At 39.9% G+C, this 72,089-nt stretch overlaps 1 protein-coding gene across 2 annotated transcripts; it reads left to right on the plus strand.

The window, feature by feature from the left end:
• The first annotated feature begins 8,537 nt into the window (after positions 1–8,537).
• LOC128696796 (uncharacterized) lies at positions 8,538–48,980 on the plus strand. 2 transcript variants are annotated; one of them, XM_070096009.1, is made up of 3 exons: positions 8,538–8,650; positions 32,579–32,780; positions 45,621–48,980. In XM_070096009.1, coding segments are annotated over exons 1-3 (999 nt in total). In that variant the 5' UTR covers positions 8,538–8,648; the 3' UTR covers positions 46,416–48,980. The 2 variants fall into 2 exon arrangements, with proteins under 2 accessions (XP_069952110.1, XP_069952109.1); XM_070096008.1 differs by lacking the exon at positions 8,538–8,650 and adding an exon at positions 13,583–14,951.
• The last annotated feature ends 23,109 nt before the right edge of the window (positions 48,981–72,089 follow it).

The raw sequence follows: 72,089 nt of genomic DNA on the forward strand, positions 1-72,089 counted from the left end.
GATCACTACGACAAGGTCCTAGATGCACTAGAAGACAAAAAAGAGTGCAGATGTAGTATATGCAGACTTTGCAAAAAGCCTTCGACAAGTGTGACCATGGCGTAATAGCGCACAAAATGCGTGCTAAAGGAATAACAGGAAAAGTCGGTCGATGGATCTATAATTTCCTCACTAACAGAACACAGAGAGTAGTAGTCAACAGAGTAAAGTCCGAGGCAGCTACGGTGAAAAGCTCTGTTCCACAAGACACAGTACTCACTCCCATCTTGTTCCTAATCCTCATATCTGACATAGACAAGGATGTCAGCCAAGCACCGTGTCTTCCTTTGCAGATGACACCCGAATCTGCATGACAGTGTCTTCCATTGCAGACACTGCAAGGCTCCAGGCGGACATCAACCAAATCTTTCAGTGGGCTGCAGAAAACAATGTGAAGTTCAAAGATGAGAAATTTCAATTACTCAGATATGGTAAACACGAGGAAATTAAATCTTCATCAGAGTACAAAACAAATTCTGGCCACAAAATAGAGCGAAACACCAACGTCAAAGACCTGGGAGTGATCATGTCGGTGGATCTCACCTTCAAGGACCATAACATTGTATCAATCGCATCTGCTAGAAAAATGACAGGATGGATAAAGAGAACCTTCAAAACTAGGGATGCCAAGCCCATGATGACACTCTTCAGGTCACTTGTTCTATCTAGGCTGGAATATTGCTGCACACTAACAGCACCTTTCAAGGCAGGTGAAATTGCCGACCTAGAGAATGTACAGAGAACCTTCACGACGCGCATAACGGAGATAAAACACCTCAATTACTGGGAGCACTTGAGGTTCCTGAACCTGTATTCCCTGGAACGCAGGTGGGAGAGATACATGATTATATACACCTGGAAAATCCTAGAGGGACTAGTACCGAACTTGCACACGAAAATCACTCACTACGAAAGCAAAAGATTTGGCAGACGATGCAACATCCCCCCAATGAAAAGCAGGGGTGTCACTAGCACGTTAAGAGACCATACAATAAGTGTCAGGGGCCCGAGACTGTTCAACTGCCTACCAGCATACATAAGGGGGATTACCAACAGACCCCTGGCAGTCTTCAAGCTGGCACTGGACAAGCACCTAAAGTCAGTTCCTGACCAGCCGGGCTGTGGCTCGTACGTTGGTTTGCGTGCAGCCAGCAGTAACAGCCTGGTTGATCAGGCTCTGATCCACCAGGAGGCCTGGTCACAGACCGGGCCGCGGGGGCGTTGACCCCCGGAACTCTCTCCAGGTAAGCTCCAGGTAATACAGTTACATAGATTATCATACATAGCAACACATGTGTAGAGAACTTACATTATTCATGGTACATCTCCATTTATTGTTACTGATTGTCACGCAGTTGTGTTACTTAGTTGTTTTAACTTTTAATGTTTAAAAAATAAGATATTACCAAAACCCCAATAGAAAAAAATAAGTTTGACTTTTTTGAGATTTTTTATGTATGATAATTTGTGTTATTATATTTATGTGTACAAGTACCTAAATAAATTTACTTTCTTACAAATGAATAATGGGAAATAATGAGGCTTAATCGTGGTATAGGAGAGTAATTCCAATTTCTTTGATCAAGAGTTCATCACCAGTTTAAAGGCATGCAATGGAAAGGACCAAAATGGAAATAAGTCACTCTGACTTTTCTGGGTTATCCAAGATACTTTACACATATGCTGCTATCAAAATGAAATGGGATTCTGCTCTTGACTCTCGCCCAGGCAGGTCATAGCAGCTCTCCTTACTCTGTCTCCCTACGATCCCCGTTGGGGAGGAGAACCTTTACCAGCGTTGTCATCGCCTTGACTTACACGATGAGCTACGCAAATCGTGTAAAGATCAAACCAAGAAATGGTACCGTTGATGATTCAACGAAGATTGCTCTTGCAACTGTTGTTCAGGGAGCACTGGAAGTAAAATTCAACGCCATATTGTCACTGAAAGAAGCATTCATTGTTGTGTGTCACGATGATGGTGAAGCAGAGAAGCTACTCACTACAGAAGCCATCACTACTCTTACTACTCAAGGGTTTACTGTTACGTCGTCTCCTGCCCTCAGGGCAAGGAAATCAGTGTTCCTAAAAAAAACTGGACAAGATTCTGACGTCTCAAACACCTGCTGAACTCAAGTCATCCATCGAGACGCAAAATACTTGGGCTACTGTTGACAGCATTACAAAAATCCCAAATGCAACGTCCATGATCAAGGTCACCTTCACCGACGTGAACATGGCTGCCACTGCACTGAACGAAGGTCTTGCTGTCTACTACTACTACATCAGCCCTACCTACATTGAAGCAGAGAGATATCACTACATCCAACATTGCTGGAACTGTTATTCATACCATCACACCACCAAAGCATGTCCAGTAAAAGACAAGAAGTTCTGCACTACATGTGGTAGTGAGGGACACGCCTTCAGTTCCTGCACCGCTGCTACTCCAACACAACCAGCGTGCTTAAACTGCAAGAGTAATGATCACTATACACTGGCAGCAAAATGTCCTACAAGAAAGGATATTATGAAGAAAACACAAGATGCAGCAAAGAAAAAACCTACTAGCAACACTCCAACGTATGCAGCAATTGCAAAAATACAAGCAGACACTACAAAATTACTTCAAGCATCTACTCAGCCCGCCTCCACCACTACCACTACCATCAATCCTCCAACATGTGACGTAACGAAGATTCACTACTGTCTACTATACGCTCATATGCAAAACATGGCTGTACCTGGACCATTTAACTCTACCATCAACGAGTTATTTGCATTAAACAACATGCCTTCATTTACATTTCCAGCATCTCCACCTTCTGAAGAAATTCTCATATTCACCAAAAACTTAATCGCCAACTCTTCTGCAGAAGTTCCATCAACACCACCAACTACTGACGTCAATCCAACAACGACCAATGAGAAGCCTCCACCGCCACCACCTCTCACTGAATCCAACCAATCAGAAGTCTTACCACCAGAAACATCTTCTAATTCGTCTACTGAAGTTGAAAACGAAGCAACACCACCTTCCTCTACTCCACCACCTCCTTCTCTACTTAGCTCACGTCGATTACCTGGAACACCATGGGTTAAACACAAAGGACTCGAATTCTACACCACGAGGCTATACCCTGCAAGCATGACTAGCCTAGAACTCTTCCAACATCTCCAAGACAACACTGTATCTTACCAAAGCGAAGAAAGACCATTCCCTACCTACAACCAGATACTCCACCACCTCCAAACCAACGAATACTACTACAGCTCTCCCATAAGTGTGATACAACTCTCCCAAAAACAATTTACCGCACTGATAAACGGTTTAAGACTATAACCAATTCATCCTGCTTGCTGCCTTCTGACACTCCCAGCTCCTACCGCTGCCTTCGCCATCCTCACCTAGTGAGCCAAGCAATGACATCAGTCAAGCCTCTCTATCTACGTCTCCAGTACTTTTGTACCACATGTCCCAAAGTGGTTGGGCCACTTGCCTTGATTCCTCCTCTTCTCCTCCTCCCCATCCTTTTCCAGTTATTTCCATCCTTCCTTATCCTTCTTCCTTCCCATCTTACCACAGATCTCGTCGTCCTCGATCCGATCGATCCGATATGCTGCTATGTATGATAATCTATGTAACTGTATTTTTGTATACCTGAATAAACTTACTTACTAATAAGATTATGAAGTAAATGATGACAAGTGTCCCATAGCTCAGTTGGTAGAGCGCCGGTTTCTTTAGACTTGCCGGAGGTCAGAGGTTCGATCCCTCTTGGGGCTGCACTATTTTTATTAATTAGAATTTTGCAATATATTTCTGAGCCAAAAACAATATTTGTAATACATCACGTTAGTGATCTCTCACATTATCAAGTGATATGGATAAGTACATTTCCCTCTGGTTATAATGCATAAATATATATACATATATATATATATATATATATATATATATATATATATATATATATATATATATATATATGTATATATATATATATATATATGTATATATATATATATATATATATATATATATATATATATAAATATGTATATATATATATATGTATATATATATATATATATATATATATATATATATATATATATATATATATATATATATATATATATACATGCAAAACAACCACTGTGAAAGAATAGAGAACTTCCAAGTGCTTTCGTGACTACTCACATTATCAAGGAACAATAAAAGTAATGCATCAAAGGAAGGCATATAAAGGATCTAGACCACACCTCACTATCACATCCCACAACAAAGCAACACCTGATGCGCGACTCCTAAGAAGGGGAACACTGCAGCAGGTCCGCTGGCCAAACTAGACAGGTCCTTCATGCAACCCACAAACAAACTATTCTACCCAAGAATTAAAAATTTTAAAATTTATTATTTGTCTAATATATTATTAAATTCTTCCCAAATTCTATTAATAATAAATGGATCTAATTTGTATAAACCAAAGGAAATATTCATATTGTCAAAACTGCTTTTTATGAAACAAGATTCAATTATATTCCTGTCGACCGTGGCCTTGCTTGATAAAACTTTCTCAACCTTTTGAAAATCAATTGGATGGTTAAAATCTCTCACACGAATTAATAGAGCATTGGAATCTTGTCCAGTTCTAATGCTGTATTTATGTTGTTTTAATCTAAGTTCGATACTTTTACCAGTTTGACTGTAATGAACTTTATCTCAAATATTACAAGGAATCTTATAGACACATCCTTCAACATTTTGGGGGGAATTCTTTACCAAAAGTTTTTTTTACTGTATCAAGATTTTTAAATACAGTTTTGATATTAAAAGTCTTAAGAAGAGAAGGCATATCAGCCAAGTTTTCATGGTAAGGGAGAACCAACATATTTTTAGTTGAATAAGGGTGGTTGTCCATTTTTGGATTGTAAAAAGTATTTCTAGCAATTTTAAAAGATTTATCAATTACGTTTCTTGGGTATTTCAAATCATTAGTTATTTCATAAATTTTGTATATTTCTTCATCTATGAACTCTGGACTACAAATACGCAAAGTTCTCAAAAACATTGATGAGAAAACAGACAGTTTAACTCTATCTTGATGTTAAGAATAATATTGTACATAGGAAAAGTTATTTGAAGGTTTTCTGCAAATTTTAAATTTGAATTCATTATTACCCCTTAATAATTAAAACATCTAGAAAAGGCAATGAGTTGTTTTCCTCAAACTCAACAGTAAAGTTTATAGAATGGGCTAAGCTATTTAATTTACCAAGGAAATGGTGTATATTTACATTCTTGGGCAAAAGACACAAAATATCATCAACATATCTGAATCATTTAGCTCTATTAGGGAGGATTGTGTTAGGCAGCCTTGTTTAAAAAAATTCCATGTATAGGTTAGTAAGAACAGGTGAAAGAGCATTTCACATTGCCATACGAAACTTCTGAGTGTAAAACTTATCATTAAATACAAATTTTGCATCAACAATGCAAAGTTTAATAAGTTTAATGATAGTAAGAACTGGCAATGGTAAATCATAATTAACGAGTTCTTCAGATAAGAAACTTAATAAATCATCAACAGGAACTTTCGTAAACAAGGAAGTAACATCAAAACTAACCATGTTAAAATCATTTAAGTCATTCAAGGAGCTTAATTTATCAACTAAATCTATGTTGTTATTGACATTAAAGTAAGAAATTTTGCCAACAATAGGGCTTAAAATGTTAACAAGCCACTTGGATAATTTATATGAAACTGAGCCTATGGAGGTAATAATTGGTCTGACTGGATCCCCTGGTTTGTGTGTTTTTATTAGTCCATACATGTAAGATGGATTAGTGGAAGTAAATTGTTTGATTAATTCATCTTTGCCTTGCAGTAGAAGTTTTATTGTTTTATTGAAATTGCTGTTAGTAGTTTCTAAGGGATTTTTTTTAAGTTTAGAAAAGGTTTCAGTGTCATCCAGGAGATTATTCATTTTTTCTTGGTAATCATTTTCTTTTATAATTACAATTGCATTTATTTTATCTGCTTTAGACAGACTTAAAGAATATTTGAGGGCAATTGGGAATGTTTTGTTTTAATATAGAGCTATATACCATTCCCTTACTAATATTAATTTCATCAGTGGATAAATCAGAAGATTTTTCAAAGTTATAAAAGGCTTTTGCAGTTTCAACATCATTAACTTTATCGCAAATTTTACAAGGAATCTTATAGACACATCCATCAGCATTTTGGGGGGAATTCTTTATCAAAAGTTTTTTTACTGTATCAAGATTTTTGAATACAACTTTAATATTAAAAGTCTTAAGAAGAGAAAATTTAAAATACCCAAGAAATGTAATTGATAAATCTTTTAAAGTTACTAGAAATACTTTTTACAATCCAAAAATGGACAACCAGCCTTATTCAACTAAAAATATGTTGGTTCTCCCTTACCATGAAAACTTGGTTGATATGCCTTCTCTTCTTAAGACTTTTAATATCAAAGTTGTATTCAAAAAACTTTTGATAAAGAATTCCCCCCAAAATGCTGATGGATGTGTCTATAAGATTCCTTGTAAAATTTGCGATAAAGTTTATTACGGTCAAACTGGTAAAAATCTCGAACTAAGATTAAAACAACATAAATATAGCATTAGAACTGGACAAGATTCCAATGCTCTATTTATTCATGTAAGAGATTTTAACCATCTAATTGATTTTCAAAAAGTTGAGAAAGTAGTATCAAGCAAGTCCATGGTCGACAGGAATATAATTGAATTTTGTTTCATAAAAAGCAGTTTTGACAATAATATGAATATTTCCTTCGGTTTATATAAATTAGATCCATTTATAATTAATAGAATTTGGGAAGAATTTAATAATACACTGGACAAATAATAATTTTTAAATTTTCTTGGGTAGAATAGTTTGTGGGTGAGTTGTGCAAAGGACCTGTCAAAGTTGGGTCGGCGCGCGTCAGGTGTTTAACCGTTGTGGGATCTGATAGTGAGGTGCTGGCCAGACCCCTTATATAGCTTCCTTGGATGCTTTACTTTCATAGTTCCTTGATAATGTGAGTAGTCACGAAAGCGCTTGGAATTTCTCTATTCTTTCAGAGTGTTGTTTTGCATATTCTGAAATCACCTGTTTACTGTGATCTTATTGCATATATATATATATATATATATATATATATATATATATATATATATATATATATATATATATATATATATATATATATATATATATATATATATATATATATATTCGAATTGAACGATGTTCAATTCGAACCTAGTATTAAGTAGTTAAGCATAAGGTTTAGTCTGCCTGAAATGGCTTTCTTTGTACTTAGCAAATAAAAATTGTAATTACATATTGTAAAATATGCAAAGAAATAAAATCCTTATTCCTTACAGACGTTGTACCTCTCTCTCTCTCTCTCTCTCTCTCTCTCTCTCTCTCTCTCTCTCTATCTATCTATCTATCTCTTTCTCTATCTATCTGTATATCTATCTATCTATCTCTATATCTATCTATCTATCTATCTATATATATATATGTATATATATTTATATATATATATATATATATATATATATATATATATATATAAATATATATATATATATATAAATATATATATATATATATATATATATATATATATATATATATATATATATATATATATATATATATATATATATATATATATAGATAGATAGATATACAGATAGATAGAGAAAGAGTTAGATAGATAGAGAGAGAGAGAGAGAGAGAGAGAGAGAGAGATAATGATGTCAACGAGATAAAGTCAGTTGATCAAATGAAAATGCTGGCCCACAGATGGCTCCACCTTCATCCTGTTTCCTACTTGAATGTCTCATAACAATAAAAATGCTTTCAAATGAGCTGATGTAGGTAACAGCTCTTAGCTTGCCAATAAAGTTAGGAATCCTTAACTTGTAAATAGCTGTCAATAAAGCTAGGGATCCTTAACCTTGTCAAACCCTGTGTAAAAAAGAAAAGAGAGAGAGAGAGAGAGAGAGAGAGAGAGAGAGAGAGAGAGAGGTACAACGTGTGTAAGAAATAAGGATTTTATTTCTTTGCATATTTTACAATACGTAATTACAATTTTTATTTGCTAAGTACAAAGAAAGTCATTTCAGGCAGACTAAACCTTATGCTTAACTACTTAATACTAGGTTCGAATTGAACATCGTTTTTTATATTTCAACAAAGGCAGTTAGTGGTTTAGTAGTAATTGAATTAACAAGTAATTGAATTAACAATTGATTAACAAGTTTCAAAATTATATTTTGGCACTTTATACATAATGAGATTCAGACCATTTTAGTTTTGAAATAATCTTATATTTAGAAAGTTTTGAGTTGTTGGTGGCGATAATATATAGTGTTTGTGTTGGTAATTTTGGGAGATGAAGTGAGTTGTAATTAGAACCTTGAACTGGTGTGCAGGAAGGGTCCTTTTTGTTTGTTCAGGCAATAAATTCCAGATCTTAGGGATCTTCATGTGCATAGCATTTTTGTATAGGAGAAGATAGACACGAGGGATATCAAATAGTGTTTTGTGTATTGTGTTATGTAAGTGTGTTCTGTTGTAGTTCTCAAGAAGGAGCTTGAGAGGAGGGTTTATATTGGAGAATAATGTTCTGTGTATGTAGTATGCACAATAATATGAGTGAATATTTTGTATGTTAAGCAGGTTCAAGCTCTTAAATAGCTGTGGGATGTTTGTAATCAATCTCACAGCAGTTTTCTGCTGTATAAATAAAGGTTTAAGGTGATTTGCTGTTGTTGAACCCCATGTATAAATACCATAGGTGAGATAAGGGTAGATGAGAGAGTGGTAAAGAGCAAGTAGTGCCGTTTGGGGTACACGCGACGGGCTGGAGTTTTGAGACTCTATGACCGCGGGTTCAATCCCGGCCGGGGGTCTGGTTTATTTGCAATCGTGTCATTACGATTTCTTGAGTCATGTTGACGGCAGTGAAGGGACTTGAGCTAGAGTTCGTCACGGCCACGCTAGCTGGAGATTCGTCTGTAAAAACTTGCATTTGTGGTCACAGAGGTGCCTGTGCTAACTTTCCTATGGTGTAGAAATATACCTAGTTGGATGAATCTTATTGTGGCTAGCTGGTCTAGTGGCTAACGCGACGGGCTGGAGTTTTGAGACTCTATGACCGCGGGTTCAATCCCGGCCGGGGGTATGGTTTATTTGCAATCGTGTCATTACGATTTCTTGAGTCATTATAATTCCTACTCTAAGATTGTTTTCGTATCTTAGTGACTATATTGTGTGTGCAATTAGTGTATATTTCAATTATATTATTGTTCAAGGTCCTTAACTATCTTTTGCTAACTAGTACCAACTACCTGATATATCCTTTTTTTTTTTGTTTTTTTCTACTTTTTTTTATTCTTTTGCTACCTTAACTTGTATATTTTATCTTGTCAATTTAAAATCTAGTTATACTCTAATTCTTGTAAACAACTTATATAACACCTTAGTGCAATTACAATTGAGAGTCTTGTGCCTTTTTTATATTATTAGATTAAACTCAGTTGTACTATAGTCAATACCAAATTCATTATATTAGACCATATTGCAATTACAGTGGGCCCCCGGTTAACGATATTTTTTCACTCCAGAAGTATGTTCAGGCACCAGTACTGACCGAATTTTTTCCCATAAGAAATATTGTGAAGTAGATTAGTCCATTTCAGACCCCCAAACATACACGTACAAATGCACTTACATAATTGGTCGCATTCGGAGGTAATCGTTATGCGGGGGTCCACTGTACTAGTGAGAGACTGGTGCTATTTTTAATTTGTATTTTTATATTATTAGATTAAATCTAGTTGTACTATAGCTCATTCTAGCTCAAAACATACTCCACAAAAGTCATTATATTAGACCTTAGTGCAATTACAAGTGAGAGTCTTGTTCTATTTTAAATTTGTATTTTTATATTACTAGTTTATACCTAGTTGTACTTTAGTTCATTCCAGCACAACACATAGACAACATCAACTTCATTATGTGTAGTAGTGACTATACTCTCTATGACCAAAATACTCTAGCTATATACTTATCCAAGCTTCCCACCACTACAGATATCAGTACTAGAACTCAACACATAACTCAGGATATAAATAACCATAGTTTAAACCTAGAAGATGATTGATTACGTTGACCCTGATCTAAACCTCCATAATCTGACACCCAATCAAAACCTATTGGAAAGTAACTGCCTTTATTACACAGCATCACAAGCCAGCACTATCCTAAACAATGCTAAAAACCTATCAGTACTTAACTACAACATCAGGTCCTTAAGCAAACACTATGATGACCTCCTGGCACTCCTTGAATCACTAAAGACACCCTTCTCCTGCATTATTCTTACAGAGACCTGGCTTAAGCAGGACACAATAGATATCTACCCTCTACCAGGATACACAGCAATTCACAACTGCAGACCAAACCAAGTTGGGGGTGGTATTGCAATCTATTACTCTAACCAATTATCTTGTATTAGCACCACTTGCTTTAGTGATGAATATGGGGAATACATTTTTGCTAATTTTATGTAAAAAACCTTAAGACACCTATAACAATCGGTGCCATTTACAGGATACCTCACACAAACATCCCAAATTTCAGTGAGAAATTAAATTCACTAATAATAAACAGACAAATGAATAAGCACCACCTTCTCTTAGCTGGAGACTTCAACATCAACCTTGGCTTACTAGATGATCAGCCTGTAACTGATTTCATCAACAATATTTATTTATTTATTTATTTATTTATTTATTTAGAAATTTAACATACATACAGAGGTACAAAAAAGATACAGGTAAGAGCAGCATGCCAAAGCCACTTATATGCATAGCATTACAGGCTGGCTTAAAATTAACTTAAGATTAACTAAGCAATGATGAAATCAGTGATAAGACATTATTGTAAACAGATAACTATAAAGCACAAATGAGTATTACAAAGACAGGTCATATGGTTACATGCATTGCTGTTCATTCAGTAGAATGGAGTATTCTGTTAGGTAGTGTATTTAAAAAAATAACAAAGTTAGATTGGGTCCTAGGTTTAACATTTTTGTGATATAATTGTGAGTAACATTTTGGAAATACAATTTATAAGGTTCAGTTATTCAGTATTTATTTGGTTTTGAGTGAGTAAGTAAACTTTGAGAAGAGACTTGAATTTATAAACAGGTAGTGTTTCTTTTATATTTACAGGTAATGAATTCCAGATTTTAGGGCCTTTTATGTACATTGAGTTTTTGCATAGCTTGAGATGGACACGAGGAACATCAAAGAGTGATCTGTGCCTTGTGTTATGGTCATGTGTTCTGTTGAGGTTGGCAAGGAGATGTTTGAGGGGAGGGTTAATATCAGAGTTAAGTGTTCTATGTATGTAATAGGTGCAATAATAAGTATGGATGTTTTGTATGGTGAGTAGGTTGAGTGTTTTGAATATTGGTGGAGTGTGTTGCCTTTAGTGAGAATTTGTTATCATTCTAACTGCAGCCTTTTGTTGGGTAATTAGTGGTCTGAGATGGTTAATTGTTGTTTAGCCCCATGCACAAATTCCATAGGTGAGATAGGGGTAAATAAGAGAGTGATAAAGGGCCAGGAGGGCTGACTGTGGAACATAGTACCGTATCTTTGATAGTATGCCTACAGTCTTGGAAATTTTCTTAGAAATTTGTTGTATATGTGTATGAAATTTGAGTCTATTATCGAGGTGGATTCCTAAGAATTTTCCCTCTGTTAGCTTTGTGATAGGTGATCCGTTTATCGTTATGTTAAGAGGTACATCTGTAGCTCTGTTACCAAACTGAATGAAGTAGGTTTTGTCAATGTTTAGTGTAAGTTTGTAAGTCCTCATCCAGGTAGATATTTTCTGTAATTCGGTGTTTACAGTATTGGCTAGCGTGACTGGGCTCGGGTGAGAGAAGACGTATGTAGTGTCATCTGCAAAAAGTGTGGGTTTGAGTAATTGCGAAGCATTTGGTAGGTCATTTATGTATAGGAGAAAGAGAAGAGGGCCAAGGACACTTCCCTGTGGGACACCAACTGTAATTGGTTGTGCGGAAGAGCTTGCCCCATTTGCGTACACATGTTGGCTTCTGTTGCTGAGGTAAGACTTGAGGTAGTTGAGGGAGTGCCCTCTAATACCAAAGTGTGACAATTTTACGTGGAGCAAGTCATGGTCAACTGTATCAAAAGCTTTACGTAAGTCAATGAAGATCCCCAGTGGGACTTCTTTTTTCTCTATTGCAGTGTATATATGTTCTAGCATGTGTATAATAGCATCATTAGTATTTTTATTAGGCCTGAATCCAAATTGGCAGGGGTTGAGAATGTTTTGGGAGATGAGGTAGGAGTAGATTCGTTTATGAATTAATTTTTCGAAGATTTTTGAGAGAGGGTGTAAATTGGATATTGGCCTATAGTTATTCAACTCTGTTTGGTCTCCTCCTTTATGGATCGGGGTGACCCTTGCTATTTTGAGAACTGTAGGGAAGGTGGAGGATTCAATGGATTTGTTAAAGAGTGTTGCAATGATTGGTGATAGTACTTGTGATGCTTTTTTGTATATAAAGGGTGGTAAGGTATTTAAATCTCCTGCCTTGTTTTTCAGTGCGTTGATAATAAGGGAGACTTCGTATGGGTTAGTTGGAGCTAGGAACAGTGTGTTCGGGTAGTTGCCAGTGAGGTAGTCATTTGGTGGGGTATCTGAGCTTGGGATTTTATTGGCAAGGTTTTGACCTATAGTGGAGAAGAAATCATTGAGTCTGTTTGCTGTTTCTGTTGGTGGGAGTTGGGGTTCATCTGATTTTGCTAATTTCATTTCGCTATGTCGTGATATCTTTTTTGTTCCCAGAATTTCTGATAGGGTCTTCCATGTCTTTTTTATATCACCTCGTAAGTTGGATAATCTGTTCTCATAATACAATTTTTTTGCCCTTCTTATCAGGCTGGTTAGGACTGACGAGTAACGTTTTGTTTGGTCTTTGGTTATGTGACCCATTCTGTACTGTTTTTCATATCGGTGTTTTGTATTTATGGATTTGAGAATGCTGGGTGTTAGCCAGGGACTGTTCAGTCTCTTAGCTGTCATCTGTTTAGTTTTTTTAGGGCAGTGCTTGTTATAAAGGTATTGGGTCTTTTTTAGAAAATTATTAAAACATTCGTCAATATCTGTATAGATTTCTAGCTCAGTGTGCCAGTCAATGTTTGTTACTGCTGTTGTGAAGTTATTAATGGCTGCCTCATTGTGAAGTCTGAAGGTGACTTTAGTAGTGTCTTGGGGTATTTTACCAAGAGTTGTTATGATGAAAGTAGGGTAGTGGTCTGTGGTATTATCTGTAATTATGCCTGATTTTAAAGGGGATATGGTGTTGGTCCAGATGTGGTCAAGTAGGGAAACACTAGTCTCAGTAACTCTTGTAGGTTTTGTTACTGTTGGTAGCAACATGCAGTTACTCATTGTGTTTGTGAATTCAGTAACGTGTGGGTCCTGGTCTTGCAGGAGATTTATATTGAAGTCACCTGAGAGTAGTAAGTGATCTTTGTTCATGCGTGCATCAGTTATCATACTTCCTAGGTTTTGACTAAATTGGCTAATGTTTGATTGTGGAACTCTGTAGATGTTTATCACTGTGAGAGGTTTTTGTAGGTATTTGGATTTGAATTTAGCTATTATATACTCCCCATGTTATCCCTTGTGCAAGTATTAGTGATACATTCTAGTTGGTCTGAGTAGTATATAGCAGTGCCACCCCCTTGTTGGTCTGGCCTACAGTTGTGTATGCCTGTGTAACCAGGAATGGCATAGACATCTGTAATATCAGGCTTTAGCCAGGTTTCAGTTAGTGTAATGATGGACATATTGGCATGCAAGGAATTTAGTAATGCTAGGAGGTCATCATAATGCTTGCTTAAAGATCTGATATTGTAGTTAAAGATAGTTATGTTGTTGTTGGCTCTGAGAAGTGCCTTTGATTGTTCTGCTGTGTAGTAATTACAGTAACTGTTTGAATCATTTAAGTCATTAAATGAGAGGTTGGTATCAGGATCAATGCTTGTAATCATAAGATTTGTAGTGAATCTATAGTTAGAATTAAGTAAAAAATAAAGTAAATATTCTAAAGCAAAAAAAAAAAAAAAAAGCACCTGAATTATTTAACAAATGTAAAAATAATGAGCTAAGGTAGTTTTTTAAAGCTAAAATAAAGGAGACAATATAAAAGGGACTAAAATAATTTGTGGTGAACAAATAAAGTGATGATCAAATAATGGAGCTTGGGAATATGATAGTAGGTAGTACTTTAAAGGTAATTCTTTAAAGTTAGAATTATAATATAAAATTATAATATAAAAGGGACTAATATAAGTTGCGGTGAACAATAAAGTGGTAATCAAATAAATGAGCTTTGGAGTATAATGGCAAAGTAGTGAACTTATTAAGTTTAGCACCTGAGAATAGCACCTTGATTATTTTAACAATTGTGAATATATGAGCTAAGGTAGTTATATAAAGCTAAAATAAAGGAAAAAAAATATATATATATAAGGGACTACAATTAAGTAATGGTAAACAAGTTAAATGGACAGATAGTCACTATGAAATAATATTGGTTTAGGAGTAAGATCTGATTTGTAATGTTAAATAAGTTGAGCAGTTTATTGCACAATAAAAAGTAAAAAAAAAAAAAATGAGGTAGTTGGTACTAGCTAGCAAAAGATAGTTTTGGTACTTGCAAAAAAGTAATTGGAATATACACTAATTGCACACACAATAAAAGGTGACTAAAAAAACAAGTACTGGTAAACAAAATTAAATGGACAGGTAAGAACAATGAATAATATTAATTTGGAGTAAGATTTGACTTGTAACATAAAATTATTTATTTATTTATTTCCAATTTGAGCACACATACAGAGGTACAAAAAAATACAGATAAGAGCAGCATGCCAAAGCCACTTATACTATGCATAGCATTACGGGCTGGCTTAAAATTAACTTAAGATTAACTAAGCAATGATGAAATCAGTGATAAAACATTAATGTAAACAGATTACTATAAAGCACAAGTGAGTATTACAAAGACAGGTCATATGGTTGCATTCAGTCATATGAAGGATTCTGTTAGGTAGTGTATTTAAAAAATAATAAAGTTAGATTGGGTTTTAGGTTTAACATTTATGTGATATAATTGTGAGAAACATTTAAGATATACAATTTATAAGGTTGAGTTATTCAGTATTTATTTGGTTTTGGGTGAGTAAGTGATCCTTGAGAAGAGACTTGAATTTATAAACAGGTAGTGTTTCTTTTATATTTACAGGTAATGAATTCCAGATTTTAGGGCCTTTTATGTGCATTGAGTTTTTGCATAGTGTGAGATGGACACGAGGAACATCAAAGAGTGATCTGTGCCTTGTGTTATGGTCATGTGTTCTGTTGAGGTTGGCAAGGAGATGTTTGAGGGGAGGGTTAATATCAGAGTTAAGTGTTCTATGTATGTAATAGGTGCAGTAATAAGTATGGATGTTTTGTATGGTGAGTAGGTTTAGTGTATTGAATATTGGTGGAGTGTGCTGCCTGTAGTGAGAATTTGTTATCATTCTAACTGCAGCCTTTTGTTGGGTAATTAGTGGTCTGAGATGGTTAATTGTTGTTGAGCCCCATGCACAAATTCCATAGGTGAGATAGGGGTAAATAAGAGAGTGATATAGGGCCAGGAGGGCTGACTGTGGAACATAGTACCGTATCTTCGATAGTATGCCTACAGTCTTGGAAATTTTCTTAGAAATTTGTTGTATATGTGTATGAAATTTGAGTCTATTATCAAGGTGGATTCCTAAGAATTTTCCCTCTGTTAGTTTTGTGATAGGTGATCCGTTTATCATTATGTTAAGAGGGACATCTGTAGCTCTGTTACCAAACTGAATGAAGTAGGTTTTGTCAATGTTTAGTGTAAGTTTGTTAGTCCTCATCCAGGTAGATATTTTCTGTAATTCGGTATTTACAGTATTGGCTAGCGTGACTGGGCTCGGGTGAGAGAAGACGTATGTAGTGTCATCTGCAAATAGTGTGGGTTTGAGTAATTGCGAAGCATTTGGAAGGTCATTTATGTATAGGAGAAAGAGAAGAGGGCCAAGGACACTTCCCTGTGGGACACCAACTGTAATTGGTTGCGCAGAAGAGTTTGCCCCATTTGTGTACACATATTGGCTTCTGTTGCTGAGGTATGACTTGAGGTAGTTGACAGAGTGCCCTCTTATACCATAGTGTGACAATTTTACGTGGAGCAAGTCATGGTCAACTGTATCAAAAGCTTTACGTAAGTCAATGAAGATCCCCAGTGGGACTTCTTTTTTCTCTATTGCAGTGTATATATGTTCTAGCATGTGTATAATAGCATCATTAGTATTTTTATTAGGCCTGAATCCAAATTGGCAGGGGTTGAGTATGTTTTGGGAGATAAGGTAGGAGTAGATTCGTTTATGAATTAATTTTTCGAAGATTTTTGAGAGAGGGTGTAAGTTGGATATTGGCCTATAGTTATTCAACTCTGTTTGGTCTCCTCCTTTGTGGATCGGGGTGACCCTTGCTATTTTGAGTACTGTAGGGAAGGTGGAGGATTCAATGGATTTGTTAAAGAGTGTTGCAATGATTGGTGATAGCACTTGTGACAGTTTTTTGTATATAAAGGGTGGTAAGGTATTTAAATCTCCTGCCTTGTTTTTTAGTGCGTTGATAATAAGGAAGACTTCGTATGGGTTAGTCGGAGCTAGGAACAGTGTGTTCGGGTAGTTGCCGGTGAGGTAGTCATTTGGTGGGGTATCTGAGCTTGGGATTTTATTGGCAAGGTTTTGTCCTATAGTGGAGAAGAAATCATTGAGTCTGTTTGCTGTTTCTGTTGGTGGGAGTTGGGGTTCATCTGATTTTGCTAATTTTATTTCGCTATTTTGTGATATCTTTTTTGTTCCCAGAATTTCTGATAGGGTTTTCCAGGTCTTTTTTATATCACCTCGTAAGTTGGATAATCTGTTGTCATAATACAATTTTTTTGCCGTTCTTATCAGGCTGGTTAGGATTGACGAGTAACGTTTTGTTTGGTCTCTGGTTATGTGACCCATTCTGTACTGTTTTTCATATTGGTGTTTTGTATTTATGGATTTGAGAATGCTGGGTGTTAGCCAGGGACTGTTCAGTCTCTTTGCTGTCATCTGTTTAGTTTTTTTAGGGCAGTGCTTGTTATAGAGGTATTGGGTCTTTTTTAGAAAATTATTAATACATTCGTCAATATCTGTATAGATTTCTAGCTCAGTGTGCCAATCAATGTTTGCTACTGCTGTTGTGAAGTTATTAATGGCTGCCTCATTGTGAAGTCTGAAGGTGACTTTAGTAGTGTCTTGGGGTAGTTTACCAAGAGTTGTTATGAGGAAAGTAGGGTAGTGGTCTGTGGTATTATCTGTAATTATGCCTGATTTTAAAGGGGATATGGTGTTGGTCCAGATGTGGTCAAGTAGGGAAACACTAGTCTCTGTAACTCTTGTAGGTTTTGTTACTGTTGGTAGTAACATACAGTTACTCATTGTGTTTGTGAATTCAGTAACGTGTGGGTCCTGGTCTTGCAGGAGATTTATATTGAAGTCACCTGAGAGTAGTAAGTGATCTTTGTTCATGCGTGCATCAGTTATCATACTTCCTAGGTTTTGACTAAATTGGCTAATGTTTGACTGTGGAACTCTGTAGATGTTTATCAATGTGAGAGGTTTTTGTAGGTATTTGGATTTGAATTTAGCTATTATATATTCCCCATGTTCATCCCTTGTGCAAGTATTAGTGATACATTCTAGTTGGTCTGAGTAGTATGTGGCTGTGCCACCCCCTTGTTGGTCTGGCATACAGTTGTGTATGGCTGTGTAACCAGGAATGGCATAGACATCTGTGCTATCAGGCTTTAGCCAGGTTTCAGTTAGTGTAATGATGGACATATTGGCATGTAAGGAATTTAGTAATGCTATGAGGTCATCGTAATGCTTGCTTAAAGATCTGATATTGTAGTTAAAGATAGTTATGTTGTTGTTGGCACTGAGAAGTGCCTTTGATTGTTCTGCAGTGTAGTAATTACAGTAACTGTTTGATTCATTTAAGTCATTAAATAAGAGGTTGGTATCAGGATCAATGCTTGTAATTATAAGATTTGTAGTGAATCTATAGTTAGAATTAAGTATAAAACAAAGTAAATAGTCTTAAGCTAAAAAATAGCACCTGAATTATTTAACAAATGTAAAATAATGAGCTAAGGTAGTTTTTTTTTTTTTTTAAGCTAAAATAAAGAAGACAATATAAAAGGGACTAATACAAATAAAGTGATGATCAAATAATGGAGCTTGGGAATATGATAGTAGGTAGTACTATAAAGGTAATTTTTTAAAGTTAGAATTATAGTATAAAATTATAATATAAAAGGGACTAATATAGGTTGTGGTGAACAATAAAGTGGTAATCAAATAAATGAGCTTTGGAATATAATGGCAAAATTGTGAACTTATTCTACTTTAGCACCTGAGAATAGCACCTTGATTATTTTAACAATTGTGAATATATAAACTAGGGTAGTTATATAAAGCTAAAATAAAGGAGAAAATATATAAGGGACTAAAATTAAGTAATGGTAAACAAAGTTAATTGGACAGATGGTAGGAATTATAATATAAACTTATAAAAATACAATTTGAAATGGTACTTGCAATTGCACTAGAGTCTGGTATAGGTTGTTGACAAGATCAAGATTATAACTAGATTTAAATTGACAAAATAAAATTCACAATTAAAGTACCAAAAGAATAATAGTAAAAAAATAACAATGGTAATGTCTTGGTTATAATATGATAGTAAGATGGTAGACAGGTACCCAGGTACACAGGTACAAAGGATAATATAAAGGTTGGGGTTGAATATACAAACTTGAAAATTTGGCAACAAAATGTTATGGGAAGTATAAGATAATGTTTAATGTACAAAAGTAAAATTGACTGGTAGTAAATATGGTGTTTAATAAAATTTTAGTAAGTAATAATGATTACAAAAAAGTGAAAGTAATGTTTATTTCATTCAATATTGCACTGGTAGTTATACTTGAGGTTATATGGCAGTACAAGGTAATTAAGAGTAATCTATTATAGTAAATGTGGTATTAAAACAGGTAAAGGTAATTAGACAAGTAATGGTTATTAAATGTCAAAAATGTTAAGAGTAAATTGAAATTTTAGTAAAAATGATAATTATTAATTTTAGTAAGTAATATCAATTGATAGTATTTAAAAAAAAAATGAGGTAGTAATATGGACAGAGAAAGTATCAATTCAGCTAATGTTTAAGCGAACAATAGTAAATAAAATCACATAAGGTGACTTACGCTTACTAGTAAAATCACAAAATGAGGTAGTTGATTATTTAATTACTAAGAGATTGCACAATGAAATTTGAACAATAATGGAGCAAAACATACACTACACTACGTAGGCTTTTAAGTTGGACATTGTTTAGTTATTCTCTGTAAGATTAGTATCCCTGAGAAATCGTGATAGATCATTCTCGTTCGTGATTGTGTACAGTTGACCTACATTTGTTTTCCTAACAAGAATTTTCCCATCCCGTGTGAAGCATTGGTGTATTGTGTCGTTATTCTCCCGCTTAAAGAAATTTTTCCTAACATCTCTTTGACTCATCTGAGCCTTCAACTTCCAATTGTGACCCCTTGTTTTTGTGTCCTATATATGGAACATCCTTTCTCTGTCCACCTTATCAATTCTTCTCAGTATTTTGTATGTCATTATCATGCCTACCCTAACCCTCCTGTTCTCTAGTGTCGTCAGGCCGATTTCCCTTAACCTTTCTTCGTATGAGTCGTGCACGATTCCTTACTGAGGTTTTGGAACGCTTTCTCAGGTTTGCCAGGCGCCCATATGCTGCAGCAGTTATCTGGTTGATGTGTGTTTCCGGAGACATGCTCAGTGTTATACTCACCCCAAGATCTTTCTTCTTGAGTGAGGTTTGCAGTCTTTGGCCACCTAGCCTATGCTCTTTCTGCGGTATTCTTTGCCCTTCCCCAATCTTCAAGACTTTGCATTTGGCGTAGTTAAATTCGAGAAGCCAGTTGCTGGACCAGGTGTCCAGCCTGTCCAGGTCTGTTCGTAGTCCTGCCTAATCCTCATCTTATTTAATTCACCTCATTAACTTCACATCATCTGCGAACAGGGACACTAATGAGTCTAACCCATCCATCTTGTCATTCACATATACCAAAAACAGTACTGGTCCTAGGACTGACTCATGTTGAACCCCCACTCATCACAGGCGCTCACTGTGATACCTCATCACGTACCATGACTCAGTGTTGACTTCCTGTCAGGTATTCTCTGATCCATTGCAGTGCCCTTCCTGTTACACGTGCCTGATCCTCAAGCTTTTGCACTAATCTCCTGTGAGGAACTGTGTTGAAGGCCTTCCTGCAGTCCAAGAAAATGTAATCTACCCACCCCTCTCGCTTGTGTGTGTGTGTGTGTGTGTGTGTGTGTGTGTACTCAACTAGTTGAGGTTGCAGGGGTCGAGTCCAAGCTCCTGGCCCCGCCTCTTCACTGGTCGCTACTAGGTCACTCTCCCTGAACCATGAGCTTTATCGTACCTCTGCTTAAAGCTATGTATGGATCTTGCCTCCACTACATCGCTTCCCAAACTATTCCACTTCCTGACTACTCTGTGGCTGAAGAAATACTTCCTAACATCCCTTTGATTCATCTGTGTCTTCAGCTTCCAACTGTGTCCCCGTGTTGCTGTGTCCAGTCTCTGGAACATCCTATCTTTGTCCACCTTGTCAATTCCTCTCAGTATTTTGTAAGTCGTTATCATGTCGTCCCTATCTCTCCTGTCCTCCAGTATCGTCAGGTTGATTTCCCTTAACCTCTCCTCATAGGACATACCTCTTAACTCTGGGACTAGTCTTGTTGCAAACCTTTGCACTTTCTCTAGTTTCTTTACATGCTTGGCTAGGTGTGGGTTCCAAACTGGTGCTGCATACTCCAATATGGGCCTAACGTACACGGTGTACAGGGTCCTGAACGATTCCTTATTAAGATGTCGGAATGCTGTTCTGAGGTTTGCCAGGCGCCCATATGCTGCGGCAGTTATTTGGTTGATGTGCGCTTCAGGAGATGTGCCTGGTGTTATACTCACCCCAAGATCTTTTTCCTTGAGTGATGTTTGTAGTCTCTGGCCCCCTAGACTGTACTCCGTCTGCGGTCTTCTTTGCCCTTCCCCAATCCTCATGACTTTGCACTTGGTGAGATTGAACTCCAGGAGCCAGTTGCTGGACCAGGTCTGCAGCCTGTCCAGATCCCTTTGTATTTCTGCCTGGTCTTCGATCGAATGAACTCTTCTCATCAACTTCACGTCATCTGCAAACAGGGACACCTCGGAGTTTATTCCTTCCGTCATGTCGTTCACAAATACCAGAAACAGCACTGGTCATAGGACTGACCCCTGTGGGACCCCGCTGGTTACAGGTGCCCACTCTGACACCTCGCCACGTACCATTACTCGCTGCTGTCTTCCTGACAAGTATTCCCTGATCCATTGCAGTGCCTTCCCTGTTATCCCTGCTTGGTCCTCCAGTTTTTGCACTAATCTCTTGTGTGGTACTGTGTCAAACGCCTTCTTGCAGTCCAAGAAAATGCAATCCATCCACCCCTCTCTCTCTTGTCTTACTGCTGTCACCATGTCATAGAACTCCAGTAGGTTTGTGACACAGGATTTCCCGTCTCTGAAACCATGTTGGCTGCTGGTGATGAGATCATTCCTTTCTAGATGTTCCACCAATCTTCTCCTGACAATCTTTTCCATGATTTTGCATGCTATACATGTCAGTGACACTGGTCTGTAGTTTAGTGCTTCATGTCTGTCTCCTTTTTTAAAGATTGGGACCACATTTGCTGTCTTCCATGCCTCAGGCAATCTCCCTGTTTCGATAGATGTATTGAATATTGTTGTTAGGGGTACACATAGCGCCTCTGCTCTCTCTCTCAGGACCCATGGAGAGATGTTATCTGGCCCCATTGCCTTTGAGGTATCTAGCTCACTCAGAAGCCTCTTCACTTCTTCCTCGGTTGTGTGTACTGTGTCCAGCACATGGTGGTGTACCCCACCTCTCCGTCTTTCTGGAGCCCCTTCTGTCTCCTCTGTGAACACTTCTTTGAATCTCTTGTTGAGTTCCTCACATACTTCACGGTCATTTCTTGTTGTCTCTCCTCCTTCCTTCCTTAGCCTGTGTGTGTGTGTGTGTCTGTGTGTGTGTGTGTGTGTGTGTGTGTGTGTGTGTGTGTGTGTGTGTGTGTGTGTGTGTGTGTGTGTTAAAACAATCACAATAAAATGTGTGATTGCAAATATGAAAAAAATACCACAGTGAAACTAGGAAATAAAACCTGAGCACTTTCATGTGCTTACACACACATCTTCAGAGATATACGAAGATGCTGCAAGAGAAGCACATTTATATGTTAAACCCTGAGGTGACACCTAACTCACAAGTGACAACATCTCACAAAAACAGATCCCACACTAACCTAACCCATTGTTACAAAAAACGCGATTCTAAAAGCTTAGAGATCTCCAGTGAATACTAGAAAGGACTGCCCTTCTAGCATCCAGCCTGTTACTGGGTTTTCGTAACAAGTAGTCAGTATCCTTGTCCAATTATCCATTAAAATTCAGTATGGTTCAATAGCTTTTTAGGATTACAACTGGTAGGCTACTAACTAGAGAAATTAAAATTTAATAAATTTATTAAGTCTATAAGTTGTCTAGAGGTATATTATCAAAGTAAATTAAATCACAGCAATTAAAATAAAATCAATCTCTCGAGTTCAATATTATTGTGCTGAAAGCACATATCACATTTATAATTCTTAAGTACCGTCAGGTACATTAACATTTAATAAGATATTACAAATATGTACAAGTAAGTGTGTATGCGTGTAAGTGCTCTTAAGTAGTTAGCTATGTCTCAAGACTCGAATAAGACTTAAACAAGTGACTGACAAAGTCCTCAAATAAACAAACTTCTTGACCGACTGGCAACCCGAACAGTCTGCTTGAACAACAAAGAATGTTAAGCCCAATAGCAATGCAATATGCGACTGCGACACAGAATCAGGAACTGGGAGATAATATAACGACACTAAGTAGGGACCATCAGCAGATCCTCCACAAAAGTTACAAAACTCCCATAATACTGAATCTACGTTCAGCATAGGAAAAACGCGACTGTGACAATGCACAGAAACCAGTACAAAATTAGGTCAGAAGCTATAGCTAAGGACCTGAGATGTTCAGAGTGTCTATGTGACACACAACCTTGGTACAACGTCGAAAATCACTAAGTCTATACAATGTTCTGTGAACAAAGTTCTACAGAACTAACAAGAATAATGAGACAGACAATCTGTCCAACCAGCAAGCGAGTCTCTAGCAGACTGAAAACTTCACGAGAGGTGAGGACACCCCCCCCTCGATCACGTGATAGCCCCGTGGACAGCGAAGCTCAGAAGCCGGCAGTATAACGAGCGACAAGCGATAATTACAGTAGTTTGACAATCAAGACTAACTGAGCACATTTTATATACATCCTAACAACATAAGCTAAATAACAATATAACAGTCAAATAATAATATAAAGTCATACATTTACGATTTAGCTATTATCGCAAATATAAGCAATATAAAATTAAATGAAAAGGTAATATACATTATATATACATAATCATTGTAACCCATTCAGGGGTTGCAACACCCCCCCCAACACGACAGAGGGTCGCACTAGGAGTTGCATTAATGTCTTTCACAGCGTCCGTCACTAGGATATGCCCCTAGTACTAAGGCAGTACACAGTATCGTATCTGCATACTCGTGGTTATATACATCAGTGTAGAGACAGGATAGCGTAGACGAGCAGGGCACTGAGGCTCGATCATAGTAGAGGAGACTGCATTCCACTCTTAAGTAGTGGTTGTGGAATGCGAGGCAGTATGAACATCTGAGTATGAAACAGCTTAAGGTGTGTAGTGAGGGGGGGTCTGCGGCAGGACAGTGTTGCGTCACGCAGTACCATCTCCCACACGACACTACCCACTCAAAACTCAGCTTGTCTCCTCCTCACACAACATTACTGTGAATATATAAATATAATAATTAGACATGAGTATATATAGTTAATATGGTCTGGAGGGATTAAGTTACTTTAATGAATTTGACATAGCAAGTAACAAAAGATATTTGGGCATAAAATTACGTTAATTTAATGTAACTGATAATTATTAAGGACGTGACAGAGCGTCGGCAATTACATTACAATGACCACTTATGTGTTTTATACTAATAGAATAAGGTTGGATTCTGAGGGCCCACCTCATGATCCTAGCATTTTTACTCTTCATGGTGTTTATATAAGTGAGTGGATTGTGGTCTGAAAAAACGTTAATTTTAAATGGGGAAATGCCCAAATACATTTCAAAATGTTCCAAGGACACCACAAGAGCTAGAGCCTCTTTCTCAATAGTGGCATAATTTTTCTGGTGTCGTTTAAGCTTAGATGAATAGTAACATATAGGATGGAGAATATCAGTGGATGTTGACTGTTGGAGCAGCACAGCACCCACTGCATAGCCACTCGCATCTATATGTAAAAAGAAGGGAAGATTGAAATTAGGACTCTTCAACACAGGAGCAGAGGATAGCAAGCGCTTCAACCTTTTGAACGAGTCTGAACAATCTCTAGTCCAGGTGAACTGAACTTTGCTACTAGTAAGCTCAGTGAGAGGAGCTGCAATCTGAGAAAAATTTGGACAGAACCTGCGATAATATCCTGCCATACCCAGGAATCTCTGTACTCCTTTCCTATCCTGTGGCACTGGAAATTCAGAAATTGCACGAACCTTAGCCTCAATAGGAGCAACCTCACCTTGGCCGATACAAAAGCCTAGATAGGTAATCTTGACTTGACCAAAACTACATTTAGCTAAGTTAACAGTGAAGTTGTAGTGCGCCAGTCTCTCAAACAATGCTCTGAGACGCGTCAAGTGCTGTTCCCACTCGTCACTGTACACCACTAAGTCGTCAAGGTAGGCTTCTACTCCTTCTAAGTTGTGGGTCAACTCGTTCATTATACGCTGGAATGAAGAAGCCGCGTTACATAGGCCGAAGGGGGTGACGAGGTAGTTAAACAATCCATCTTGAACAGTAAAAACAGATATTTCTTGAGCACGTTCAGTAAGCGGGACTTGATAATAGCCTCGTAAGAGATCTAAACGGCTGACAAACTGGGCTCCAGACACACGATCAATAAGGTCGTCAATGCGAGGTAGAGGATAACCATCAGGCAAGGTGACAGAGTTCACTTTCCTGTAATCAGTGCACATCCTGAAACTACCGTCAGGTTTAGGCACTAAAATACAGGGAGATGCCCATGGACTTTTACTGCGTTCAATAAGTCCGTGAGATAACAGAAAATCAACCTCTTCTCTCAATGCTTTATGCTTTGTTGGACTCATCCTATATGGTGATTGCTTAATGGGTGATGCTCCCTGTACATCAACGTCATGTACACCCAGAGTACAACGTTTAGGAACATTACCGAACAATTCAGGGAAATGCAAAATCATGTTTTTAATATCACCAGCTTTATCAATCCCAAGGTTACTAAGAAAATCGTCTAGTGATTGTAGAGTCACTGAATTTTCTAAACGAACCTCTATACCTAGAGAGATGTCAGGTAGACTGACGTTTTCTTCCTCTGTCCTAGGAAGAATAGAAGTAGTAGGTAGAGGACTAGCGTAGTATGCCTTAAGCTGGTTAACATGGTACACATGATTAGATTTCTTTTTCCCAGGCGTACGTACCAAATAATTTACGTCGCTAAGCTTTTTCACTACTTCCAGGGGACCATCATACCTGGCTTGTAGAGCATGACCTGGTACTAATTTCCGAGCCATCACCTTATCTCCTGCTTTAAAAGAGCGAGAGACAGCACGCTTGTCATAATGTTGCTTCATTCTAGCTTGGGCTGAAGCTAGGTTTTTCGAAGCTAGTTCTCTAGCGGCTGTCAAATGTTGCTGCATTAATGAAGGTGAAGTACTCAATGATGGATTTGATTTTCCTGTCCACACGTCTTTTAACACTGCGAGAGGACCACGCACTTGGTGTCCGAATATTAATTCAAACGGACTAAATCCGAGACTTTCTTGCCCACTTTCTCTCATAGCGAACAGAAGAAAAGGTATACCCTCATCCCAGTCTCTAGAAAAATGTTCACAATAAGCTCTCATCATAGACTTCAATGTCTGATGAAATCTCTCTAGAGCCCCTTGTGACTGTGGATGATAACTGGTTGAAAGTACAGACTTTATTCCTAGGTGGGATAATGCTTCTCGAAAGATCTTAGAAGTGAAATTAGATCCCTGATCTGATTGTATCTCTCGTGGCAATCCAGCCTGGGAGAAAAATTTCATCAGCGCTCTCACAATAGCACGAGCATTAATTTTTCTCATAGGAATAGCTTCGGGATAGCGTGTTGCAGCGTCCATAATAGTAAATAAGTATTGGTTTCCTAGTTTGGTTCTAGGCAAAGGACCAACACAATCAATAATAAGACGTGAGAATGGTTCACCATGCACGGTGATAGGAATGAGAGGCGCAGGTGGAGGTGTGTGCGCTGGCTTGCCTGTCACTTGACACACGTGGCAACGTCGCACATGATCAGCTACTGTTTCCTTCATCTTTGGCCAAGTAAAATGTTTTGCCAGTTTACCGAGTGTCTTCTTGACACCCAAATGTCCTCCTATGGGACTATTGTGAGCAAAATCAATGGCTTGTTCACGAAATGTAACTGGTAACACTACTAGATGCTTGACTGTGTTGGAAACACTATCAGCTGACAACTTACATGTATTTTTCTCCATCAGTACACCAATACTATAATAGTAACAATTATCGAGATCCTTTGCTTCACTCTCAGTAACTGCTATATCTCTCAGTCTTTCCAATGACTGATCAACAAACTGATCCTTGATTAAATCATCATGAGTTAGAAATTTAACGTCAGTTGTGTCCTGACTAGGTTGATGACCGGGGGGAGTCAGTGTTAATGATCCTGGGCGCAGAGCGTCACTAAAAAACATATTCAACCCCAAATCATTGTCATCCACTAACTCAACAGGAGACAAGGATGGTTGTTGAATCTTTGACATAGCTCTAGTAATTGCGCTGAGAGGAAATAAAATAGGTTTCTCTCTACAAGCTTCAATGGCATAAATATCATCAGTGTTATTATCAATCACAAGTGGTTCTTTACATATACCAGCATGAAGGATATCGTTCCCTATCAACAAGTCCACTGACCTGATGGGAAATACACCACTGGATATACCCACTGAAATATAACCAGTATAATAGTTTGTTTCAATATAAACTTTGTGCAGAGGCACTTTTATAACAGCCCCTCCATAGGCTTCTAACAATACATCTATCTTGCAATAGGTATCGTCAGTTATGGGCAGTACATCTTCTCTTAATAACGTGAGATAACTGCCAGTGTCTCTGAAAGAAATTATCTCAGTTAGATGTGATTCGTCAAATCCTACTTTATCTCTCGAAAAGTAAGGACTCATCGCTGAACGAATCTTTTCGTCAGATACACTTTCTGACGCTAGTCATCTATCCTGAGTAACATTATCTAAAACAGTAGGATAAGAGGAATTGCTAGGATTTTGGTGCCTTTGTTGCTCGGAAGAGGATACGACTTGAGTGGGGGCGCCAGCCGCACGACTGCTTCTCGTATCTCTTTCTAATTTATAGCAATACTCTCTAGTACAGTGGACCCCCGCATAGCGAACTTAATCCGTGCAAGAGGGCTGGTCGTTATGCGAAATGTTCGCTATGCGAATTAATTTTCCCCATAAGAAATAATGGAAATAAAATTAATCCGTGCAAGACACCCAAAAGTATGAAAAAAAATTTTTTTTACCACAAAAAAATGTTAATTTTAGTACACACAAACTGAAAAAGGCATGCACAATTACATGACACTTACTTTTATTGAAGATCTGGTGATGATTGATGGGATGGGAGGAGGGGAGAGAGAGTGTTAGTGTTTAGAAGGGGAATCCCCTTCCATTAGGACTTGAGGTAGCAAGTCCTTTTCCGGGGTTACTTCCCTTCTTCTTTTAATGCCACTAGGACCAGCTTCAGAGTCACTGGACCTCTGTCGCACAACAAATCTGTCCATAGAGCTCTGTACCTCCCGTTCCTTTACGATTTGTCTAAAATGGGCCATAACATTGTCATTGAAATAGTCACCAGCACGGCTTGCAACAGCTGTGTCAGGGTGATTTTCATCCATAAAGGTTTGCAGTTCAACCCACTGTGCACACATTTCCTTAATTTTTGAAGTAGGCACAATGGATTCCACAACTGGCATAGGCTTCTCAGGGTTAGCCCCAAACCCTTCAAAATCTTTCTTAATTTCCATACTAATTCTCACCCTTTTTACCACAGGGTTGGCACTAGAAGCTTTCTTGGGGCCCATGGTCACTTATTTTCCAGAAACAGCACCGAAAACACTGTAATAATACGAAATATTCCGAGTGTATGCTTGAATGTTACCGCGGAGGCTGGCTGGTAAACAATGGGACGGGCGGCACATGTGAGGCTGGCTGAGGCCGCACATTGGACGCGTCTCGGACGAAGGTCGCTGAGCGGGTTTTTGTCCACTATGCGGGGCAAAATTTTAGCGAACAAAGCGTTCGCTATGCGGATTGTTCGCTATGCAAGGCGTTCGCTATGCGGGGGTCCACTGTATGTCCTTTTATGTTACAATAGGTACATTTAACTTTCTTCTTCTCGATACCAGATTTCTGTCTAGCCACAGAGACAGATACAGGATTGTGAGTTTTCCTGGTAAAGGTACGAGAAGTTACAGTAGCAGGTACATCAGGCCGGCAATGAGCAGCTGATTTAGGTTGCCAACTTCTAGGACAATCTTTAGTTACCTTGTTTCTTTGTGTTTTAGTACGTACAAGTTTGTGAGAAATCTCGTAATTGTCTGCTAATGCTGCAGTTTCCAGAATATCTGAGGTAGTATGATCGATCAGATATTCTTGTATGTCAGCAGACATACAGTTGTTAAACTCTTCATGTAGTAACAACTGAACAAGGCTGCCGTAGTTGTTACACTTGGCAGCTCTAGTCCATCTCTCAAATGCAACTTTTTTCTCACGAGCAAACTCTACACAAGTTTGATCTTGTCGTCGTTGTAACGTACGAAATGCTCTTTGATAACTTACAGGTAACAAGTTATATGTCTCTAGAATAGTTTGTTTGACAGCGTCATAACTAATGTACTTAGCAAATGGTAAGGCTGCAGAACACGTTTGAGCTCTTCCCGTCAACACTGTATGCAGCAATGTTGCCCAGTGCTTACGTGGCCAGTTCATAGCACGTGCCTGGTTCTCAAACACATCAAAATAGGTGTCTAAGTCACTTTCAAAAAACTTAGGAACCATAGATGCAGCTTTCTGCACATTAAATGTGTCCTGTGATCTATCAGTCTGTTGTCTTAACAGACGAACATTTTCTCTTTGGAAATCTTCTTCGTTCAATTTCCTCTGTGCCTCTATTTGTGCAGTCTGCAACATAAGGAGGCGTTCAAACCTCTCAAACTGTTCCTGAGAGATAGGACCAGTAGGTAATGGAGGAGTAGGGAAATTAACATGGTCTGGACGGTCCTTAGGTCGGACACTTCGTCCAGCCGTCTCTAGAGTGTCTAGATCTGGTCTAGGATAAGTAGATACAGGTGTATCATACATTGTACTAGTATTAGGCTGTGTCATACTACCAGCTATACTCTGTACTATAGTGTCAGTGAAGGAAGGAGCGAGCGAGAACTGATCTACACTAGGCTCAGACACTAGGCTCACTTCTGCTCTAGTTGCTCTTTCTTCAACTTCAAATAGAGCCATACTTCCTAATTGTGACACTAGACTTTCTGAATCTGAATCATAATCAGACATCTCTGTATAAGTAGGAAATAATATATCTTTAATTAATGCTCTGACAGTTTCTGCGGTGTAATTCCTGTTATACGTCACACCGAGATATTTGGCTACTTGCCAACACGTCTGAAGTTTTAATGTACTTAACTCAGACAAAGTCAGAGTATCAATTAACTGTTTCACTTTGGCATACATCACAAAAATAATTGTACTACGAGAGAGTGATTATGGGAAACTATAATCCTAATAGGAATTTTAGTGTTAGTTGTCTTAGAGCTAGAACTCATAAACAGTATTTCCATCTCCTTGGATCAAGAGACTCAGTCAGGTACATACATCCACCTGGTATGTTGTACAAGACTAAACTCAAAGTCTTCAGATTAGGAAAGTACTCAAAGTGTTTGATCATAGAGTTACTAGTATGTCAAACTAGACAATTTCTCCAACACCTTGGATCAAGAGCATCCCGGACAGGCCCCCCCATTTGTTACAAAAAACGCGATTCTAAAAGCTTAGAGATCTCCAGTGAATACTAGAAAGGACTGCCCTTCTAGCATCCAGCCTGTTACTGGGTTTTCGTAACAAGTAGTCAGTATCCTTGTCCAATTATCCATTAAAATTCAGTATGGTTCAATAGCTTTTTAGGATTACAACTGGTAGGCTACTAACTAGAGAAATTAAAATTTAATAAATTTATTAAGTCTATAAGTTGTCTAGAGGTATATTATCAAAGTAAATTAAATCACAGCAATTAAAATAAAATCAATCTCTCGAGTTCAATATTATTGTGCTGAAAGCACATATCACATTTATAATTCTTAAGTACCGTCAGGTACATTAACATTTAATAAGATATTACAAATATGTACAAGTAAGTGTGTATGCGTGTAAGTGCTCTTAAGTAGTTAGCTATGTCTCAAGACTCGAATAAGACTTAAACAAGTGACTGACAAAGTCCTCAAATAAACAAACTTCTTGACCGACTGGCAACCCGAACAGTCTGCTTGAACAACAAAGAATGTTAAGCCCAATAGCAATGCAATATGCGACTGCGACACAGAATCAGGAACTGGGAGATAATATAACGACACTAAGTAGGGACCATCAGCAGATCCTCCACAAAAGTTACAAAACTCCCATAATACTGAATCTACGTTCAGCATAGGAAAAACGCGACTGTGACAATGCACAGAAACCAGTACAAAATTAGGTCAGAAGCTATAGCTAAGGACCTGAGATGTTCAGAGTGTCTATGTGACACACAACCTTGGTACAACGTCGAAAATCACTAAGTCTATACAATGTTCTGTGAACAAAGTTCTACAGAACTAACAAGAATAATGAGACAGACAATCTGTCCAACCAGCAAGCGAGTCTCTAGCAGACTGAAAACTTCACGAGAGGTGAGGACACCCCCCCCTCGATCACGTGATAGCCCCGTGGACAGCGAAGCTCAGAAGCCGGCAGTATAACGAGCGACAAGCGATAATTACAGTAGTTTGACAATCAAGACTAACTGAACACATTTTATATACATCCTAACAACATAAGCTAAATAACAATATAACAGTCAAATAATAATATAAAGTCATACATTTACGATTTAGCTATTATCGCAAATATAAGCAATATAAAATTAAATTTAAAGGTAATATACATTATATATACATAATAATCATTGTAACCCATTCAGGGGTTGCAACACCCATACATTTGTTCAATATCAAGTTATATTGTTCATCTGACAAAGAAGACAGTGTATTTTTGTGAAAAATATTTTTACCTTTAATATTATGAACAATATTCTGGCCTATAAGACTGTCAAAGTTTAAACATTCTAGAACACAAATTTGACATATGTTGTGCATCATGCTTGATAAGAGATAATTCCACAATATTTCATTGAACTGTAGAATTACAGGGGAGTAATTCTTTGGAATTAGTGCAGTCAACACAATGGCCTGTATTCCTTAAAGGAATGAGCAAAACACTATATTCCTGTCCATGAGACATTGTGTATTAATGTTGTTTAATTCTGGTCTCAAGAGACACCAGAATTATTGGAATCCGGTTTTAGGCTATGCACGATATGCATATAATGTTAGTGTTTTGGGTGGACATGTGTGCCTGTGTGTGAAGATCTATATAGAGTACAGTCTAAAAGCTTGTCTTACACCGTGTGTGTTTTCTTAATTGCTATCTACAGTATAACACTTACGTCCACTTGTTGGCACAGGTCTTTATATTTTAATAATGTTGTGACTAGTTTATGGTAAAAGTCAGGCTGAAACGTCATTATAAGTTTCAGTCACCTATGTGCGGGTTATTTGTGTATTTAATAATGTTGATTTATGTTGGCAGGTTTACAATGCATTACCCAAGAAACACTATCATCATCACTGCAGCAACACTGTTGGTTCTGGTGGTCTTCCCTGGTGTTCCCAAGTCCGTGAATGGAAATGAGGGTTTGTCAAGCCACGATGAATACTTTGACGGAGACCCCATCTACTGCCGGCGCATGAAGTTCATGATTGCATGTGACTACAAGTGGGAAAAGCAGCAGGTATGTCTAGTTATGGCTGAAGCAAGATGGAATATATGTCTTTCCCTTTATGACATAACAAGGTATGTGTATCCATGGAGGCTAAAGACATGGTAGTGTTTATATATTTAATAATTCCAGTGATTGTGTACACAAGCAAGAAAGGTATAAAATACCGACAATATGACAGTTAAGACACATGTGCAACATCTGGGTATCTTTATTGTAGACGTTTTGCCATCCAGTAGCTTTATCAAAACAGATTCCAGGATATAATTGGAAGGCAGTAGAACTACATACAAAAGATGAGGTAATCAGTCCCTCAGCCTTGGAGTTAGTGTTTACAGCATCATAGTGGTGGAGAATCTGGAGCAAAGGCAAGAAGACTGGCGGTTATATAGGTGTCAGTGGATAAGGACGTGTAGCAGACGAGGGCTGCTACAACTAACCCATCCCTTTGGGAAGGACCTACTTCCACTGGGGAATCCCACCTTCCAGTGACTATGCCCTCGTCTGCTACATGTCCTTATCCACTGACGCCTATATAACCGCCAGTCTTCTTGCCTTTGCTCCAGATTCTCCACCACCACGATGCTGTAAACACTAACTCCAAGGCTGAGGGACTGATTACCTCATCTTTTGTATATAGTTCTACTGTCTTCAAATTATGTCCTGGAATCTGTATTGATAAAGCCACTGGATGGCAAAACGTCTACAATAAAGATATCCAGATGTTGCACATGTGTCTTAACTTTCACAAGCTGCATTTATTTATTTATTTATTTATTTATTTATTTATTTATTTATTTATTTTATGTCTTTGCAAACAGTGCATTGAGATTTTGTATTTACAATAGTGGGTTGCAATGCAACGAGAGCCTCTATTATGCCTAGGCATTATGGGCCAACTTAACATTATTGGCTTACAGACTACTTAACACTAAGGAGTATATCATAGTTGTACAGTAGGATAGTAATTATTTCATAGTTGTACATTAGAATATTAATTATAAATGAATCAAAATTTGTATAATACAAAGATACATTTATAATTTAAAATGCTTTTTGTAAAAAACAATGATTCAATTATATTCCTGTCAACGATGGATAAAAGGTTCAAAGTGATTGTTTCAGTTATGATGTGGGAGTACATAGGTGAGTAAATGTGTACCGAGTATTTAGCATTTAGTCTAGGGTGATTAAGTGGCTTTTGAGAAGAGTCTTAAATTGATTTTTCAGACTGGGTTACTTTAATATCTTCTGGTAATGAATTCCATATTTTGGGGCCCTTTATGTGCATAAAGTTTTTACACAGTGTGATATGGACACGAGGTATATCAAAAAGAGATCTGTGTCTTGTGTTGTGGTCATGTGTCCTGTTTAGGTTAGTGAGGAGAAGTTTGAGTGGGGGGTTTATATTTGCATGTATTGTTCTGTGTATGTAGTAGGCACATGAATAAGTATGGATGTTCTTAATGGTGAGCAGATTCAGACTTCTGAAAATTGGTGGAGTATGCTGGCGGGAGTGGGAATTTATTATCATTCTTACTGCTGCCTTTTGCTGGGCTATTAGGGGTTTTAGGTGATTGGATGTTGTTGATCCCCATGCACAAATTCCATATGTAAGATAAGGGTATATGAGTGAATGGTACAGTGCCAGGAGAGCTGATTGTGGAATGTAGTACCCTATATTTGATAGTATGCCTACAGTCTTGGAGATTTTCTTGGTGATTTGTTGTATGTGTGTCTGGAACTTAAGGCTACTGCCAAGGTGGATACCTAGGAATTTTCCCTCTGCGAGTCTTGTGGCTGATGATCCATTTAGCGTTATGTTAATTGGATCATTTGCAGCTTTGTTTCCAAACTGAATGAAATAGGTTTTATCAGTGTTCAGGGTAAGTTTGCTAGTCTATTAAGATGCTTGTCTCGGAGATTCTTGTAGGGTTAGATATTGCTGGTAGCAACAGGCAGTTACTCATTGTGTTTGTGAATTTGGCTACTTGTGGGTCCTGGTCGTGTAGTATGTTTATGTTGAAATCTCCTGTTAGTAGGTGGTCTTGATAAATGTTTGACTGTTGTACTCTGTAGATGTTTAAAACTGTGAGGGGGTTTTGCAGGTCTTTAGATTTAAATTTGGCTATGATATATTCTCCATGTTCGTCCCTTGTGCAAGATTTATTGATACATTCGAGTTGATTTGAGTAGTATATAGCTGTTCCTCCCCCTTGCTGGTCTGTTCTACAGTTGTGTATGGCCATGATTGTGTACACAAGCTGCATTCCAATGATTGTGTACACAAGCTGCATTCCAATGATTGTGTACACAAGCTGCATTCCAGTGATTGTGTACACAAGCTGCATTCCAATGAATATGTACACAAGCTGAATTCCAATAACTGTGTACACAAACTGCATTCCAATGACTGTGTACACAAGCTGCATTCCAATGATTATGTACACAAGCTGGATTCCAATGATTCCAGATTCTATAAATTAATCTGACGAATCTGTCCGCAAACAAACTAAACTTAGTGCGAACTATCCTGGTCATAAGATGTATTAGCCATTAAATACTGAAGCCGTTCAGAAGAGGTAGACTCAAATATATTTCACGTGATTAAAAGAGAATAAAAATTTCAATTATTATTATAATCAAAATTAGCAGACATGCACTTACACACTTGAGTTTCACTCTCCGCCCATCATGGAATTTGAAGGCACCCTTTTTTTTTAAGTTTTGAAGGCAAGCAGGAAATTGTTTTGAAAGTTATTGGCGCCCTAGGAAGCTTGGAATAGGTTCTGCAAATTTGGTTATAGGACACCTGTCCATCCCATGTATTCCAAGAAACTTGAAACTCTTGGGATGTTTACAGTATACCAGCTTGGAAAATTTGACCCCGATCAGAAGAAGCTTTCTCTCTTGTTTTGAAAGAAATAAAAGCAAAAAGTTGGAGGAAGAAAAAAGCGAAAGAGAAAAATAATAGGGATACCTCAATAAAAATTTGTCAAATAAGAATAAAGACAAAGCCTGCATAATATTCATCAGGAAACTTTAAGTTCACCTTCACACCTTTATTATGATATTAATACATACGTAATTTTAGGTCGAAAATATGAACCTCCTTAAGAAACCATCAGTGAGAAAAGTGGACGTGTCAGTAGCTCATTACTTACATTCATGATTGTAACCATGTACAGGAGTATAGATGGTTCATTACCTCTGTAACTTGTCATGATTGTCACCAGATCTACTTGCAGTTCATTACCTTTGTAACTAGTTCAGCTATCATAACTTTGGGGTCCAGTCACTGGACCCATTATGTACCTTTGTAATCTTTTGACTAACACCCACAGGATGGATATGGGGTGACTACCACCCACAGGATGGGTATGGGGTGACTACCACCCACAGGATGGGTATGGGGTGACTACCACCCACAGGATGGGTATGGGGTGACTACTGCCCACAGGATGGGTATGGGGTGACTACCGCCCACAGGATGGGTATGGGGTGACTACCGCCCACAGGATGGGTATGGGGTGACTACTGCCCACAGGATGGGTATGGGGTGACTACCGCCCACAGAATGGGTATGGGGTGACTACTGCCCACAGGATGGGTATGGGGTGACTACCACCCACAGGATGGGTATGGGGTGACTACTGCCCACAGGATGGGTATGGGGTGACTACCACCCACAGGATGGGTATGGGGTGACTACTGCCCACAGGATGGGTATGGGGTGACTACCACCCACAGGATGGGTATGGGGTGACTACTGCCCACAGGATGGGTATGGGGTGACTACCGCCCACAGGATGGGTATGGGGTGACTACCGCCCACAGGATGGGTATGGGGTGACTACCGCCCACAGGATGGGTATGGGGTGACTACCGCCCACAGGATGGGTATGGGGTGACTACCGCCCACAGGATGGGTATGGGGTGACTACCGCCCACAGGATGGGTATGGGGTGACTACCGCCCACAGGATGGGTATGGGGTGACTACCGCCCACAGGATGGGTATGGGGTGACTACCGCCCACAGGATGGGTATGGAGTGAGTATCGCCCACAGGATGGGTATGGGGTGACTACCGCCCACAGGATGGGTATGGGGTGACTACCGCCCACAGGAAGGGTATGGGGTGACTACCGCCCACAGGATGGGTATGGGGTGACTACCGCCCACAGGATGGGTATGGGGTGACTACCGCCCACAGGATGGGTATGGGGTGACTACCACCCACAGGATGGGTATGGGGTGACTACCGCCCACAGGATGGGTATGGGGTGACTACCGCCCACAGGATGGGTATGGGGTGACTACCGCCCACAGGATGGGTATGGGGTGACTACCGCCCACAGGATGGGTATGGGGTGACTACCACCCACAGGATGGGTATGGGGTGACTACCGCCCACAGGATGGGTATGGGGTGACTACCGCCCACAGGATGGGTATGGGGTGACTACCGCCCACAGGATGGGTATGGGGTGACTACCGCCCACAGGATGGGTATGGGGTGACTACCGCCCACAGGATGGGTATGGGGTGACTACCGCCCACAGGATGGGTATGGGTTGCGTAATAAACATATTAAACTAACTTTCCTTGAAGCTGCGTTATGTACAGACTCTTCCCTCAGTAATTATTACAAACATTTGACGTTTTATTGACTGAAGTAGCTTACAGTACACACCAGTAGTGGTACACCACAGTCCACACACAGTACACACCAGTAGTGGTACACCACAGTCCACACACAGTACACACCAGTAGTGGTACACCACAGTCCACACACAGTACACACCAGTAGTGGTGCACCACAAGCTACACACACAGTACAAACCAGTAGTGGTGCACCACAAGCCACACACAATACACACCAGTAGTGGTGCACCACAAGCCACACACACAGTACACACCAGTAGTGGTGCACCACAAGCCTCACACACACAGTACACACCAGTAGTGGTGCACCACAAGCTACACACACAGTACACACCAGTAGTGGTGCACCACAAGCTACGCACACAGTACACACCAGTAGTGGTGCACCACAAGCTACACACACAGTACACACCAGTAGTGGTGCACCACAAGCTACACACACAGTACACACCAGTAGTGGTGCACCACAAGCTACACACACAGTACAAACCAGTAGTGGTGCACCACAAGCTACACACACAGTACACACCAGTAGTGGTGCACCACAAGCCACACACAGTACAAACCAGTAGTGGTGCACCACAAGCCTCACACACACAGTAAACACCAGTAGTGGTGCACCACAAGCCACACACAGTACAAACCAGTAGTGGTGCACCACAAGCTACACACACAGTACAAACCAGTAGTGGTGCACCACAAGCTACACACACAGTACAAACCAGTAGTGGTGCACCACAAGCCACACACACAGTACAAACCAGTAGTGGTGCACCACAAGCTACACACACAGTACACACCAGTAGTGGTGCACCACAAGCTACATACACAGTACACAGCAGTAGTGGTGCACCACAAGCTACACACACAGTACAAACCAGTAGTGGTGCACCACAAGCTACACACACAGTACAAACCAGTAGTGGTGCACCACAAGCCACACACACAGTACAAACCAGTAGTGGTGCACCACAAGCTACACACACAGTACACACCAGTAGTGGTGCACCACAAGCTACACACACAGTACACACCAGTAGTGGTGCACCACAAGCTACACACACAGTACACACCAGTAGTGGTGCACCACAAGCTACACACACAGTACACACCAGTAGTGGTGCACCACAAGCTACACACACAGTACAAACCAGTAGTGGTGCACCACAAGCTACACACACAGTACAAACCAGTAGTGGTGCACCACAAGCTACACACACAGTACAAACCAGTAGTGGTGCACCACAAGCTACACACACAGTACAAACCAGTAGTGGTGCACCACAAGCTACACACACAGTACAAACCAGTAGTGGTACACCACAAGCTACACACACAGTACACACCAGTAGTGGTGCACCACAAGCTACACACACAGTACAAACCAGTAGTGGTGCACCACAAGCCACACACACAGTACAAACCAGTAGTGGTGCACCACAAGCTACACACACAGTACAAACCAGTAGTGGTGCACCACAAGCTACACACACAGTACACACCAGTAGTGGTGCACCACAAGCTACACACACAGTACACACCAGTAGTGGTACACCACAAGCTACACACACAGTACACACCAGTAGTGGTGCACCACAAGCTACACACACAGTACACACCAGTAGTGGTGCACCACAAGCTACACACACAGTACACACCAGTAGTGGTACACCACAAGCTACACACACAGTACAAACCAGTAGTGGTACACCACAAGCCACACACACAGTACACACCAGTAGTGGTGCACCACAAGCTACACACACAGTACAAACCAGTAGTGGTACACCACTAGCTACACACACAGTACAAACCAGTAGTGGTACACCACAAGCCACACACACAGTACACACCAGTAGTGGTGCACCACAAGCTACACACACAGTACAAACCAGTAGTGGTGCACCACAAGCCACACACACAGTACACACCAGTAGTGGTGCACCACAAGCTACACACACAGTACAAACCAGTAGTGGTACACCACAAGCCACACACACAGTACACACCAGTAGTGGTGCACCACAAGCTACACACACAGTACAAACCAGTAGTGGTACACCACAAGCCACACACACAGTACACACCAGTAGTGGTGCACCACAAGCCACACACACAGTACACACCAGTAGTGGTGCACCACAAGATACACACACAGTACACACCAGTAGTGGTGCACCACAAGCCCCACACACAGTACACACCAGTAGTGGTATACCACAAGCCACACACACAGTACACACCAGTAGTGGTGCACCACAAGCCTCACACACAGTACACACCAGTAGTAGTACACCACAAGCCACACACACACAGTACACACCAGTAGTTGTACACCACAAGCCACACACACACAGTACAAACCAGTAGTGGTACACCACAAGCCACACACACAGTACACACCAGTAGTAGTACACCACAAGCCACACACACACAGTACACACCAGTAGTGGTACACCACAAGCCACACACACACAGTACACACCAGTAGTGGTGCACCACAAGCCTCACACACACAGTACACACCAGTAGTGGTACACCACAAGCCACACACACACAGTACACACCAGTAGTGGTACACCACAAGCCACACACACAGTACACACCAGTAGTGGTGCACCACAAGCCTCACACACACAGTACACACCAGTAGTGGTACACCACAAGCCACACACACAGTACACACCAGTAGTGGTCCACCACAAGCCACACACACAGTACACACCATTAGTGGTGCACCACAAGCCACACACACAGTACACACCAGTAGTGGTGCACCACAAGCCACACACACAGTACACACCAGTAGTGGTGCACCACAAGCCCCACACACAGTACACACTAGTAGTGGTGCACCACAAGCCACACACACAGTACATACTAGTAGTGGTGCACCACAAGCCACACACAGTACACACCAGTAGTGGTGCACCACAAGCCACACACAGTACACACCAGTAGTGGTGCACCACAAGCCACACATGCAGTACACACCAGTAGTGGTGCACCACAAGCCACACACACAGTACACACCAGTAGTGCTGCACCACAAGCCACACACACAGTACACACCAGTAGTGGTATACCACAAGCCACACACACAGTACACACCAGTAGTGGTGCACCACAAGCCTCACACACAGTACCCACCAGTAGTGGTGCACCACAAGCCACACACACAGTACACACCGGTAGTGGTGCACCACGGGCCACACACACAGTACACACCAGTAGTGGTGCACCACAAGCCACACACACACACAGTACACACCAGTAGTGGTGCACCACAAGCCACACACAGTACACACCAGTAGTGGTGCACCACAAGCCACACACAGTACACACCAGTAGTGGTGCACCACAAGCCACACACAGTACACACCAGTAGTGGTGCACCACAAGCCACACATGCAGTACACACCAGTAGTGGTGCACCACAAGCCACACACACAGTACACACCAGTAGTGCTGCACCACAAGCCACACACACAGTACACACCAGTAGTGGTATACCACAAGCCACACACACAGTACACACCAGTAGTGGTGCACCACAAGCCTCACACACAGTACACACCAGTAGTGGTGCACCACAAGCCACACACACAGTACACACTGGTAGTGGTGCACCACGGGCCACACACACAGTACACACCAGTAGTGGTACACCACAAGCCACACACACACACAGTACACACCAGTAGTGGTGCACCACAAGCCACACACACACACAGTACACACCAGTAGTGGTGCACCACAAGCCACACACACAGTACACACCAGTAGTGGTGCACCACAAGCCACACACACAGTACACACCAGTAGTGGTGCACCACAAGCCACACACACAGTACACACCAGTAGTGGTACACCACATGCCACACACACAGTACATACCAGTAGTGGTACACCACAAGCCACACACACAGTACACACCAGTAGTGGTATACCACAATCCACACACACAGTACATACCAGTAGTGGGCAATGAATGGATGTCTAGGGCAATTGGTATAAATCGCTGGCTAGACAGGTACTGCAAGGAACTTGCAACCTCATTCATTGATAACTGGGACCTATTCTTTGGCAAACGTGATATGTATGCAAGGGATGGAGTGGTTGCATTAGCCAATTCGATTGAGAGGGTAATTGATGATTCGTCTAGGAATTTAAACTGATAGATTATAGAGGTATGGGTGTTAGGAGGAAACAATCAGGCTGCAGCATTAGGGTTAAAAACAGCAGTTATTACCGGAATACCTCTGGGATATGTTTAAAAGACAATATTCAAAATAAAGTTGCTAGTAATGGCAAATCAATTGATCAACAGACAAAGAGAGATAGTAGAGGGCAACGAGTGACTAGCTCCCTTAAGGTTTACTATACAAATAGTAGGAGTCTAAGAAATAAGATAGATGAGCTAAGATTACTTACAAGTATAGGTAATGTAGATATTATTGGTATAACAGAGACCTGGTTCAACCTGATAGAGAAATGCCTTCTGAATGCAACATACAGAGTTATAAACTATTCCACACTGATAGGGTTAACAGGAAGGGTGGTGGAGTGGCGATGTAGGTCAGAGAAAATTTAAAATGTTGTCTTAGACATGATATAAGATTAGAAACATCGAGCACAGAATCTGTTTGGCTACAGTTTCTCGAGGGACGTAACAAATTAATTTTGGGTGTGATTTATAGGCCCCCAAACTTTGATAGGGAGTGCAGTAAGCTGTTATGGGACAAAATTCATAAGGCATCTAGATATGAAAATGTTGTGATAATGGGAGATTTTAACTTTAGACAAACTGATTGGAACATTATGACAGGAAATCTTGAGTCTAGTGACTTTCTTGATACGGTTCAGGATTGCTTTTTAGAACAGGTTGTGACAGAACCAACTGGAGGAAACAATCCGTTTGACTTGGTTCTTGCCAACAAAGATTCACTAATTAATAATCTTGAGGTTAATGATGAGCTTGGGGAAAGTGATCACAAATCACTTAGTTTCAATATATCATGGAATTACCCAGATAACTGCAATAAAATCTCTGTCCCAGATTTTTGCTTGGCTGACTTCATGGGACTTTAATATTACCTTGGTGGGCTAAATTGGGATGTCCTGACTATGGGTCAGATAGGTGATCTTGGTTGCCAATATGACGTTTTTCAGAGCATAGTTCTAGCTACCCAGACAACTTTTGTTCCGAGTAGGGAAATTAGATCTAACAAAAATGATCCGAAATGGATGAACAATAGATTAAAACATCTCATTGGTCAAAAGAGAGGCATATACATGTATAGGCGTATCAAAAGAGTGGAGGGGCAGTTAAGAAATCAATATATTCAATTAAAGAGAGAAATAAAGAAAGGAATTTATTTATTTATTTAGAAATTTAGCATACATACAGAGGTACAAAAAAATACAGGTAAGAGCAGCATGCCAAAGCCACTTATATGCATAGCATTACGGGCTGGCTTACAATTAACTTAAGATTAACTAAGCAATGATGAAATCAGTGATAAGACATTATTGTAAACAGATAACTATAAAATACAAATGAGTATTACAAAGACAGGTCATATGGTTGCATGCATTGCTGTTCATTCAGTAAAATGGAGTATTCTGTTAGGTAGTGTATTTAAAAAAAATAACAAAGTTAGGTTTATAAGAAAAGCAAAAATGGATTATGAGGCTAAGGTCGCAAGGGATTCAAAGACTAACCCAAAAGAAGTAAGATTAGGGACAAGATTGGCCCACTTAAGAGTAACTCTGGTCAGATCACTGACAGTGATAAGGATATGTGTGAAATTCTCAATACCTACTTCCTCTCAGTTTTCACGCAGGAAAATACTAGTGATATTCCTGAAATAATAGATTATGTAGAACAGGACGATAATAAACTATGCACGATTGCGGTAACTAGTGACATGGTCCTCAGACAGAGAAATTAAAAGCTAACAAATCCCCAGGCCCTGATGAACTGTTTGCAAGGGTGTTAAAGGAATGTAAAGAGGAACTTAGCATACCTTTGGCTAATCTTTTTAACATATCACTACAAACTGGCAAGTGCCTGATAAGTGGAAAATGGCAAATGTAATACCTATTTACAAGGCAGGTGACAGGTCCTTAGCTTCGAACTATAGACCAATAAGCCTTACCTCCATAGTGGGAAAATTTATGGAATCAATAATTGCTGAAGCAATTTGTAGCCATCTTGATAGGCACAGATTGACTAATGAATCTCAACACGGTTTTACAAAGGGGCGTTCCTGTCTTACGGATTTACTAACTTTTTTCACTAAGGTGGTTGAGGAGGTAGATCATGGTAATGAATATGATAGTGTATGTGGACTTCAGTAAGGCTTTCGATAGAGTTCCACACCAGAGGCTATTGAGGAAACTTAAGGCACGGAATAGGAGGAGAAATTTTTTCCTGGGCAGAGGCATGGCTGACAGATAGGCAGCAGAGAGTTTGCATAAATGGGGAGAAATCAGAATGAGGGCACGTCACAAATGGTGTTCCTCGGGTCAATGTTGGGCCCATTGTCGTAAACAATTTACATAAACGACATAGATGAGGGAATAAATAGAGACATAGCAAATTTACTGATGACACCAAAATAGGCCGTCCAATTCATTCTAATGAGGACACTAGAGCACTCCAGGATGATTTGAATAGACTGATGCAATGGTCGGAGAAGTGGCAGATACAGTTTAATATAGACAAATGCAAAGTTTTAAATGTTGGACAGGTAAATAGCCATGCCACATATAAACTAATTAATGTAGATCTTAATACTACTGATTCAAAAAAGGATTTAGGAGTTCTGGTTAGCAGTAATCTAAAACCAAGACAACAGTGCATTAGTGTTCGCAATAAAGCTAACAGAATTCTTGGCTTCATCTCTAGAAGTATAAATAATAGAAGTCCTCAGGTTGTTCTTCAACTCTATATATCCTTGGTTAGGCCTCATTTAGACTATCCTGCTCAGTTCTGGTCACCGTATTACAGAATGGACATAAATGCTCTGGAAAACGTACAGAGGAGGATGACAAAGATGATCCCATGTATCAGAAATCTTCCCTATGAGGATAGACTGAGGGCCCTGAATCTGCACTCTCTCAAAAGGCATAGAATTAGGGATGATATGATCGAGGTGTATAAATGGAAAACAGGAATAAATAAAGGAGATGTGAATAGCGTGCTGAAAATTTCCAGCCATGACATGACTCGCAGCAATGGTTTCAAGTTGGAAAAATTCAGATTCAGGAAGGAAATAGGAAAGCACTGGTTTGGTAATATAGTTGTGGATGAGTGGAACAAACTCCCAAGTACAGTTATTCAGGCTAAAACGTTGTGTAGTTTTAAAAATAGGTTGGATAAATACATGAGTGATTGTGGGTGGGTGTGAGTTGGATCTGACTAGCTTGTGCTGCTGGGTCTGGTACCGTGCTCCTTCCTTGAGTGGAGGTGACCAGACTGGGTGGGTCATTGGGCTAATCCGGATGGGAGGACATGGACCTGCTCCGCATGGGTCAGTAGGCCTGTTGCAGTGTTCCTTCTTTCTTATGTTCTTAGTGGTACACCACAGTCCGTACACACCAGTAGTGGTGCACCACAAGCCACACACACAGTACACACCAGTAGTGGTGCACCACAAGCCACACACACAGTACACACCAGTAGTGGTACACCACAAGCCACACACACAGTACACACCAGTAGTGGTACACCACAAGCCACACATACAGTACACACCAGTAGTGGTACACCACAAGCTACACACACAGTACACACCAGTAGTGGTGCACCACAAACCACACACACAGTACACACCAGTAGTGGTGCACCACAAGCTACACACACAGTACACACCAGTAGTGGTACACCACAAGCCACACACACAGTACACACCATTAGTGGTACACCACAAGCCATAGACAATACACACCAGTAGTGGTACACCACTAGGCAAACATAATACAATCAGTTTTCCCCCTCCCCCACAAGAAAGTAATGTGTGTGAACAATCTAAAGATAACTGTTTCATAGTGACAATCCATGCAGACAGAAGACGTATGTCGAGAGCATCATTTCAATGTAGAGTGCTGAGAATGAAGGTGTGAATGGTAGAGCATTTTTGTCAAGACGAAGTTCAAATCTTAAAGATGTCTTTCCAACAGGTGTCACTGACTGGTGGTCCTGCGGGAGAAGAGGTAACCCAGATCATGCTGAAACACGTCAATCACCTCATTCTCAACATTTCAAAGTGTTATGACGTGAGTCTTACCCACATAGCTGAAGCTAAAGTAGAATATCAACCAAACACTGTTTGCACTAGGATGAAGGCCTCACTCACCAATGTCACCCTCGACTTCCTTGGTGATCCTGTGATCAACCTGTATGTCTATAACTCAACAGTAAGGAAGATGTTTCTGAAGAGCGTCAATGAACAACTGACAATCATCAACTCAAGTATAAAAGTGCTGAAGGTGGGAGATGTGTGTGGAGATGTGTTTGTCAAGGTACATGACACCAGAATCACACACTTTGAGAGCCTCCACATCAGGGAATCCGCCAAGCTCCTCTTATCAGAGTGTGTGATCGACGAGATCCCAGCAGGTTCTCTGGTCCTATCATCCAGTGGCAACACACTCAGCAAGGTCAGGTTCCCTGCAACACATGACCTCCCTAAATCGACTTTGGTGCTTGACCCTGGTGCTAACGTCAATCTTCAAGAGGTGTCAGGTCAAGTGCTGGTATCCTGCTCTGTCTGTTCTACTCCTCCTACAATACTCCCACAGGCTCCTCATGATCATTTACATACTTCCACCTCACCAGCAACTCTAAGAAACCAGAAAGAAGAATGTTATTGTTCATATCTTCTGCCGAGTGCTGCTGTGTTTCTTACAATAATAATCTCACTTATTTGTTACATAATTATTTTAAAAAAGAATCTCGTAAAGTCTCACAAATAAGACTTTCTGATGACAATAGTAAAGATCATGTGGAAATTATTACATTCAAAGTGGAGTGCTCATGCCACCGCTGTGTACACAGATGGCTCTAAGTCTTCAGACAGCGTCGGACTCGCAGCAGTGTTTCCGGACAGCATCGTGCGGGGGCATTTACTATCTTCGGCTAGCATTTTTACTGCTGAACTGTATGCCATTCTTGCAGCACTTATTCGTATCGCATCTATGCCTGTGTCATCATTTGTGGTAGTCTCAGACTCCCTTAGTGCTCTACAGGCTGTACGAAAATTTGATACATCTCGCCCCCTAGTTCTCCGTATCCAACTTTGGCTACGTCGTATCTCTACGAAGCATAAAGATATTATTTTTTGTTGGGTCTCTGGTCATGTCGATGTACAGGGCAATGAACAGGCAGACACTGCTGCGCGGTCAGCAGTACATGACCTACCAATTTCCTATAGAGGTGTTCCATTTCTGGACTATTTTGCTGCAATAGCTACCCACCTTCACGCCCGTTGGCAACAATGTTGGTCAACTCAGCTTGGTAACAAACTTCATTCTATTAAACCAAGCATAGGTTACTGGCCGTCTTCTTGTCATCAGTGCCGTGGTTGGGAGACCACTCTCTCCCGTCTTCGCATTGGCCACACTCGTCTTACTCACGGGTATCTCATGGAGAGGCACCCTGTACCTCTCTGTGAGCAGTGTCAAGTTCCAGTATCGATTAGCCACATTCTGTTAGACTGCCCTCTCTATCAACGAGCACGCAGAATTTACCTCCAACGCCGTCTTCGTTCTACTACTCTCTCTTTACCTTCCCTTCTTGCTGATGGACCCTCCTTTAATCCTGACTCTCTCATTGACTTCCTGACAACGACTGATTTACTCCACAAACTCTGATGATGATACCTTACGCACTCCCCTCAGCCCTTTCTAGCTCAGTCTCTTGCTGCCCTTTACCCTTTCACCATCCACTGCTCCGCTGTTATCCGTAACCTACTACTCATCCACCTCCCTTTTGCCACCTGATGCCCTCGCTTCCTTCCTGCCCTGCAGCGCTGTATAGCCCTTGTGGCTTAGCGCTTCTTTTTGATTATAATAATAATAATCAAAGTGGAGTGCTAAATCCTTAGGGGTCATGCAGTGCCTGGGATAATGGAAGGCAATCAAACTCAGTTCAAGGAATTGGAGGACAAGTCCAGCTAATTAGATGAAGATTATAATTATTATAATCAAAAAGAAAAGGAGACGCCACAGAATCATTGAGTAGCAAGGGTGGAGTGGGCAAGAGAGGGAGTTAGAAAGCACTGTAAGAAGTGCTAAAAGAAGTATCTTCAAAGTTTGTGTAGAACATCAGTTGCTACCAAAAAAAGTCAGTGAGGGAGTCTGAGTCAAAGGTGGATTCATCAGCAAGAAGGGAAGATAAAGTAAGGGTGTTAGAGCGGTGACAACATCAGAGGTAAATTTTGCGTGTTCGTTGATTGACTGGACAGTCCAACAGAATATGGCTAACCAAAACTGGAACCTGACAATCCTCAGAGTGGAACAGGGCGCCTCTCCATGAGATACCTGTGAGTAAGACGAGTGTGTCTGATGTGAAGACGGGAGGGTGCAGTCTCCCAACCTCGGCATCGATGACAAGAAGAATCCAGAAACCTAAACTTGATTTGATAGAATGTAATTTGTGTCATATCAGACAAATGTTGTTGCCAATGGTTGTGAAGGTGGTTCAGAAATCACAGCACAGTAGTCTGTGAATGGAACACCTCTATATGAAACTGGGATGTCATGTACTGCTGACCATGCACCAGTGCCTGCCTGTTTATTGCCCTGTACGTCAACATGACCGGGGACTCAACAGAAAACAATACCTTTGTTTTTGCTAGAGATTCGGTGTAAGCGAAGTTGTATACAAAGAACCAGGGGATGAGGTAAATCAATTTTTTTTTTCTAGCTTGCAAAGCACTAAGGGAGTCAGAGACTACCACAAATGGCAAAACAGGCATAGATGCAATACGGATAATTGCTACTAGAATTGCATATAATTCAGCTGTAAAAATGCTAGCCTAGTCTAATAAATGCCCTGGTGCCATTCTGTCCGGTAACATGGTTGCAAATGCAACAGCGTCAGAGGATTTAGAACCGCCAGTGTATACTGCTTAGGCATGAAAATGAGACTGGTAGTGATTAAGAAGAGGAGCAAGAAGCAACTATAGGTATTTAGGCTTTCTGGCATGGCAGTGGGGAAGAACAGGCACGAACTGTCGGAACCTCCCAAGGGGAAAGGATAAGTTAGATGCTACATGAACATATAAAGGGGGCAACTGAAGAGAAGACAAGAGCGAATGTAGATGAAAGGAAAAGGGGCAGAGTAAACAGGGGCAACGAACAAGCAATGAAAATTTTGACACTGTAAAAACATTATAGCATACCCAAATAAAACCATTCCCATTACTAAATTACACTAATTGTAATACATGTACTGTTATTTGTTTTCTTGCTACCTCACTATTATAAATCTTATTGAGTATAAAATTCTTGATTACCTAACCTTTGTAATAATGTGAAATAAAGAGAATGTACCATTCCATAACCTGTGTCAATATAGAGTAGTTAAAAAGAATTAGGATTAGTCTGCCCAAAATGCCTAGGAATGCTAGTGGCTTTCTTTGTAGTACTTTGTAATATGTAAGCCACACATTGCAAACTTTGCAGAGAAACAAAAAATTTGAATTTTAAACCTCTACTAACATCCGTTACTATCCTGTATATAGAAGGATTGTGTAGGTCATAAGAGAGAACAAAATAGCAGAGGCAGTGAGCATCATGGCGATTGTTCAAGGATGGAATATTCGCCTCTGCATAGAGGATCTCAACAGGTGAGGAGCAAAAAACAATGAGGCATAAACGTAATACCTGGTGATGGATGGGATCAAGTTTAGGAAGAGTTGCAGGAGAGGCCACTGAATATATCTGGTCACCATAATCTAGGTTCGATAAAATTAGAGCTGAATGCAGTCGAAGCAGAGTTCGACGATCAGCCCCCCATGAAAGATGAGGTTCAGCTGGCTATGACAAGTAACTTTCGAGGAGGTAATGTGAGGTTTCCAGGATAACCGATGGTCAAACAGAGGCCAAGAAACTTGACAGTATCACATTCAGGGATACGCAAGCCATACAAGTACAATGAAGTATCAGGGACGATAGAACATTTAGTGAAAGTAATTTGGTGTGTTGAGGTACCAGAAAATTTAAACTTATGAGTAGTGGCCCAATTGGAAACACAGTTGACAGAATTCTGGAGAGAAACTGCAGTGAGGCGACAGTCAGCACCAGCACAAGCTATAGCAATGTCATCAACATAGAGTGATGACCAAATATTAGATGAAAGAACAGATGCCAGATCATTTATAGCAAGGAGAAAGTGTTGTGCTCAGACAAAGTCTGGGGAAAGCACATTATTAACCCGAACACGGAAATGTCTCTCAGTTAAGAAGGTGTTAAGGAAAAATGGCAGACTGCCTCGGAGGCCTAAGAAATGAACTTGGGCCAAGATGTTATATCTCCAAATTGTGTCGTAAGCCTTTTCAAGATTAAAAAAAAAAAAAGATGGCGATAATGAGTGGTTATTGGCAAAGTCATTACAAACATACGTATCTAAACGGAGTAAAAGGTCAGTAGTAGAACGGCCCTTACAAAAACCATACTGACTAGTGGAGAGACTATTGTGTGTGTCTAAATATCACATCAAACATCTATTTACCAAACGCTCCATCACCTTGCAAACTGCACTGGTAAGAGCAATGGGATGATAGTGGAAGGCACCATGTCCTGAAGTATCTGGTTTACGAAAATGTATTGCAGTGGTAGATTTCCACAGCTAGGGAACAACTCCTTGCGACCAAATAAAATTAAAGAGACATAAGAGGCCAGCAAGGGCTGATGGATGTAAATGCCGATGATCGGCAGCTGGGCCTAGGCAAGGAATTTTTATTGACCTAAGAAAAGCTGGGCCTAGGCTAGGAATTTTTATTGACCTAAGAAAAGCGTTTGACACAGTAGACCACGGCATCCTACTCCACAAACTTGACCATTATGGTATAAGAGGCCATGCGCTTGCATATTTCAAATCTTACCTTACTAATAGGTATCAGTATGTCACCACTAAAGACACAGCCTCATCAACACGGCCACTTGATACTGGAGTTTCGCAGGTAAGTGCCCTTGGTCCCCTGCTCTTCCTCATTTACATTAATGATCTTCCAAACGTATCCCAACACCTGAAACCCATTCTCTTTGCTGACGACACGGCTTACGTCATCTCTCACCCTAATCTTGCCACCCTCAACACCATTGCCAACGAGGAGCTGCTCAAAATTCTGACTTGGATGACAGCCAATAAACTTACACTTAACACTGACAAAACCTACTACATTATGTTTGGTAGCAGAGCAGGTGCTGTGGAACTTAACATTAAGATCGACAACACTCTAATTCCCAGACATAATGAGGGCAAATTCCTAGGTCTATACCTCGACAACAACCTAAATTTCAGCACCCATAGCCAACACAACAAAAAAAGTATCCAAAACGGTGGGGATCCTCTCCAAGATACGATACAGTGGACCCCCGGTTAACGATATTTTTTCACTCCAGAAGTATGTTCAGGTGCCAGTACTGACCGAATTTGTTCCCATAAGGAATATTGTGAAGTAGATTAGTCCATTTCAGAGCCCCAAACATACACGTACAAACGCACTTACATAATTGGTCGCATTCGAAGGTGATCGTTATGCGGGGGTCCACTGTATTACGTGCCGCAAACTGCCCTTCTCACACTATACCATTCACTCATTTATCCATACCTCACCTATGCTATTTGTGCTTGGGGATCAACTGCAGTAACACATCTAAAGCCAATAATAACCCAACAAAAAGCTGAAGTAAGAATAATCACTAAATCCCATCCCTGGCAACACACCCCCCACACTCCTCATAGATCTAAACTTACTCCCTGTTTAGAACATCCACACTTACTACTGTGCAATCTACATCTACAGGACCTTAAATTCCAATATTAAACTTGACCTAAAATGCTTTCTTGATAGTTGTGAAAGGACCCACAGGCATAACACCAGACACAAACATCTCTGACATTCCCCGTGTCAAACTAAACCTTTACAAAAATTCAATGTGTGTCAAAGGGCCTAAAATCTGGAACACCCTACCTGAAAACTCTAGAACTGCAGACTCATTCATCACTTTCAAAACTACAGTTAGAAAACATCTTATCTCCCTGATACACCCCATCAACTAACTACATGAAAACCACCTGGTGGTTCACACTTACACTCACTCACCCATTGACTATAAACACAGAAATACGAATCTTAATCTTAAAATAACGAATCCTAACTAGTCATAAGTTTGCCTATGATACTCCAATATAGACACTGTATTGTGCCAAAACAAAAGCATTCACATTGTGGGCTCTGGTGGCCTGGTGGTTAACGCTCTCGCTTCACACGATGAGGGCCTGGGTTCGATTCCCAGCCAGAGTAGAAACATTGGGCGTGTTTCTTTCCACCTATTGTCTATGTTTCCCATCAGTAAAATGGGTACCTGGGTGTTAGTCGACTGGTGTGGGTCGCATCCTGGGACACTGACCTAATTTGCCTGACATGCGGAGCATAACAAGGGGCTTTCTATACTATAATGTCCCCTCAAGGAAGGTTCCTTGATGTTGGTGAGGGGCTCTTGATTTAGGGAATTGGATCTGTGCTCCAGTTCCCCGAATTAAGCCTGAATGCCTTCCACATCCCCCCCCCCCAGGCGCTGTATAATCCTCCGGGTTTAGCGCTTCCCCCTTGATTATAATAATAATAATATACTATAATGTAGTCACTTAGCCTTAATACCATAATCTGTAATAATTTAAAGTTTAGAATTAATCTAAGTCTGCCCGAAATGCCTAGCCATGCTAGGTGTCCTAGTGGCCCCCTCTGTAATTAGTACATGTATTTTAAAACATGTAAACCAAACAACATTCAAAATCTGTAAACCCCGCATTGTAATCCTTATAGAGAATAAACTTGATTGATTGATTACTGGCAGAAGTTCCAGAAGTGTAAAAGGCACATTAATTTAAAAACAAAAATCAATTTTTTTTTTTTTTTTTTTTATTATCACAAAGGCCGATTCCCACCAAGGCAGGGTGGCCCGAAAAAGAAAAACTTTCACCATCATTCACTCCATCACTGTCTTGCCAGAAGGGTGCTTTACACTACAGTTTTTAAACTGCAACATTAACACCCCTCCTTCAGAGTGCAGGCACTGTACTTCCCATCTCCAGGACTCAAGTCCGGCCTGCCGGTTTCCCTGAACCCCTTCATAAATGTTACTTTTTATTTATTTATTTATTTATTTACAATTTGAGCACACATACAGCACGTCAAGTATTAAAAAACCATTTGTCTCCATTCACTCCTATCAAACACGCTCACGCATGCCTGCTGGAAGTCCAAGCCCCTCGCACACAAAACCTCCTTTACCCCCTCCCTCCAACCTTTCCTAGGCCGACCCCTACCCCACCTTCCTTCCACTACAGACTGATACACTCTTGAAGTTATTCTGTTTCGCTCCATTCTCTCCACATGTCCGAACCACCTCAACAACCCTTCCTCAGCCCTCTGGACAACAGTTTTGGTAATCCCGCACCTCCTCCTAACTTCCAAACTACGAATTCTCTGCATTATATTCACACCACACATTGCTCTCAGACATGACATCTCCACTGCCTCCAGCCTTCTCCTCGCTGCAACATTCATCACCCATGCTTCACACCCATATAAGAGCGTTGGTAAAACTATACTCTCATACATTCCCCTCTTTGCCTCTAAGGACAAAGTTCTTTGTCTCCACAGACTCCTAAGTGCACCACTCACCCTTTTCCCCTCATCAATTCTATGATTCACCTCATCTTTCATAGACCCATCCGCTGACACGTCCACTCCCAAATATCTGAATACATTCACCTCCTCCGTACTCTCTCCCGCCAATCTGATATCCAATCTTTCATCACCTAATCTTTTTGTTATCCTCATAACCTTACTCTTTCCTGTATTCACTTTCAATTTTCTTCTTTTGCACACCCTACCAAATTCATCCACCAATCTCTGCAACTTCTCTTCAGAATCTCCCAAGAGCACAGTGTCATCAGCAAAGAGCAACTGTGACAACTCCCACTTTATGTGTGATTTTTTATCTTTTAACTCCACACCTCTTGCCAAGACCCTCGCATTTACTTCTCTTACAACCCCATCGATTTTTTTATTTTTCAAAATATTCGGAGTGCCACGCAGATGAACGTTGATCTATGTTTGGACAGTTTAAGGGTTAAAATTTGCGCATTATATTTATTTCTCATCGTTTTCTGTACGTAAAACTATAGTTAATTCTTTAAAAAATGTATTTTTAATATTTTTGGATATCTGGAATGGATTAATTGTAGTTACATGAATTCTTATGGGAAATATTACATCGGTTTTTGGCCTTTTCGGATTTAGGCTGACCTTCTGGAATGGATTACAGCTGAAATCTGGGGTACCACTGTATTGGAGTGTAGTACATTGTTATTATAGTACCAGTACTGGAATGTAGTACACCACTATTACAGTACCAGTACTGGAGTGTTGTACATCATTATTATTATGAAAATGTGTGCAGTATCTGCCTCCTTGTGAGAAGCTCTTTATCAAGGACTATTAACACCATCCCACAAGACTCCTAACGTCTTGCAAGTGGCTTGTACAGCACTTTCAGGAGTAAAACTGTAAACTGTAATTAATATCAATTACAAATTACCTGAGCGTTGGTCATAGGCATGCTTATTAACCGTAAGTTAATATCCCTGAATTTCCCAACCCAGTATTGTGGTCACGTGACTTGGGGGTTAAATACAAAAATAAGTGTCACCAACAGATCTGGCACAGAGAGTCATATCCACAATCTGTTGTAAGGCCCCTGAAGTACGTTGTTAACTTCCAGATAACGTTGCAAAACCATGTCGGCCTCAAGAGACAGAAACTTATAAGGTGGTGCTCTCAGCATGGTCCTTATCCAAAAGACCCCCTCAAGGAAGGTTCCTTGATGTTGGTGAGGGGCTCTTGATTTAGGGAATTGGATCTGTGCTCCAGTTCCCCGAATTAAGCCTGAATGCCTTCCACATCCCCCCCCCCCCAGGCGCTGTATAATCCTCCGGGTTTAGCGCTTCCCCCTTGATTATAATAATAATAATAATAATATCCAAAAGATGGCTACTAGCATCCTTATCTCCACTAGTTCATTGGAGGACTACTAGATGTCTCTATGTATCTAATTTTCCCTACTCATTTATATCTATGTATACGCATTAAAGCCTAAAACTACATATTTAAAGTCTATTTATTGTTCTAACACTTTAATTCTACCTAAAATCTGTAATCCATCAAATTAGTGTAAACATAGCAATAATAATGTGCTGACTCATGATTTTGCTACTTGCTTTGTTGGCATAAGTACTAAAACATCTATGGTTTTATTTACAATGGTCTCAGTAAGATTTATTTGAGCTTAATAAATTCCCACAATTATAGTACAGCCTAGGTAGTAGGTTGGTAAACAGCAACCGCCCAGGGAGGTACTACCGTCCTGCCAAGTGAGTGCACAACGAAAGCCTGTAATTGTTTTACATGATGGTAGGATTGCTGGTGTCTTTTGTCTGTCTCATAAGTATGCAAGATTTCAGGTACGTCTTGCTACTTCTACTTACACTTAGGTCACACTACACATACATGTACAAGCATATATATACATACCCCTCTAGGTTTTCTTCTATTTTCTTTCTAGTTCTTATTCTTGCTTAATTCCTCTTATCTCCATGGGGAAGTGGAACAGAATTCTTCCTCCGTAAGCCATGCGTGTTGTAAGAGGCGACTAAAATGCTGGGAGCAAGGGGCTAGTAACCCCTTCTCCTGTATATATTACTAAATGTAAAAGGAGAAACTTTCGTTTTTCCTTTTGGGCCACCCCGCCTCGGTGGGATACAGCTGGTGTGTTGAAAGAAAAAAGAATTATAGTACAGGTTGACCATCACTAATCCAGCATCATCGGGACCTGTAGGGTGCCAGATTAGTGATTTTACCAGATTACAGAGTGGTTAGGATAGAATACACTTAACCCAATGGCGATATTTATGCATTAGCAATTTCACCCACTTTATGCCCTATTTTAGGCCCATTCCATTGTTACAGTCTACCAAAGTCATAGCTGTTTCACTAGCATTGCTTCTATTCTGTTGATTAAGTACAAGGAACCATCCATTCACCTATTTTAACCACCCAATAAAGTGGCCAGAAATTGGTAATTTGGTCAATTTCACACAAATCTCAAGAGATGACAATTTCAAAATAGGGTCCAGAATAAAAAATGCAGACATTCTTGGCAATAAAATAACTTTCTCTGTTCATTAGTCACATCTCCAGGCTTTCCATTTTGAATTTTTATTCACATAAAAAGTAGAAGATTTACTGTTAAGTACACTACTGCATTATTGTAATAATTGTATAAATAATCTCGACCCATTTGGGGCTGCGTATTAGACTGGCCAGTTGGACACGTATTGGACGGTGACGTCATTTGTTAACTCTTAACCCTTTCAGGGTCCGTCCCGTAGATCTACGGCTTTACGTTCAGTGTCCAAACCGTAGATCTACGTCATGAGCTCAGCTCACTCTGATAAACTGTGAGTGGTAAATTTGGGCCTAGATATGAGAGAATACATCTATGTGGTATGTGTGCACCACATAAAACAAATCCTGCAGCACACTGTGTATAATGAGAGGAAAAAACTGAGACCGTGATTTTCGATTAAAACAGCGACTTTGCAGTGTTTTTTCGTATGTTTTTTATAGTTGTATTTGTGATTTCTTGGTCTCATTTGATAGAATGGAAGACATATTACAAAAATAGAGATAATTTTGATTGGTTTTAGCACTGGAAATGGCTTGAAACTGAGCTCAAAGTGGCGGAAATGTTAAATTTTTGCCGATGTTCAAGAGTAAACAAACGACCTCACACGTCTAATACACGCCAGCTGGTGGGTCTAATATACATTCATAAATGTGGTGATGATATTTATACAATTATTACAGTATTGCATAACAGTAAATCTTCTATTTTTTGGTGTGAATAAAAATTCATTATGTGAATAAAAAATCAAAATGGAATTTATTTGTAAAGCCTCAAAACGTAACTAATGAACAGAGGAAATGTTAGTTTAGTGCCAGGAATACCTACATTGTTTATTCTGGATCCTATTGGAATATTTTGAACTTTGTGTTAAATTGGCCAAATTACCAATTTCCGGTCACTTTATTTTGTAGTTGAAACAGTTGACTTGGCGATTTCTTGTGCTCAATCGATAGAATAGAAGTAATACTAGTGAAATAGCTAAGAATTTGGTCGACTGGAATAAAGTAATTGGGCTAAATTTGGGGTCAAAGTCGGCAAAATCGCCGATTCGTAAATATCGCTGACACATCAAAATTCACGAGAGCATAATTTCGTCAATTTCCCATCAAATTTCGTACTTTTTTTTTGTTTTATTACATTCACAAAAAGATTCTCTACCATTTCATAAGAAAAAAATAAAAAAATTTTTTTTGAAAATTCTTGGACACTGGGGCACCACTTCAGATTTTGGCCTTGGACCCTGAAAGGGTTAAACATTGGCAAAAATTTAACATTTCCACTATTTTCAGCTTAATTTCAAGGTACTTTCTGTCATGGAACCAATCAAAATCATATCTGTTTCTGTAGTACATCTTCCATTCTATCAAATGAGACCATAAAAATGAGAATACTGTGGAACCTCGAGTTACGAATTTTCATCCGGTCCGTGGACTTGTTCGTATCCTGATTTGTTCGTGTGCTGGGTCAATTTTCCTCATTTAAATTAATTGAAATGCAATTAATTTGTTCCAGCTGAATTCCTGCTTTGGGGAGGCATGACAAAATAACCCTAATATCAACTCTACGGCTTATTTATCTGTCACAATTCATCTAATATGACATAATACACAATATAAATAACAGAAACCTGATATACACTAGAATGAATAAAATATGTCATTACATGGACAGCGGAGGGAGGAGGATTGTGGTCGGGAGTTGTTGTGCATTCTCACTATGAAAACGTCAGAGGTGTTATAAGAGAAAACGGAGTTTGTGAGGCTAACTTAATTAGATCTAGTGTACATACAGCATTTACATACCTTGGAGAAGAAATGCAGAGCGGCATATCATGTGAGAAGTTCACACTTTTCTTAAGAACTGCCCCTCAAGGAAGGCTTCTTGATGATAGTGAGATGCTCTTGATTTAGAGAATTGGATCTGTGCTCCAGTTCCCCGAATTAACCCCTTCAGGGTAGCCAGGCCCTCTCCGAGACTTGTTCTCAGGGTCGCCAAATTTTCAAAAAAAAAAAAAAAAAAAAAAAAATCTCATGAAAAGATAATCTTTTCCCAGTCATAATGACACCAAAAGTATGAAATTTGATGGAAAACTTACGGAATTATGCTCTCGCAAAGTTAGCGTTCTCGACGATGTTTAGGCATTGGCGATTTTGCCCACTGAGCCCTATTTTCAGCCAATTCCAGTGTGCTAGTCAACAAAAATCATAACTATTTCGCTAGAACTCAATTTTTTCTATCAAATGAGTACAAGAAACCACCCACTTACCGATTTCAACTATCCAATAAAGTGGTCAGAATTTAGCAATTTTGCCAATTTCACACAAATTTCAAAAGATGCCAATTTCCAAATAGGGTCCAGAATAAACAAGAAAGACATTCCTGGCACTAAAATAACATTTTCTCTGTTCATTAGTCACGTCCCCAGGCCCCTCTTACATTCTTTTGCTTTCCACTTTGAATTTTTATTCTCACAAAAAATAGAAGATTTACTGTTATGCAGACTACTGCATTAGTGTAGAAATGGTATAAATAATATCAGCACACTTGTGAAAGAATATTAGACTCACCAGTTGATGTGTATTGGATGCATAGCATGATTTGTTTACTTTTGAACTTTGGTAAAAATCGAACATTTCTGCTACTTTGAGCTCAATTTCAAGGTACTTTTCATTTTAAAACTAGTCAAAATCATCTCAATTTCTGTAATACGTCTTCCATTCTATAAAATGAGACCAGGAAAACTAGAATACAACAATAAATACCATACGAAAATACAGTGCAAAGTCGCTGTTTTAATCCAAAAACACGGTCAGTTTTTTTTTCTCATTACACACTGTGTGCTGCAGGATTTTTTTTTATACTGTGCACACTGACCACATAGACCCATTCTTTCATGTGTAGGCCTACCAACTTTCTCTCACAAGATTTGAGGGTGCTAGAATTTAGGCATACTAGTACGTCAAAAACCCTGGTGCGTAAGCCGTACTAGTACGTCCGAAATCCTGAAAGGGTTAAGCCTGAATACCTTTCACCCTCACCCAGGCACTGTATAATCCTACAGGTTTAGCTCTTCCCCCTAGATTATAATAATAATAATAATAATAATCTTAAGAACTGTTTTGTACAATTTTTATGTTTATCTCACTACACTACATATCTCCTGTGAGCTGTTTCTCCATCAACCATGTCAACAGCAGCTTTTCCATCTTTTCATTGACAGAGGTCCACTGTTTCGAAGTTACTGTCACACCCTTTGCTGGCGCTATAGCCTTTATAGACTCCTGGTTTAGTATTGTACATACAGTAGAGGGGCTACGCTTGTAGTACTCAACTCGCTAAGTCCTCAACCCTCATACCTAGTCTGTGCTTATTAATGATTTCTTGCTTTGATTCAATGCAAATATTACAACCTAGGATTTCAAAGGCCTGTTATCCCAGGTGTAATGGGAGCAAAAGAAACACAGCAGAAAAAGTTTAGACTTACATTATCCTTCACCAATTTAGAACAGCAATATGTACACTATGTACAGTAATAAGTATAGTGCACGTCACGGTAAGCAAGGCAGAAATAGAAGCCACAAGATAGCAGACCGTGCTCAACCAGCTCTAGAATGGGAATGACAAGGGCAGACAGGAGAGCGGTATCCACATAACCTCTGCGATTGCCAATCCCACCTTCTTATTGGCTAGAACCTGGTCACTAGTTGAACGATGGGGCCCCATCACCAACTCTTAGCAACCTGGTTCGCTGGTTGGGGGAGATAGCCTGTAAATGAGGGTGTGTCCATGCGCCGAATAAAGGTTACGTACTCTTTGCATGCCACACCCCCAACCCCGAGAAGGCTCAGGATTAGGCTGCCACCTCCCAGTGGTAACCGTGCTGCCATGGCACTTTTAACTTCATACTTGACTGGATGACCCAAAGAGGATTTACCCATGGCTGCCTGAAAAGCGAATTTTAAAGAAGGGTCCTTTCGTTGTTCCTCCCGGAAGGACAGTCCCTCGGGCATGGAAACAGAGACATCTGGCAATCCTGCAACCTGGGAATAGGAAGGCTTGATCGGGGTCTGTTCACTTGATTTACGAGACTCCGGCCGGTGTGTCTCATAAAACAACGTGGCTATTCCGAGATCGGAGTCGTCCAAGGATAGGTCAACATTCTCTCCAGACAACCCTTGGGATGTCGCCCGAGTTATGGCCAACACTGGAGAAGCATTAATCATTATAGGTTCAGGACACGAACTAACAGTAGTAATGTTATTACCCAGTAATAACATGGCATTTTTCATGGGAAATCCTTTTGAGACACCTACAGTCAAGTACCCAGTGTAATATTTGCACTGTACATAAATTTTATGCAAAGGAACAGAATATATAGCTCCTCCAAATGCTTCCAATAAAACTGAGGAATTCAAAGAAGTATTCTCTGAAAGGGGTAATATTCCTTCTCTGACAAGTGAGCAATATGCTCCAGTATCTCTAAAGGTATTTACTTTAGTTGGTTCTGAGTTTTCCTGAAGGGAAATAAGACTTTCGCAATAATAAGGGGCCATACCTTTTTCTACTTCTCTAGGGGACATGTTACTAGGGATATTAGAGATTTTCCCGATGGGTTGAGGTTTTTGGGGGCAGTTGGAACTGATGTGACCTACTTTATTACACCTGAAGCAGACGACAGGCTTGCCCTTTACTCCCTGATGACATTGCAAGTGGTGTCGTTCTGGCTGGTGCCTCTCTGGATATTGTTGTCGAGATGCTCCATAAGTAGTTTGCCTCTCCGCAGGGGGACCATATGTTGAGAAGCGTGGCTCACCAGGTGACTTAGTTGGATGACGTAGACGCTCTCCCTCCGGCTGGCACTTCATTCTCCAATGTTGTCAATCTCTGCTCACGCCAGACTGTTGAAAAGAGAGACGGGACCGCTCGGACAAGGAGCGGTTCGTTTCGAAGGTATCAGCCCACCTGGCTGCCTCCAATGCAGTGGTTAAGTCACGATCCTGCAGAAAGACACGAACCTCGGGTCCCACAGACTCCAGCAGGTTATCAATCAGAATAAGCTGCACCAGCTCCTCAAAGTTAGAGACACCACTCGCTTTATACCAGCTGGTAAAAGCTTTGGTTTGCTGTCTCACAAAGTCCACCAGGGATTGACCAAGCTGCCGCCTGTTCAATTTGAAGGTCTTACGATATTTAGCTGGGATACATGTATATGCTCCCAACACTGTGGTCTTCACTATTTGATAATCAGAGAATTCAGCGTCAGTTAATACCGACGTAAATTCCTGTGCCTTACCCAATAATGCTGTATGAACCAACGCTGCCCAGTGCTGTTCCGGCCACCTCAAGGCTCGAGCCTGATTTTCGAAGCTTTCGAAAAATTGCTCTGGTTCGGCCTCATTGAAGCGGGGAACAAGCTGTACTGCTTTTTGTAAACTGAAATCGTTTACAGAATGCGAAAACTGCCTCCTTTCTCTTTCCCTATCAAATTCTTCCCTTGCGAATGCTCTCTGTTCCCTAGTTTGCTCCAGCGTGATTTTTGCCAGCTCAAGTGCCAAGGACGCTGATTCACCTCGAGACAACCCAGCTGCACTATACTGACCATCTTGCTCCGTAGGTGTATCATCTTCCTCATGCGAGAACATAGGAGTTTTTTCCCTAGCTCCCGTAGAGGGAGGAGTTTGATGTGCCATCTCTTCTTCAATAAGTTTGTCAGCAATAAGTGAACGCAGTTGCGCAGCTGTAAGAGTGCGTTTATAGGGAATGCCAATGGAACGAGCAATTTGCCAACAACGCTGTAGGGACAATTTAGGTAGGTTATGCAAAGTATATGCCGACACCAGGCGTCTGACTCGTCTAGGTGGCATAAGTTATTCGCTATGCACAGTACGAATACCCCAACGTAACACGTTAATTTGCAGAACACGCTTAGCTATGCACAGTACGATTCCAGAATACGCATACAAGCAAAGCCGACTGCACACAAGATTGACCGTAGCGAAGCGAGCACACTGAACAAGCTAGTAGCGAGCTGTTGAACGATCACACAATAGCAAGGCTGATCATAAGCAACTGACACGCAAAATTTGTAAAGCGAAGCGAGACAGCAAGCTACACAATGTTCCTGCTACAAGCTTCACCCTAAGCTCAACTGTTTCTCTAAGTCCAGCTCCAGCTCCCAGACAGGCTACCCATATTACAACCTAGGATTTCAAAGGCCTGTTATCCCAGGTGTAATGGGAGCAAAAGAAACACAGCAGAAAATGTTTAGACTTATATTATCCTTCACCAATTTAGAACAGCAATATGTACACTATGTACAGTAATAAGTATAGTGCACGTCACGGTAAGCAAGGCAGAAATAGAAGCCACAAGATAGCAGACCGTGCTCAACCAGCTCTAGAATGGGAATGACAAGGGCAGACAGGAGAGCGGTATCCACATAACCTCTGCGATTGCCAATCCCACCTTCTTATTGGCTAGAACCTGGTCACTAGTTGAACGATGGGGCCCCATCACCAACTCTTAGCAACCTGGTTCGCTGGTTGGGGGAGATAGCCTGTAAATGAGGGTGTGTCCATGCGCCGAATAAAGGTTACGTACTCTTTGCATGCCACAGCAAATCATCTTTTTCTTCTCAGCACTCTCTATTGCACTAACGTATTTTCTTAAGACCCATGGTCAGAAGAAAGAAATCTGGTGAATTAACTGCGCAAAACGTAAGGAAATCACAAGAATTCCTTGCACCGCGAGGGTAACTCCGTAAGCACATATGCACTGGTGACCATTGTTCTGATTGACACTGCTGTCTAGTGGTGGTGGTGTCAAACTAAATTATATGCAGTACGTACATACGTATATGTACTATTATTATAATTCTTTCTTTCAACACACTGGCCGTATCCCACCGAGGCAAGGTGGCCCAAAAGGAAAAACAAAAGTTTCTCCTTTTACATTTAGTAATATATACAGGAGAAGGGGTTACTAGCCCCTTGCTACCGGCATTTTAGTCACCTCTTACAACACGCATGGCTTACGGAGGAAGAATTCTGTTCCACTTTCCCATGGAGGTAAGAGGAAATAAACAAGAACAAGAACTGGAAAGAAAATAGAAGAAAACCCAAAGGGGTGTGTATATATATGCTTGTACATGTATGTGTAGTGTGACCCAAGTGTAAGTAGAAGTAGCAAGACGTACCTGAAATCTTGCATGTGTATGAGACAAAAAAAAAGACACCAGCAATCCTACCATCGTGTAAAACAATTACAGGCTTCAGTTTTACAATCACCTGGCAGGACGGTAGTACCTCCCTGGGCGGTTGCTGTCTACCAACCTAGGATTATTATAATTGTTGGTGTTAATGTTGCAGTTTAAAAACTGTAGTGTAAAGCACCCTTCTGGCAAGACAGTGATGGAGTGAATGATGGTGAAAGTTTTTCTTTTTCAGGCCACCCTGCCTTGGTGGGAATCGGCCAGTGTGTTAATAAAAAAATAATATTATATTCTATTTTATTATATACTATTATATTATTATATTATACATAATTATTATGTATTATCATTATTATTAGTATGTAAGTATTATAATAATAATAATAATAATGATCATCATTATTATTAATTTAGGAACCTGGAGCACAGACCCCTGGCAGTCTTCAAGCTGGCACTGGACAAGCACCTAAAGTCAGTTCCTGATCAGCCGGGCTGTGGCTCGTACGTTGGTTTGCTTGCAGCCAGCAGCAACAGCCTGGTTGATCAGGCTCTGATCCACCAGGAGGCCTGGTCACAGACCGGGCCGCGGGGGCGTTGACCCGCGGAACTCTCTCCAGGTAAACTCCAGGTAAACATATCAAATTCCCTAGATCAAGAGCCCCTCACCACATACGTACGTACTACTACTACTACTATTACTACTAATAATAATAATATTAATAATCATTATTATGGAAATATAAACACAAATGCAGTATAATGTGATCCTTTATTGACAACGTTTCACCCACACAGTGGGCTTTTTCAAGTCACACACGGATCTACCTGGGGTTGGAAGGTACGAGAGTATTTATAGTCAGAATGTTGAGGTCAGGTGGAGAATGCTGCATCTGATGATCTACCGGGTGGGGTTATAGAGTCTTGGGTAGCTTGGCAGGGGTATTGGACAAGTTGTAGACCTTCTGCAGTGTTCTATGTTCTTATGTGGGATAGCGATGAAGAAGTTTCTTGGCGAGTGGTTCAGCTATGTTATAGAAGCCATTGTTCTGGTTGAAATTGTTGGTTATAGAGATAAGCGATGATTCCAGGATTCTTCTGTATTGAGTGTTGTCTTCTGTGGCTATAAGTCTTGAGTTTCTGTAGTTAATTAAATGGTTGTGTGAATTGCGATGTTGTACACAGGCATTCCTTGTATCGTCAGTCCTGCTTGCATATTGTTCTGAAATGCGTGTTTGGAGGTTTCTTGATGTTTCGCCCACATATATTTTGTTGCAGTCATTACAAGGGATTATGTATACCCCTGCAGAGGATGGAGGCTTGTCCTGTCTACTACTGGTGATGTCCTTGATGGTCGTGGTTGTGGAGGTAGATACTTGGAATGATGTTTTGGCAAAGATGTTGGAAACATGTTTGGCAATGGAGTTGTTGGGGAGGACTATGTATCTCTTCTCGGCAGTGTCTTCTCTGGGTGTGTTGAAGATGTTTAATGCCCGCCGTCTGCAGTCTCTGATGAAGTGACGAGGATAGTGGAGTTTAGAAAATACTTGTTCAATTATAGTGCATTCTTCCTCAAGGAACTCATTGCTGCAGATTCTGAGTGCACGTAGGAAGAAGCCTATAATCACATCACGTTTGGTTTTGGTGTCGTGGTGAGAGTAGAAGTGGAGAAGATCGTTTTTGTTGGTGGGTTTTCGATAGACTTTAAAACGAAGTTCGTGGTCAGCTTTGCAGAGCAGAACATCAAGGAAAGGAAGAGTGTTGTCGAATTCTTCTTCAAGTGTGAACTGGATTGAAGGCTCGACCTGGTTGAGCTTGTCTTGGAGAGCTTGAACGTTGAAGCGTTTAGGAGTTATGAGGAGAATGTCGTCAACATAACGGAGCCAGGTGACAGACGAAGGAATAATGGTGGAAAAACGTTCGGCTTCTAGATGTTCCATGTATAAGTTAGCCAGGACTGCACTGAGTGGCGAACCCATGGGTAGTCCAAAAGTCTGCTGAAAGAGGTGATTTTCGAAGGAGAAACACGTAAAGCCAACACATAGTTCAACAAGGTCGATGAAATCGCTGGCTGGAATGGGAAGATCAAGTGAATCGTCAATTTTCCTGCGCAAGAGATCGATGGCTTATGTAGTAGGTACTTTGGTGAATAGGGAAGTCACGTCAAGGCTGGAAAGTTTCTTGTTCCTGATGTTGATGTTGCGAATGCGATTGAGAAGATCACCCGAGTGTTTGAGATGTGCTGGACTGATAGTGCCCAAGAGTTTAGAGAGGTGTTTGGCGAGAATTCCTGAGAGCTGGTGGGGAGCACTGCCTATTCCCGAGGATATGGGCCTCAGTGGGATACCAGGCTTGTGAGTCTTTGGCAGGCCGTACATTCTGGCAGGTCTGGGGTTGCTGGGCATGGTGTGCAGAAGTTTCTTCCCTTGTTCTGAGCCCCTCAGAATGCGGCGAGTCCTTTGAAGAAAAGTTTTAGTAAGGTTGTCCACTTGGTTAGTTGTGAGAGGTTTGTAGGTATCTGGGTCATTAAGTAGATTGAGCATTTTGTTCCTGTAATCGTCAGTGTTCATGATAACAACACCACCTCCTTTATAAGCGGTGGTGACCCTAATGGTCGTGTCTTCTGCTAAACCTTTGAGTGCATTGATGTAACGTCGAGGTATGACTGGGGAGCTGCGTGTTGAGATGGCTGCTGAGATGATGCCTTGAAGATAGCCTTTCTGGAAGTCGGAGTCATTGTGTCTGTAGTTTTTGGCGATGAAATTGAGGTCTTGTTTTGGTTTCGTAATTCCTGTTGCGAATTTGAGGCCTAAGCTGAGGGCTTCAGTTTCTGTGGTTGACAGTGGACGAGATGAAAGATTTTGAATAATTTCAGGTCTTCCTAAACTTTTCCAATTACTATTATCGCAGAGTGTTTGTAGTTTTCTAGTAAGTCTGATCTTCTGTTGAACATTCGCTGTGGTAACTCTGCTGCGAATGATTTCGGCGGTGCGTCTGTTCATGTTGCCCCGGAGTGTTGTGCCTAGTGTTCTGGCTTGGAGAAAAGCTTCCTTTGTAGCATTGTTTAAGTCATCTGCACACTCTTCAAGGTAGGTCCGAGCTGTAGCGGAGAAAGGTGGTTTGATGTTGGCAATTTGAGGAGGTGTAGATCTTGGTAAGACCATTTCTTGGATGCAATCACGAAGAAAATTGTGTCTGTTGCGAAGTGAGTAAGCCTTTAGAAGAAGGTCCAGGTATTCTCTGTGTGAATACCACGACCATCAAGGACATCACCAGTAGTAGACAGGACAAGCCTCAATCCTCTGCAGGGGTATACATAATCCCTTGTAATGACTGCAACAAATTATATGTGGGCGAAACATCAAGAAACCTCCAAACACGCATTTCAGAACACCAATATGCAAGCAGGACTGACGATACAAGGAATGCCTGTGTACAACATCGCAATTCACACAACCATTTAATTAACTACAGAAACTCAAGACTTATAGCCACAGAAGACAACACTCAATACAGAAGAATCCTGGAATCATCGCTTATCTCTATAACCAACAATTTCAACCAGAACAATGGCTTCTATAACATAGCTGAACCACTCGCCAAGAAACTTCTTCATCGCTATCCCACATAAGAACATAGAACACTGCAGAAGGTCTACAACTTGTCCAATACCCCTGCCAAGCTACCCAAGACTCTATAACCCCACCCGGTAGATCATCAGATGCAGCATTCTCCACCTGACCTCAACATTCTGACTATAAATACTCTCGTACCTTCCAACCCCAGGTAGATCCGTGTGTGACTTGAAAAAGCCCACTGTGTGGGTGAAACGTTGTCAATAAAGGATCACATTATACTGCAATTGTGTTTATATTTCCATTGTGTCGGTATTTTATACCATTTATTTCCATCATTATTATAACAATAATAATACAATATAATAGTAATAACAACAATAATAATAATAACAGTAAGGAGAAACTTCAAAAGGCTGCCAGTAGTTGGCACCACCATCAACAAAACATGGGTAACTACTACTAGTACACTTTGCACCTGTCTAGACTTAAGTAGTCTTAAGTAGGCATTTCTGCCCAAAATGCCTCAGCATGATAGTGGCTTTCTTTGCTCCAGTCATAGTGTGATATGTAAACACACATTGTAACCTTTGCAAAGAAATATATTTTATTTATTTATTTATTTATTTAAGGAACCTCCCTTGAAGGGGAAGCTTGCATCCTAAAATTTCTTTCATATCCTGAAGCAAAAAATCAACCGAATGACAGTTCATATCCTGAAAAATTCGCATGGTGGGGCGTTCGTAACCCAAGGTTCCACTGTACAACCATAAAAACAATATGAAAATACACCGCAGAGTCGCTGCTTTACACCAAAAACACCTGGAATTTACCTGGAGAGGGTTTTGGGGGTCAGCGCCCTTGTGACTCGGTCTGAGACCAGGCCTCATGGTGGATCAGGGTCTAATCAACCCAGCTGTTACTGCTGGCCACCTTATCTTTTATGAATATTGTATGGTCTATGTGCATTACATAACGAGAAGCATTTCTTTTATTTGTTGGAACCATGGGTAGGGCTAAAAGTGAACAGGTGATAATAAATGGAGAAAAAGAAATTTGAATGACTTATGCAGCAAGTAGCACCAAGTAGCGACAGGTTGGTGTGGTAACCCCGGAAATTTGAAATTATGCTAGCCGAAATTAGTGCTGGATTACTGACAGCCAGATTAGTGATGGAGTGTAGTATATCACTATTATAGTACCAATTCTGGAGTTTAAGAAATTATTATTACAGTACCAGTACTTACTGTACTTTTTACTCAAAAACAACATTAACAAGTATAAAAATTAACAGAGATGGTAAAAAAACAAATTTTTCAGAGTACTATAATTTTAATGAAAATTATAAAAATTATTTCTGTATACATATATGCTATTGAAAGTTATATATCACATATTGCCAACCCCACACACACACACACACACACAAAGTATATCATAGAAGTGTAATCGCACAAAGACATTACACTCCTCAACATATTTTCCCATATGCTATATTTTGTTCACAAATGACTGGATGGTAACAAAAATGCATGGAAATTAAGATAAGACTCAAATGAAAATTTGTCGAGTTGTTTCTTAAGGTGAGTCTGTTGTAAAGTATAACAGGGTTAAAATTATTCTAGATGTCATTCTGAGTGTTACTGATCTTTTTCTACCTATAAAATCTATTACTGAATCAATCATCAATAAAGAACATTAACTTCCTCACCTGCATTTAATCTTATATATAGTTATGTAGTTATTTCATTAGATTACAACATGAAAGATCACTGACGAGAAACATACACTGCAAAACCAGCTTCTATTGAGACTGTCAATCAACACTTGTTCTTCAATATGTTCCTTTCAATATGGTTGCCAACATACTATTTCCATGGATCCATTAAGAATATTAATTTTCCAATTATTAGAAGAGTTTGCTCTCAACTGATAATATGGTTAGTAAAATTCATTAACCTGCAATGGACCAGAAACTTTTAAAGACAACCATTTTAATAATTATGTAATCAATAGTGCAAATTACAAACATTTTGGTTTATGATGTACAACAAATATTCCAGAATAAATTTAATACATCCTTAGAATATACCAGTACAGTACAGTGGTACCTCGGGATACAAACAGCTCAAAACTCGAACAATTATGTAAGTGTATTTATGTAAGTGCTTTTGTAAGTGTATTTTTGGGGTCTGAAACGGATTAATCTAATTTACATTATTCCTTATGGGAACAAATTCGTTCAGTATCAGCACTCGAACAGCCTTGTGGAATGAATTAAGTTCGTATACCGAGGTACCACTGTACAGTAGACCCCCGGTTTACGATATTTTTTCATTCCAGAAGTATGTTCAGGTGCCAGTACTGACCGAATTTGTTCCCATAAGGAATATTGTGAATTAGATTAGTCCATTTCAGACCCCCAAACATACACGTACAAACGCACTTACATAAATACACTTACATAATTGGTCGCATTGGGAGCTGATCGTAAAGCGGGGGTCCACTGTATATGCAAAAGGTTCAATAAACAACCAATATACTAAAAAAAAAAAAAATCATTAAATTTCATTCATTATAAAGACTTTTGCTTGACATGAAGAATATTTATCATCATATCCATAACACACTAGTGTTACAACACATATGAGCAAATTAAGAAATTTCAATAATTTTATAGTAAATGCATATTACTCAACCATATTTGGCACCATGTTTTATGCACAGGTGAAGGTTGAAGTGTTCAAGAAAGTTACTACAATAAATAATACACAATATACAACAGCGTTACCGCAGACACATCGTGATTTGTTCACACAAAAATACAGAGAAAACTCTTAAAAAAAGACATTTATTTAAACTAATGGCAAGATTTACAAAAACAATTTCCAAATAGCCAGTGGATTTATTAAAGAGCATGAGAGAGCACTGACGACCTATGGGGTAATCTTCTGGTAACTAGTATGTCTCCGTTATAGTGATGAACAGAATGAGAAATAATATGGATGGCCAAGGATTTCACTGACTATGAATGAACTTGTCAGAGCACTGAAGCATGTAGCAAAGTGTGTGGGAAGGAAGGCACTGCAAAAGCTATCATAAAGAAGAAACAGCAGTGCAGGGAGGCTTGCACATTTTTAACAAACGCTTTAATGGAAATAAAAAAGCTAAGGTCGACTGGCTTATTAGGATTAAAGCCCATCAACTATATGAAGGTCATTAAGGCTGCATATCACCTATGCACCACCCATCAAGGATACCATAACCCTAATACAAAACTAAGACCGACAAGAAAATGATTAGTCAGAAAAATGAAAAAAGTTAAAGGAAAAAAGTGAAATTATCAAAGAAAATGAGGACTAATAAAAAAACTGACAGCAAATCAAAGATACTCCTGCTTGTCTGTACAGTGTATGTCTTCTCACACTGCTTAATGTATGTCTTCTCACACTGCTTAATGTATGTCTTCTCACACTGCTGAATGTATGTCTTCTCACACTGCTGAGTGTATGTCTTTTCATATTGCTCTGATTTACCGAAACAAAAAACAACAACAACAAAAAAAAAAACTCATTCTTCAAAACTTGAAATATATTCTATACATTGGCTCAAATGAAGCACTTCAGGAATCCTACATTCTCTGTCAGTCATTAAAGTCACTTCAACAATAACAATATTTGACATACATGAGTATCCTGAAAGCAATATATCTACATGTATACTTGTAGATACATCTATGGCAGGACTTGAGATCTCTTTTAAGCCTACTCCAAAGGTGACTTTTTTTTTATTAGGAGGCTGAGTCACTCCATGGAGTTTCCATCAGGCCACAGACTACCATGGTCTCTCTCAAAATACTTTTTGGACAGTGAGAAACCATTTAACTTACAGACCTTACTCTTAAAAGTATTTGAGAAGGGTCCTGCCTATACAGCAGGTTAAGTTCCAGGCTACTGTTGTACAGCGAAAATCGCTGTCAAGTGAAAAATAACCTTTTTCACTATCAAATGCTTGATAACATGTTTATGCTATCATATATTAAGTGAGCAATAGAGCTAGGCCTAAAAAATGCACATACAGTACACATATTACTTTTTTATTTTATTAACACATCAGCCATTTCCCACCAAGGCAGGGTGACCTGAAAGAGTGTATGAGTGAATATACGTATTTATTGTAGGAAGTCTGAATAAATGAAGAATGGGTATAACTGAAAACCAATACATCAGCAAAACATTGTACAGTGAAGTGCTCTAAAGTGGGGACTGCCTGTACTGTGACTTAAACACACTGGGCTTTCTCTGAATAACTATAAGCTCAGCAACTTTAATGAAATGGGTCCCCTGAAAGATAATTATTATACATATTCATAACAAGAGCTAAATCCATGAAAGTAAGCTAGCTCTACACAGCAGAAATGAAAAAGATGATACACGGAGAGGCAAAAGTGTTAAGGAAATGACAAAGGCAGAAATAACATGAGCAGGGGTCACAGTGCTACAAATTGTTGATAAGAAAGCACGATGAGCTTGCATTAAAGATGGGACTGTCGGAGAGTAGGACAGACAAAGTAACCATATCAAAGCACTGAAAAAAATGCATCTGAAATGAAGCTGATGAGCATATGTTGGACTGTCAGTAAGACTAGACAATCTTCACAGAATAATACTGAGTGCTCCTTCATGAGATGACCATGTGTCCTAATGTATGCAATCTGCAGATGTGCTAGTATTGACTCCCACAATCAGCAGTGATGGAGGGAGGATAGCCAAAATTTTGTCTAACTGTGGTTTTTACATAAAACAGATTTTTAATCCCCAATGATAACTGATCATGCTGTCAGCAATTACAGAAGTGCAGAGTTAACACCAAAACATTTTCAGAAAATGACAAATATCTGTATGAAATAGGAATGTCCTGAACAAAGAGTTCACCAAACTAAATCTGCTTCTGATGTAAAACCATCATTTGCCACCATATTATTAATAAACCCTTTATCTGTAGCAGCTCATGCTTTTTGAATTCCCATGTGCAGCAAAATTAGAAAGAAAAATAGTTTTTGAAAAGCCTAAGTTTCTAAATAGAATTCTGATAAAATAAAAATAAAATAAAAATATCATGAATTTAAAGAGTTTCGAAGTTAGTAAAAACTGATTAGTAGTCAGCAGCAGCGACAAATGCGCATAATAATATTTATGTTTTACTATTTATTGTGGCCAAAATACGATTTAATGTCTAACACAACGTATTCTAGTTTCTCATAACGTATTTTTTCAGTGATTTAGTATTCAAAACATAGGAACACCATACTGTATGTTATTTTTTACTAGCAAGTGGCATTAGCATCAGTGTTGCAAAGAAAAAGATACATATCTGAAACAGTAG

This window comes from Cherax quadricarinatus, chromosome 52 (assembly GCF_038502225.1).
Source record: "Cherax quadricarinatus isolate ZL_2023a chromosome 52, ASM3850222v1, whole genome shotgun sequence".
Lineage (NCBI taxonomy): Eukaryota > Metazoa > Arthropoda > Malacostraca > Decapoda > Parastacidae > Cherax > Cherax quadricarinatus.

Excerpts from the sequence above, each read along its gene's own strand:
- LOC128696796 (XM_070096008.1), top strand. Across the intron at positions 32,781-45,620 it reads ACAAGTGGGAAAAGCAGCAG|GTGTCACTGACTGGTGGTCC; the intron begins GTATGTCTAGTT and ends TCTTTCCAACAG.